The following is a 67,285-nucleotide window of genomic DNA, read 5'->3' on the forward strand; positions in this document are numbered from 1 at the left end:
GGTAAGTAATTTTTAGGTTCGTAAATGCTGAAAAAGAATTCAAGACTCTTGGTTAGCTAAATCTAGTTTAAGCTCCTCCTGCCATTTTATCCCTAACAAACACTGAGTTATTTTTATTCACTCTACACTTGGCATAGATATATCTGTTTATTCATGTAGGCAAGCAGTACATTTCTTTGTATTTACATAAATCAAATGCTTAAGTAGGAATCACCTCTGCACTCTCAAACACACTTAAAGGCTTTAGCACTTTTATACTGAAAGCAGACATGGGGCAAAAAGAGACTTACAAATTAATTCCGTAAGAAAATACTAAAATTTGTGTAAAGCTTTGTTGCAAGCTAAGAAACATGTACAAGAAATTCTTAAATGAATTATCCTTGGCATACATTCACATTTGAATGTACAGATATATTTACAGGTTCACTATCCAAATTCATTAATTTCTAAGTTCTAAGATGTTCCATGAAATGCCATCTTCCTGTAGAACTCCGTCAGGTGGCTGAAGCCCATTAATAAGACACATATGGTAAAACTGCATGAAAATTTAAAGCAACTAGAATTAAAGCCAACAAAACTGGTCAGACCATTCCTTCCTGACAGAACTAGTTATTATTCCAGATTCAGTCCTTTAGCTGTTATGAGTTGCAGTTTTCCATGTTTTCACAGATCCTTGAAACCTTCCTGCTGCTTTTGAGAGCCACAGCCCTGGTCACAAGTGCTTTCAGAGGAGGATGCAACCATAGGTGATCACCCTAGGGGAATCCTTCACAAGTCCAAAAGCACTTCCCACGTGTTTGCTATTTCTACTGTTCAGTGGATGCCTCTGGAGTGAGGTTGGCTTGTTCTGGTCACTCTTGCTGTTTGTAGTTTGGAACTGTGGCACTGTTTCTGTCCTTTACACATGTATGATAAGCCTTCTGAATTCAACACTATTTTTACTTAAGCTTTGGGTTATGGAAGTCTGAAAATGTTAATCCCCACTCCCAAGTTCTTCATCCACAACTGTTTTGATGATGCCAAACATCAATGTCACTAGAAATACAAAGTCCAATTATGTTTCTGGTCTGCAAAACAGGCTTTTCCACAACTGACCGGCTCAGTACTTACCAAGCAGGAAGAGCCAGAAAGGATGAAGGCTCGGTGTGCATTAACTTTGGGTTTTCTCAATCTGTACCAGACAGATGTAATGAAAAAAAAAAAAATCTAAAAACAAAACAGAATTTTTGTCTCCTGAATGCTCAAGCACAAGCAGCTCTTCCCTGGCAGCTGGCCCAGGCAGCTACACAGATTGGATCAGCAGCACCCACACCCAGATCCACCATCCATACACAGTGAGCCATTTGCTTTCAGGTGCCCACAACATACACCAAGTTGGTAAGTTGGTCCACTCACTGAGTTCAGATTATTTAAAAAAAAAAAAAAAGTTTGTATTGCCTGAGAGCAATAACATAACATAAACCATAATTGCATACTGGTTTTGGAGAGGTAAGGAAAAGTTTAACACACTGAACGCACTTGAGACACACCTATTTGTCAGAGGAGTCAAGGAAAGAATGTAAAGGCACAACATACTTCTACACTCCTGTCATTAAGGCCATGTATTGGTGTGCAACAATGCTTCACAGGGCTAACCATACAGAAGTACTCAGGTCTAAGTCACAGTCCCAGAGTGTTTCAAACAAGAGCTGTTTTCTCATGAAACTTTGGGCTCTGCTGTTTGTTATGTTTTTTTTGTTTCCTTTTTTAAATTTTTTTTTGGCAGAGTGCAGGTTGTTTATCCAGTTCCAAAGATCTGTTCTTCACCACTCTTCCTTTAGTTCTCCAGAAGTGTGCGCTGAACTGAAAAGGGAAAAACAATTCAAGATTAGTGCACTAAGTTAGCATACAATGTAAGTTATACATTACTATGTAACAGTTTATGCAGTCAGCAACATTCTGCAGATGTTTGACACCATGTGATAAATTTAGGAAAGCAGAGTCTTGATTCTATGAAGCCAAACGGGCTGTATAGCAAGGTATATTACACCCAGATTTCTCACTCAAATAACCACATCCTACTACATACAGGGAAGCTATCTACACTTGCACTGTAACCCAGCACTCAGTTCAGGCCGGCAGGTCTTGCAGATGCAAACAGGCTGTTCATACAAAAAGAAAGCTACTGAAAATAAGCTCCTAGGTTCAGGAAGTCAAAGATAGGTTTACACAAAATTTTAAAAACACACACCTATTCTGCTATGCCATTTGACCTGCCTTAATGAGAGACTGCTTCTAACTGGAAGCCATGTAGGGGCATCTATCACCAGAAGGAGACCTACATCTGCTCACTCCCAGAACTCAAATCAGGAGCAGCACCATGATGGACCATGGCTGCCCATTCTCTTAGCTCAACACATGATCATGCTTGTCTGCAAAATATAACAGAGGTATGAAATCTGGGACATAATATGACATCAATATTAGATTAGATCAACAGGTAGAAGTAACTGTATTTGACAACACCCCAAGTGTGACTTTACTGGTTCAAATAACGATGCATCATCTGATGCATTTCACTTTTGAGTTCTGGTGAATCTTGGCCAGAATTTCAGCATAACCCATCTTCAGGTTGTATTTTAACTGCCTTTGGTAGAGGACTTTAAATGATACTGCTTGGTTCCCTAAAGCACAGCTGAATTGAGGATACCTGAGTCTTTTCAGTCCTTACAGCCAGTCAAGAAAATATTTTGTACTTGAGAGTTTTACATATTTAACAGCTTAAAGTGTTTATAAAAAAGATAATGAACCAGATGAAAGTTTATAACAAACTGTTGAAACACCCAAGAGAAATAAGGCACAATTATTTTTCAATTATAAAAAAACCCAGAAATAGTTCTGCATGTTTAAGATTAAACTCACAGAGAATATACTGCAAATATATACTGCTTTGAGATTTTAATACTCAGTACTTCAAAACCAATGAACATCAGCATGAGGTTACAGTGCTTCTTCTTTTGCTAACCAGTCACGAGGGCTGAAAGGCCAAGTTTTCACCTATACCATTTCCTCTAGCTCTATCCATGGATTCCTGGAGCTTATCACCTGCTCCATCATCCAAATCCCCTACACAACCATATGTGGAAGGGTGAGGTTCTCAGTGTTTGTTGCTTTAAAAGAGATCCTTCTACAGCTCTCACCTTTATAGAAAGATTAATTATGTGATGGTTCTTTCATACAAGAATCATTCTACGTTCACAACAGAGAATACTTTAACTACAACATGCTACTGAGTTCAGTCCCTTTTGCCTCCAGTGCAGTTTAATCTCTGTCCAAATATAATTTTTTTTAATTATACAGTCTTACAGTGTTCTGTATCAGTTTGTAATTAGAAAACATTTCAGATTATAATCAGAAAAAATATGCACTAATAAACTTCCAACTGCAGTTATTCATCACACTGATGGAGCAGGCTTGTGTTTTCACAATTGCCTCTAATGATACTTTTGGAGAGAAAATTCAATTCTTCACTTTCTCTAAGCTGCTACATTTCAATGCATTCTCAAGGCAATAAACCAACCTGTTCAATAAAAAAAATCTAGAAAAGTGGCCATATTGTCAGAACTGAATGCTTGATTCACTTCTCAGTTTGTCATCATGGTAAAATAACAGAATCATTTATGTTGGAAAAGACCTTTTAGATCATCCATTTTAACTCTAACCCTAGGACTGCCAAGTCCACCACTAAACCATGTCGCTATGTGCCACATCATTTAAATACCTCCACAGATGACAACTCCTGTGCTTTCCTAAGGAGTTTCTGAGCAGCCTGTTACAACGCTTGACAGACGTCTTCATGAAGAAATTTTTCCAAATATCCAATCTAAACCTCCTCTGGCAAAGTTTGAGGCCATTTCCTCTTGTCCAATTACTTGTTACCCAGGAGAAGTGACTGACACACACCTGGCTACAACCTCCTTTCAGGTGGCTGTAGAGAGTGAAAAGATGACCCCTGAGCCTTCATTTCTCCAGGCTAAACATCTCCAACTCCCCCAGACACTCCTCATATCTCTTCCCCAGATCCACTGCTCTTCTCTGGACATGCTGCAGCACCTTCATGTCTATTTTGAAGTGAGGGGCTCAGAACTGGACACAGCAATCAAGGTGTGGCCTCACCAGTGCCAAGTATAAAGGGACAATCACTGCCCTGGTCCTGGTGGCCACACTACTGCTGATATGGCCCAGGATGGCACTAGCCTTCTTGGCTACCTAGGCACACCGTTAGCTCATACTCTGTCAAAGTTGTTAAATGTTGTTTGTCTGTTTTTTTTAACAAAACAGCACAATTTATTTTCTCCAGTATGTTAAATGTCAGTGAAGTGCATTTAATAGGATCCCCAGTGAAGATCTTCCATCTAGATTCTTGTCTTACCAGGTGGCTCAGATTGTGCTCCCCTGAGGCTATCCATATTCACATTCTCTTCATCTGCTGGGAAAAAAAACAGATATTTAGCATACAAATTCTCTTATATTTGATAAATAGAGATAATTTGGGAGAAGAAATAACAGTGGAAAAAATGGGCTACCGATAGTAGTTGAGTTGCCCTGTTTTGTCTACACATTAATTTTAACATACATGGTAGAGATCTTTTTCAGTTTCCAAACTTACCAAATTACAAAATAGCAGTGCCTGGCTGAATGACTGCTCTATCCCTTCACTAAACAGTCAGAAAGAGTGAAACAGACAAAACCAAAGCTTCTGCCCATCCTATCACCCACAGTACTCCCAAAGTTCTCTTATCCAAATTATATCTTATTTAGGTGGAAAGGAAGCAAGCAATAGATCACTGCAGAAGAACAATTTGGGAATGAATACTGGGGTAAGTTGTCATAAAACTATTAAGTAGGCAAGCATCTTGTGAAGACACAAAGGCAAAATTTACAAAATTAGAAACTACCAAGTATTTTTCAGCATGAAAAATCCCTAATCCCAACCTTCATTTGATTCTCCTTAAAAAGGATTTTTTGCAGTTTCTCCTGCTTATTTTTAGCTAGAAGTCCTTTTATTTTAGGAAATGTAAAGCTTTAAGTCCTCCTAGTTTTTGGGCAAGGAATTTGTCAGTCTTAGATGACTAGTAGGAAAGGTTACTCCCTGTGAACATAAATTCACTGGGCTATTACAACTACCTTATGCATAGGATCAATTTATAGTCCACATATAAATACAAAAATGCCTCTCTTTAGACAGTAGGAAACAAAACTAATTTGGAACTCTTACCGCTTTGCTTGAAACAGAGTTTCTTCTTCTGGTAAGCAATGAAACTACCTACTGATGCAACTACAGTAGCACCCACAGCACTTATAATTCCAGCTATTACTCCCTGAGAACCTGAAAGAAAACAGAGATGTTCATAAACATTTTTCAGAACTGAAAGCCATGCCAAAGTATTGTCTCAAAGCAAAGACTGTGACCACTTTCAAAGAACATTAAACTGAAATTACATGAAATTGTAATAATCAACTCTGTGCACAATGAAAAGTGAATCCTCTCATTTTATAACCACTGATTTTTTAGCAATGCCCATTATTAAAGAACTTAAGCATGGAACTTTTAAGTTCCACTAATTAAAAAAGCAACCTTTCATTGCCATATTTACTTTGTATGCATGCAATCACTGCACCAGCATCTCTGAGACCTTAACACTTGGGAATCATTTGTAACATAGAAATGTTAAAGGACTATGGAAGCAGATCTTAGAAGTACGAATTTCAGATTGCACAAAAGCTTTTTAATTGTAACCCACTCCCAGTAGTGACCATTCTAGCAGAAGATTGGCAATCAGAAACCCCAAGAAAACAAGCTTCATACATCTAAACACCATCATACACACACATTCATGCATTTACCCTCGCCTTCTTGGCCACTTTCTGGATTTGGACCCTTCCGTTCTGTAAAAATAAATGGAGAGTTTACATTTTACATGTCTAAAGAACAGTCATATCATAATTGACAAACATTTCATCAATTAATTTTGTAAAAGTACAAGCCATCTATTATACCCATACAGTGCTCAACTGGCACTGAAACTTTCTGCTTTCAAAGCATGGCTCAGAGCAGTGCCAACTCCAGCCTTGAGTGCTCAGCACTTCTACAAAATGAGCTAATAACATTTGTGAAATCTGGTTTAATAAGCCAGAAGAATACATATAATTTCAGAGTACCATTCAGCTGTATTTCCACAGAACCAACTATCTTTTCCTGAAATCTCAGCCTCATCTACCTTTGCAATTCTCTTCACAAGCAAGCCAGATGTTTTATAAATTCTAACTCTAAACTTGTCACTGTGCAACTCGTACCACTGAAGCAGGAACCTGTGCAGATGAAACCACCACACAAGTCTCCACAGATATTTCTTGCCCCTTCCAATTTTTAAGTACTGCCCCAAAGGAACCTTGGAAGGAGGAAGCTACCCAAAAAAGCAGCATCAGTAGTCTCTACCTAGGACAACTCTTCAGAGAAGTCAGTAACCACAATTGTAACCCACTCCCAAACCCCATTAAGATACTTAAAATTCTGATTCAGAAATAGTAAATTACAGGAAAGCACTAATTTTAGACATAGCAAATTACCAAAAAAAGTTTGGCAAGCTATGAAATGGTTTTATACTGCTCAGAGTACAGATTCATATGGTGGTGAAGGGACCTTAGTGATCACCAAGTTTCAAATCCTCTGCCATGGGCAGGGACACCTTCCACTAAACCAGGTTGCTCAGAGCTCCATCCAAGCTAGTCTTTAACACTTCCAGGGAAAGAGAGTCTACAACTTCTCACTTCCTCACCTGCCTCACTACCACCACAGTAAAGAAGTGAAGGATAAGGCTCACTTGAAGTGTGAGCCTTACATAGTCCCACAGGATGAACTGAAATATCAGTTCATCCTGTGGGACAATGGAAATCTTTGAGAACATAAGGTGGACCCTCTTCTGGCCCACTCCTAGGCTTTCTACCTACAAGAACTAAAATAAACTAAGAGTATGTCATAAAAGATCAAAAATAACACTTGGATGACCTTAAAAACTATACTCATGGTGAATTTTGAAGTAAGTAGTACATTCACATTTTAGTTTTAGAAGCTGTATTTCTTAGCATAAGAGTAAAAAATCACTGAAAATTTTTGCTCTAGACCAGCCCCTTAAATATGTGGAGCTTTTTTCTTTTTGGCAGAGACAGAACATCTTACTTTTGAACTTGAAAGTGTGCTCTTCAGTTTCAGATATCAGAACCAAATGTGTTACAATTTAGAGCATGTCTAACCAGCTTGTGAGCAAGCTTTAATCAAAAGCTCTGGTAGCCATAGAAACAATAGGAAGCACAACCTCCTATCTTACCATTGCTGCCACTGCCATCACTTCCTCCTCTTGGGTAACTGCCATCCCATAGATCTGAATCATCAAATTTGTCTATAAAACAATGCAAAAATAACATTACCACGTTTTAAGTTCAGTGAATAAGACACACCAAGGCATATAATAACATGGAAATTTTCTCAAGACCAGTCAACTGAATTTGTGGTGGTTTTAGGCTCAGCACCCAAGTCAGAACATTTAACCTTTTAAAAGCCCTCACAATGTCAAACCCCTTCAGCTCAGCACTACAGAGTTTGACAGCAGCACTCCATTCTCTGGACTTCCTGAACAACTGAGAGAAGTCAGCGTCCAAGAGCAGGCAGTACTGCACAAATCAGGTTAAGCAAGCAAGGAGCCCCATAAACCGCTTAACTCTGATAGCCCGAATCTCACAGTCCTGTGAAAGCAAAGAAACAATGTGGACAGAAAAGGACCATTTACTTTCAAGGCTGCCACTGTGAATGATTCTTCAGAGATGGGTCTCTAAGTCACAAACAGTCCAAATGTAATTCCCTTCTCTGATTAATTGCAGGACATTGAAGTAGTCTCTCTCCACTTCCAATGAACCCTATCTCACGGAGCCTTCCTGTCTCCCTCATGGCACCTTCTCCTCCTTCCCTTTGCTGCCAAATAAATATTTAGTTTACACAATGCAAATCAGTTTTTCAGGCATCAGAGGATGTTTTAGTTGGGTGCCAAAAGCACTGTACTGAAGTGCTTTTGGCACCCAACTAAAGTGCAAGAATCAAATTCAAGTATCTACTACAAATCAGGTGAAAGAACAAGAACTGAGGCTTGCATTCCAGGTCTCTTTACCACCATGTTTGTGAATAATGGCATCATCACACCTGCATCCATCTGAATCTGTTTTTTTCTGGGTTAGGCAAAGATAGAGAGGACCTCTAAAGCAGAACATGCAGGAAAGGACAAGTATTTAAAACCTATGTTTCAAACACAAATAGTTGTATTTCTTAATAGGGCCTTTAAATAAATAAGAAAAAAAAAGAAGCAACCTTTAACTTGGAGCTTTTCCTTTAATTTGGATCCTTTAAGAATAAAGATCATAGGCAGCTGCTACTTAATTTTGAGCATGACTAGAAGGGATTCAGTTTGTAAAGAAGAAAGAACTAAATTCAATTCATGGGTGCTTCACCACAGGCAGCCAAGAACCGCATTGTCCCAAGCACACACACACAGTGTCCCATCCTGCCTCTTCCCCATATCATCCTGTTTCTAAGTGAAAGTGACTCAACAGCTTTGCTATGGAATTTCAAGACTGGTGCAAAGCTTATTTGCAAGACAACTTTTTCTCAGTCATCAGTGTTCCATGTCTGCCACACCTGACATACATAGCAGGCAATTAACAAGGATCAATTATTGAAGTGTAACTGAGACAGTAAAACCAGGAGTTCGTGCTGGAAGCCTTACCAGAGTCTTTAGGTTGATCTTGCTTGGGCTTATCTAATCACAGAAGAGAGATGAAGGAAAAAAAAAAAAAAGAAGAAAATGTTAAGATAACAAAACCAGACTACAATACAGGAATGTTCAAAGGGACAAGGAGAGATTAACAAATACTCTTTTACTGTTCAGAAATTCCTGTTAGATCAGTCTTACCAGTGTCACTAGGATTTGCAGGAGGATGTGGCTTGGGATCACCTGTAGACAAATATGATTTAGAATAAATTGAGCAAAATTACTAATGTGAAGAAACCAAAAGCAGAGCATGGAGTGACCTTGAAAGATGATCACACCTAAAATATTATTTCAAAACTTCCCCATGTCATTTTCCTTTCATTAGCTAATGCTGTATTTCTTTGGTTATTTTAGCTAAAATACTGTGTTTTAATGCCAATAAGGGTTTTCCTGCTACATTAACCAGCATGTCAGATCCTTGCTAGGATGGAACATACACAGAAAACCTTATTAAGTCTTATGCAGCATTTTAGTTTGCACATCTGATTTCAAAGGCTGAGTTTCTTTAAATTTTTCTACTGGGTACAGATTACTTGGCTGTTTTTTAAAATTACCAGGTTTTTATCGAATTTAAAGCCTAGTACCTCACTTGGAAAATAGACAAAGTACGGGGAATATAACTAGACTAGGTCCCCACAATGACATTTCATTTGGCTTGCCACAAAATAGGAAAATAAGTGAACTTAGAAATTATCTCTGTACAGTTTTGTCACAACCTTTGCATTAGAAAAAATATTTTCCTTCAAATTGTTTATAACATATCAATGTTTCCTTGTGCTACTAAAAATACCTCCTGAAATGGGAGCGATTACTTTGGAATTGACATTTACTTCCATAAGTAATAGTTTATGGAGTCACCGCCATCTAGTGAAAAAACAGCAACGAAACAAGTAGAAGCTGGCTAAGAAATTCTTGAAATTCCTACTGTTTTGTTGATCCAGAACCTTAAGATTAACAAACATAACTAGGCTGCAGTTATTTTTATCGACAGTCTGCTACCTTAATCAGCTCAGTGCCTTGTTATACTTAGGTCATAAAGGATGGACACACATTGCACCAGGTACATTTGAGCAGTTTCCAGGAAAATATGATACTTACCAAAATCAAAAGCATCAGACAAGTCCAAATCACCTACAAAGAAAGAAGGGAAGTTTAAAATGTAATAAAAAAACTGTACTCTTAGATTACTTTTTAAACAAAATGGACCTCACAACGTTTTCTCCACAAATGAAAGATGTGCTTGCTCATCAGTGACTCACAGAAAAGCCCTACAAATGACCAGGCATTAGCTGCCAAGCAACTTGCTGCTTTTAGAGGTGATGGGAGCTGTCAAGGGCCAGCTCAAGGTGAGCAGGCTCCAAACATGTAGACTGAAAGCCAATGGAAGGCATTTTCACAGGGTTTTTCAGCTTGTGAAATCACAAAACAGATTTCTGAGAGCAGATTCCAAAATGAAGAAATCCTTTTGCTGTAAGGGAACTGCTTTCTTTTATAGAAGTATCACAACACTGTGTGCCACTAAACTGAAAAATTCAGGATCTCAATGTATAATACACTTGATGTATGCATGTATAATACACTTGATTTTACAGTAAAAGACATTACAAGCCAATTACATCTCACCTCCATCTAATGATGGTGTCTTCTGAGTTACAGGAGGCTTCTTTGTATTTCCTGTCAGGTATGGTTAGGAAAAAAATAATTAAATACTATTTAACACATTGTTCAGAAGCTACATGAAGGACAAAAGGACGAATCTAAGTACATGTCTATACATAAAATGCACAAGATCAAATCTATACAGCAAGACAATTTCGCCTTAAAGAGAAATCTTTAAGTCTTCAAAAGACAAATCTGAATTCTGTGTGGTCAGCACCTTGACAAACACATGGTTGAATTCTTCCACTGAGGTTTAAACAAACCATATGTGGCAAAGTCGTCATGCTTGGTCATGCAGAAATGCAAGAAAATTGCAGAAAATGCAGAAATTGCAAGAAATCAACAAGTGAAAGAAACTTTTTTACCTTCTGGAAGTGCATCTTCTAAGGAGAAGTCATCTTGGCCTGTAGAAGATAAAAGAAACAGTAAGGACGCTGCTTTTTCTTACTCAAACCCAACATTTTATAAAGTCATAAACATGTCTGGGATCAATCCTGGGGTATGCTTTCTGCTTCTTGAGTCAATCTAGAAAAATATTTTGAGTCAGGGTTGAAGACAGACATTCTTCTCTATTTCTCCAGGTCACTATCCATAAGTCTTTTCAGAACAAAAAAGGTACCACACTAAAAATTTGCTCTATGGAAATGACCTGAAGGGTTGGAAAATACATTGCTGCAGCCAATAATGCACTTCATTCTTGCCACCGCTATTGCATGTTTCCTTAGCGCCATCCACAGCATATTCTTTCCCACCCTTCTTTCCACTGGACCACAAAATAAGCTGGGCGACAGCTCCAATGCATGAGAACATGCAAGATTAAAGTGTGAAGAAAAGCCTTGGAGCACAAAGGCCATTATGAAAGTTATGTAATGGAGTTAATACCTTGGCATTAAAAATTAATTTTCATTAATTAATAAACACTCACCTTTCCCCCTAACTAGGGTTAGCAGTATAAAGGTGGTTAAGATATTAGCACGAAAGCTCTTGAGCAGTTTTTCAACTTCCTAAAACACAGCTAAATGTAGCTGGCACCACCATGGGGTCTCCATTACAGAGAAATTAGATTCTATTTTCAGTCCTTAGGAGAAAGAACACTGTCTCTTGCTGTATTAATCAGTTGCTAGAGCTACTGCTGCTTACCCAGCCAACTGCAAACACACCAACTCAAGACATACATGACACAAACTGATTTCACAGCACAAATGTAGTGGTGTGATCCCAACAGCAGAGGCTTGTAAGGTAAGTGGATAGCTAAAACAACTGCTGGAGGTATTTCTAATATTTCACCATCCCTACTTTCACTGAAGTATGGAATAAGAAAAAGGCCTGAAAGTAGCTACCAGCCATTCAATAAAAATACATTTTAATATTACTGCTTCAGCCCCATAGAAGCTGGAAGACTTTTTCTACCTACTGAGGATCAAGCCAGCCAGAGCAAAAGTTATGTCCAAACAGAAACTACCTTAGTTCAGAAGATACCTGCATAAAGCACTATGTGTCTGGCTTTTCCTCTAGGAATGTAATCACCAAAGAGGCATCAGAAGAAGCTACTGCAAAGTCTGAAGAGAGGAATAAAAACAAACAACAAAATCAAACTAGAAACAGAATGCACCTTTCACTTACATGACAGACCTAGTTAAGACAAGTCTTGAGTCTAATACCAGGAATGATCGATGCTTATATACCTTGTGACATCTTTTGACATAACTAAAGTCAAAACTGAAATGCCTTTTTCTTCTCAGGTAACTGCATTAATAAAGTCTTTTTTTTAAAGAAAAGAAAGGAGAGTAAGAGGAGAGTAAGATACTTTTTTTTTTTTTTTTTTGGCATAGGGAAGCAACTGGAATGGAATAAAAAAAAGTGCACTCTGGCCAACTGAACTGCTACAGCAGAAACTGAAATCTGAAGTCTAAGAAGTGATTTCCATACTGTAACATTTGAACTAAAATCACCTTGCTCACAGCCAAGTAAGGAGACAGCCCCACCTGGACTCTGACAGAGTCCTTTCATGGAAACAGTGGTGATTGATGGCTTTATTGTGGTGCATGAGCAAAGCACATTTAAAATCTCCTGGATAAAATAAGTAGGTATAGATCTTGAATAGAAAGCAAGAAGATATTTTACTTGGTATACCTCATTTCAAGTGGAGACCACAAGCTCTTTTAGATCATGAGAATGCAAAATATTTGCAGGTCATTTATCTGAAGTCTACATCAACTTGCAATACAATTTTACAAACCTCTGTAAAGTTAGCAGGTGCTAAGACACAAATGCCAGTTACTTCTGAAGTTACTCCTTTGATTAGACTATACCAAGAAAACTCTGTATTGACAGGCAAAAAAAGGTCAAAGCACTCATAAGAAATTTTAACAGGCATTTGCATAGCTGTTCCTCAAACCTGAGTTCCAGTTTGCTCATGTTCTCAAGCACATACACCTCTCAGGCTACAGTCCTCTGGGAGGTATGTCTAAGAGAGGACCTGACCAGAACTTTGTAGTCTAACTCCAAGAGGGCAGGCAGAGGAATCTGTTGAAAACGCACTCCTCAAAACACTCTACGAGAGTAGCACCCAGAGGAGAGACCATCAGGAACTGGTAACACCATCTGTCTCAAAGGCATAGCAGTAACACAATAAACATTACTCTGGTTTGTGTATATTTCAAGAACCCTATTTCTTTCTAGGCAGATGGAAAAAAGAAGCACAAACATTCAACTTTAAGCTTTGGTGCAGCCGAAATTCTACCTGGAGCAGAAAACAGGCTATACGAAGATTTTCCCACTGCCAGTATAAAACTCAGTCCAGGAACTCAGAATGGCTTCAGCTGCAGCAGATTCCCTCAAGAGGAGGAAACCTTTGTAAAAGGGTGTGCTTTCAGTGACGTTGCTATTTTAAGGGATTTTGCACAGGAGCTTCACAGAGAAATAATTTAGGATCACGTTGCTGACTGTCAAGCTCATGTAAAAAATGCTTTGACAGAGGAATAAATAAAATTGAGAGTTAATAAAAGAAAAATATAATCATGCTTTATTGACTGGAATAAAGCATGACTTTATTGACTGGAATTCTGAAAGCAAAATTTGCTTTCTAAGCATGCAGCAAAGTATCAGGCTTCTCATATATATTACTTTTTTGACATAACGTAGCAAAAAATATCAAAACTTAGCTCACAGTACTCATTACAATAATCTGCCCTCAATGGTGCTGAAGTGAGCTTTCCCAGCAAAATAAAAGGTATTTCTCCACTGTTCACAACAAACCTTCCTATGTCTTTAAAGCAGCTGCTTTTATAAATGTATTCACTCTGCTTTTGGTATGGGCGGGTTCAACTAAAGTGACTTAGTCTAAAAGGAGAAAAGCTCAGTATGATTTAGCTGGTTTCAGGAAAAGAGTAATTAGAAAACAAGAGACAGAGCTACAGAACTAGAACAAGGTACTATCAGAGTCCAAGAAGGAAAAGTCAGCAAGAATATGCTGCACTCCCTGCAGATCTAAAACACCCAGAGCAACTAAGCTTATGAGTATTTTATTAGTCTAAACAAGGATATTTACAAATAAAGCAGATATTGTATTGCATATGAAAAACAATACAGCAAGTATTTCCAGCTCCTAGGGGCATGAGCAGATTCAAGAATACTTCAGAAGTGTCTACACTATCTTCCTTTCACGTCTCACAAGGATCTCAAGAGACAGATCTGTAGCAATGTATCTGAACCACTCAGACTACAGTGCGCACCAGCACTTCACTTGTAACTGTTATCAGAATTTTGTCAGGGTTCATCAAGGTTACCAAGACATAAACTGTGCTAAAATAAGAAAGAAGCTAAGAAACCAAATTCCAAGACCACAAGAAGGAGATACCAGAGAGCTGTGAGCCACCTGGACTGTAACCAATCACATATTCTGAGAAGCGCATGCAAAACGCATGGACAAGCAAAAGCACCAATAAGAAATGAGCAATCAGCACAAGCAGTAGAGTTAGAATGTATAAATAAGTGCATAATGTAAACAATAGACAGCTTCTGCTCAATCATATTGGTTAGTTGTCCAGGAGTCCTGCATTTCCCATACAGATCTTCACCAGGCCATCTCTAGTAACCAACATAGTTTGTGTTAGCTGGGGGGAAAACACTAGGTAGAAGAGCAAACATAGGCTTTGAATAGCTGAAGAACTATAGGGTATTCAAGAGATCCAAGTAAGCAAGTAAGAGCGCAAAGACCTTTGCAAAGACCTGTCACTGCTCTCAGATACTTCCTGCTACAGTATTAGATTGGTCATATTCACACTCCACTGCAGAAGGCAGAGAAGTACCACCTCCACATGCTCAAAGTAAGTGAAACCCAGCTGACCACAGTCCCGGGCAACCTGCAGCGGCTGACCCTTCTGAAGCAGAGGGTGGAACTAAAAGGGCTCCAGAGATGTCCACCAGCTTCAGCAGCCCATGATTCTGTGACATGGGCCAATCTTAGCTACTGGACTATACTCCTTGTGCTGCAAAGTCATAGAACTAAAAATAAAGTAAGTCATTCTGTCTGCAATTCTTTTTATAAAAGAGAACTGAAATACATTGCTCTGTCTCCTGAAGTTTGTAAGCAGAAACCTAAGCTACACTAACAAGAGCTGCTAGAAGAACATTTGGGTGATGGAAGCATGACACTTCCACTGAGAAATGACAAGCTTTGGAAGCACTAGGATGGGAAATAGAAGGAGAGGAAAAGGGTTTTGCAAAACGTACCAAAGGTACTGAATCCACATGGCAAGCAATCAAAAGTCATTGGATGTATTTATTTGATTTTTTTGTTCAATTTTTCTTACCTGTAATTTCAGGAGGGCCTAACCACAACTGAAGACTGCAAGTATCATAAAATATGCCTTATTGCTATTTCACCTATGTACTTGCCCTTACCAAACATAAATGCATTGCTAAAATTAGTGAGCATTTTAATTATTACTAAGTTACCTTTTGTGTCAATTCAGGGACTAAAGCAACATACAACCAGCAAACAAAAACATGGGCTTGTCTGCATCCATGTGCAGCAGTTCATGGCACCTTCCTCACAGCAACCCTAAACCATGTTTAATGCACAGAGTGACCTCAGCGTGAAGTTACTTGATGTCATCAAGGCCAGCCCCAGAGCCACTGCTGCCACTGCCTTCTCTTGCATCAACAGAGCAAAGCCAGCCCTGTCCTTCAGCCCCTGGAGCAGGCAAGGAGTAGCCCTGGCCCTCTCCCCAGGTCTCAGTGTAATCATTGCTCCTTTAGGGAGGCTCACAATGGGCCAAGAACCTCTCTGACCACCACCACTGCCTCTGTGGTCTTGGGGTTGGATCAGGAGCTCTGAAGCAGTCTTAGGGAAACCTGTTCTCAAATCTCACCAAGATCAAGAAGGACTGTGCACATGCTTTGCATTCAGACACTTTGAAGTTCTGTCCTGGCATAAGAATGTCAGTACTTCATTATTTCTAAGCCTAAGATACCAAAATGCTTTAATTACATGTTGCTCACAGTCTACAGCTTCAAAGTGTAAGCTGTTCAACAGACAGGATTTTAAGCTTTCACAAAGCTGACAAGCCTTGCAGCTGCTACTCACATACCCTAAATTTCCATAACCAGGTGCATTCTGACCACAAGGCTCACATTTACTCTTGTTATGTAAGATTCCTTACCTAACTATTATATCAATCAGTTTTTGTAGCATAAAAATATATTAACTTTGTTAATGTATATTAACAAAGTTAATATACACAGCAACCCTAAACATTTTACATCACAATGCAATGTGGTAATGGAATTTTACTGGACACTTTGGTATTGATCATGCTAAAGTAAAAGAAACCAAAAGACAGCTTGGCCCTGTAAATACTGACTTTATTTCTTAGAAGCTTAGAGATAATAAAATACATGCCTGGGCAACCAACATTATGTCAGCATCCTAACCCCTATAACATCTCTTAGAAACCCTCCTAGCATTGGCTGGCATCACAGACAACCAAAGTCAATCTGATTCCAAGAATGTCTGGATTAGTTGAAAAGCAGTAAGAAATACAGGTACTTTCCAGAGTTTTACCATTATTAGTATTCAGTACTGTGGGTGTCAGTGACTAGTCAAATTGTGTTATATACAACATTTGAAAGCTACAAGAACCCTGTGTAAGACCACATTCAGGATGGCCCAATTTGGCTAGGATACCTCATGCACACAAATATTTACTCTCGTAAATTTGCATTTTGCATCCCAGCCACTCCTCAGTCCTCAAGGGTATGCTGCAAATTTTCGTAACATCCTCCAAAGGTCAAAGCCAGTATGTCAGCACCTCTCCTTCTTCCAGTGTCGAAGACTCTTATTAGTCCTCAAGGTTTTCTACACTTACATCTAGCAATAACTTCAGCAGTTCTTGACAAGAGCCTTTCTGACTGACATCCATGATGCCTCTTGGCCTGAAGTGTGTACCTCAAAACAGTGACCACATCACAAGCAGCCAAACCTCTACACACACTTCTAGAGCTCAGTACCCTGCCCAGTCTAGGGAGACAGGGAGAAGTGTCTTCAGGGCAAATGTGTGATGTCTGGGGCATGACTTCAAGGGCTGTGTCCTTTTTCTGCTCATCCCAAATCAGTAGAACACTTTATACAGCAATAAAGTGTGTAAAATGATAGATTAAAGGTTTCACTCCACAACTAACAGTCATGAATTTGTTTGCAATCTATCAGTATTTTGTTTGGTCTGCATCCTCACACTCTGCATCTCTGGTGGCCTCTTGGATTGTGGCAGGAAGGAATGGAAGAAAGAGAAATCCTGGTGTGGTGGGGGACTCAGAGGGGAAAAAAAATTTCTAGCAGCAAGATTCAGGGACCAAAAGATTAGGGCAATCTGCATTAGATGAAATATGGTAACGTTTTAGCACAAGAAATGAGAAGTGCTGTGAAGCCAAAATTTGTGATCTGGCAGACACTGGGTAATAACTGGCATAGGCATTGATCCCAAAAAGCTTAACTGTTGGACTGGTAAATAATCCTCACTCTCATTAAGGAAAAAAAGTTCAATTGTAATTTATGTATAACAAACTAATGGAACTTAGATCTTCCTTTATAAATTCCTTCTATAAAATAAAATGTATTTGAAATATACACTTGCAATGCCTACAGAGCCAGATCAACACTGTTATTTTTACAGCAGCACACTGAAATGAAGATTCACAGTAAGCAGAACTCCTATGTCTGCTGATATTTGTAAGATGACAATTTCACAGCTTGTTTCTTTTACCTTCCTCACCACAATTCTTACCAATTCAATACAGTTTGTATACTAATAGTAAAGTCCAAACAAAATCTGTAATCTAACCAGAAACATTAACTGAACAGTAAAATTGACTTTGTTTTTGCAGGCTCTTTATTTTAATTGTGGCTTGTTTAGTTATGGCTAAAAAGATTCTTCAGGCTTTTCAATCTGTGTACTTGAAATGAGCTACGACCTCCTGTGCTAATAGAAAGAGGATGACTTTGGTTTTTATGATGAGGGTTTCCTGTGGGGAAAGTGTGGGTTGAGAAAACCAGACTCAGTACAGTGTCTGCAATGATTTGAATCGTAGCACTTGGCACAAATATATGGCAAGCCAGAAACATGACATAAGTTTTGTTTCTCATTTAAAATAAGGTTGAGAGGTTTTCCTTTTAACTTCCTATCCTTTAGTACTTGAGGAAAAAGGCAAGTTTTCCCTTTTGCCCCAAGGCTATGTTCTTAGTAGTTTCAGTGTGTTCGTGAGTCCAGAAAAACAGCTGGAATGCATTCACAGTGGAACTGTAAGCATTTCCAGTTCAACTGCATCTTGTGAAAGTACTACTGCTATATTTAGACAAAACCTTTAACAAGAATTCTCCATGCCCATTCTAAGATTTATTTTCATCATCTTCACTTTGCTTCTGTATCAGTTCCTAAAAATCAAATTATATTTTATGTTCCAGTGTTAATCACTTGCAGGCTGCCATTACACATGCCAGACTTCAGTTTGCACTATAAATTTACTCATTTATTAGAAGTTTACTAATTTCATAGAAGACCACAGGAAAGCAATGAGAATGGATGCAGGACAGGTAAGAATTGCAAGCTGAAGGAGCTGGGACAGGATATAGGACTGGCAACGGAGCCAGTGACAATGGTATAGGAGTAGAAGTGACAGGGAAAGGGGAAGGAGAGGAGGAGAATGCAGAGGAGTTGTCAGCTCACTACAGCCACAAGCCTTAGAATCACAAGTTTTGCCTGAAGTTTGGGGAAAGAAGGTCCACATCTCTGCTTAGTACACAAAGACCTTCACAGAAGGCCAAATTAGAAAAAAAGGAAAGCTGAAAGTTTTTGTGAGAACAGTGGAGAAGAATATTGCAAATCACACTGCAGACTTGCTGGCTAAGACAAGCAGGGACAGCTCTGAGGTGAAGAAGAGATATCTCCATGACCATGTGCAACATTTGGGGAGGGAGAGAGCAAGGAATAGATGGTGAAGTAACTACTGAATCTGGGATCTAATTGCAAGAGGCCTGGCATCCAGGATGGAATGAGAACCACAGAGTAGACAGGAAGGCTATTTTTTCTGGTGTTGAAAAAATAGGTATGGGTAGCTGGAGGTGAGGGAAGAATCAGTAGATTGAAAGATAATGATATAAAATGTAGATAAAGACAGACTTATCTAAAAGCTTTTTGCACAGGCTTCTCCAAGCCCCTCCCCCAAAGTGTATCCCAAAATCTCATTGTTTCTAAATTTAACAAGGACTTGTGTGACTCTGGAGCTGTCTGGTTTGTCCAACAACAGCATCAGCTCTAATAAACACTGTATACTACCCAACACAACAGTCTCACTTTTTATTCACAGCTCACTTCTACTACTGCTGCTGCTATCACCACTAGTTCCTTTTCTCTTCACATAGTGTACTCTTCTCCTCCAAATCACAGGGAACAAAAAAATTGGTGGTAAAATATAAACACTCTAACTGCACTTTTTCCAGAAATAGAAGGTTTAGAGTGTAATTTTTTATGTCAGTTACAAAAACAGTAATCCTACCAATATCACTTGAATTTGCTTTCCTGGAAATACCAGTTTCAATTTTTTTCACTTTATTTTATCCTCAGAATGTTAGATTTCTTCACAGAATGAAAATACACAAGCAATATTTTTCTGTGGTTAAGCAAAAAAAACATGCAAAGACAGTTTGATAATTAAATCAGATTTTTACCAATTAAATTGATGAGTGTTTAATCAAAAAGTACTTCCATTTTAAGGAAAGATTAACTTGTATGCTGAGTTTAACTTTTAATCAATGAAAGAACAACTGCTATCCCAAAAAAGTCTGATTTTACCATGATTACAACTCTTGGGCTCAGAGTGAAATGAGCTTTGTGGATACCTTACTCACATCAAGAAATAGATAGCATTTCCTGTGAAAAATCTGGGAGCGAGAAGAGCTCCAATGGGAGTTTTACAGGATGCAAGCTATGAGAAAAGTAGAACAGAATTAACATCTGCATTTAACTAACCATTGCTCGAGTAAAGAGGCCTTCCTTTCCTTTTACAAGTACTGTTAAGGATGCCAATTTTAGATGTTTATAGCATGTGGACACTTCACAAGTGACTGAAAGGTGCAAGGAGTAAACCAAATGCATTTGTTATGCAGCCAATGACGCTGTGTGATCAGACCTGACTTAAAATGTAAATGATTTCTTTCAAAATGATCTTTTTCCCAAAACATGTTTGAATTACTCCTGCATTTGACATGTCAACTATATATTTTAAAGGCACTGTTCTACATTTAAAAAACCCGTTGAGAATTTAGAAACACTATTGTAAACAGGCCTTACACCACAAAGATGAAAGTTCTTACACTTTCACTGGAATTTGCCTTATGACTTTTTGAAGTTCTTTGTAAAAAAATCTTCTGGATCTTATTATTCAGGGCTTCACAGTCACATCAAATGCAGCGACTAAACCAGTTGAAAAGGAATTTGTGATGACTATCGCTGCATTTCTTTTCAACAGGTGAAAACAGTACATTTGGAAGGAACAACCAATTTTCCGCAGCAAGCTGGGAAATCTTTCCCCGGCTAGAATTTACAAATATATAGAGAAATTATTCTTTTTAAATGAAAAATAAACTAAAACTACCTCGTATGATACCAAGCAACCTTCCAAACACTAGCTTTGGGACCGCCTTCACCTGTAATGGTGTGCAATATATCTGGAACTGGCTGTTACAAGGGACAGGGATGCAACCCTACCATCTTCCATGGCACCATCCACAAAGGTTCAAGGCAACATCTCTGGAGAATTCTTCCATGGTATTGACGATATATTGATTGAAGGAAAAACCTTCAAAACTAAGTACTAAGTAATGGGCACCATGTAATCTCTGTCTTTCCCCAGCCTGAACTGATTAATCTGAAGCCAGCAAATCAACATGAAGGCTGAACTCCCCAGGCTATAAAATGCCCCAGCATATCACAAGTAATATGCTGAAGAGGCTGCCATGAATTTGCAGAAGTAATGGCCTCTGTTAGCCTAAGAACATGCTTGGGAGCCCCAGTGGCCCTGAGAATACATATACACAGGCTCCTGAGTGATCACTAATGTAGTCCAGAAAGGGCTCAAAGACTGGAGTCATGTTAATCAGCAGCAATGAGGAAAACCATTTTCAACACCAGAAGAATAGAAAGTAATGCAACAGCTACTCAGAGAAATAACTTGAACATAGCCTGTAAATAAGAATATCCCAAATTCAGAGGCTTATGGTGTGGGCACAAAGGAAATCTATTTTTAGCCAGGTAGGTCCATGAAATTTCTGCTCAAGCACTGAGGGAGAAAACACAACTTAGACTTGTCTCAGGAAGCCACAGTGCAAGCAATCAGACAGTGTGAAATCAGTGCAATAATAGGAGATGCTTGAAAAGTACGAATGGTGAAACAGCAAATGTGATGGGAAAACAGGAAGTTTGAAGAAGCCTGGCAAGCAGAGCACCCCCTTTATCTTCACAACACCAGTCCATGAAGCAGCAAAGTCAGACAAGAGTTGCCAGAAGATTTTCTACTTGGAAAGATGATGTAGTTTGCGTCCAAGGTGCAAAAACCTATGTGTGTGTTGGCATGATGGAATGCAGCCTTGGCTAGGCTTAGCAGTAATCATTTCAAAACCACAGCTGTCAAAGAATGAGGGGAAGATCGTGGAGCAGAGACGGTGTATTACATTCTTTCTAATCCCCTGGCATCTAGAAAGGTAGAACTGTACAATGTCTCACTCCTAACTGCACTCCAGGAAGAGCAAACCTCAACTCTATGAAGCTGGAGAGGAAGCCAATCAACACAGATGTAGGAACTCATCATGCCAGTCTCACAGATAGCCATTTATCCCAATTGCAACCAGCCAGCCCCTAGGACACCCGAATTAGAACATAATTTATCCTCCTGCAGCGATTGAAATCTCTAAGGAAGAAGTCCTTAACACTTGAGGACCAAGAATTACCTATTAGGAGGCATTTGAAAAAATTATAAAAAAATTAAGATATGTGCTGTTACATACCATAAATAGTCTTAATTTACTTCAAAACTATACTATGTGTTTTGGAGACACAAGATGTAGGTATTTGAAGATTTATGTCCAAACAAATCCTCGGTACAGGCTGCTCAAGAATGTGTTGCATGGATGACACATTCCTGGAAGTGTTCAGGTTGGTTGGGGCTTTGAGCAACCTGGTCTCATGGAAGGTGTCCAGGCTCATAGCAGGTGATTTGAACCAGATGATCTTTAAGGTCTCTTCCAACCCAAACCATCCTATGATTCTATTCCGTCGGTCAATGAAAGTACAGGACATGAACTTGGCAGGGTTTCAGCAGCAGGCTGCCCTGTCTAGGAAGAGGCCACGAAATGCCCAGTGTCAATTAGAGTTACGTCACAGTGGCACTGACACTGCTAGTGCACACCTGTCGTGGTTTGAAAGACAGGTGTCTGCCAAGGGAGGTGGAAGCCTCCCTTGGAAGAGAGACTATGACCCCCTTCCCTCTGAATTATTATGACTTGGAAATTACAGGGCTTTCAGGCAAAGATATGGGAAAAGAATTAACAGTTCTTTACTAGTACGTGTACGGATAAGAAGACAAGCCAACAGCCACACTGGCAGCATCAGCAGACAGAACCAGGAGGAAGCCAGTCCCAGCCCTCTCGGCCGCAGGCGCTTCCCTTGGGAGCACTTCCATCGCGGCCTGCAGGGGTGCTGCTGGCTCCCGGCCGGGCAGGGCGGGTGCTGTGATTCCCCCGCGCCTGCAGGGGGCGCTGTGGCACGAGCTCGGCCTTGCTGCCGGGCTGCAGCAGGAGCCTGGGAGCGGCGGCTGGAACGGCAGGGTGGGCTCAGCTGGAGGAGCAGGAGAGGTAGCAGAAACTCCGCAGCTGTTGCAGGGGCCATGGGGTGTCCCAGCAGGCAGGGGTGTGGGCTAGAGGGCAGCGAAAAAGCCTGAGGCAGAAGCAGAAAGCAGCTGCCCAGCCCCTCCGCAGCAGCTGCCACATGCAGCCAGGGAGACACACCCTCCAGGAAAGGGGACAGGGCTGGGGTATCAGTTTTCTCCCCTGAGGCACCCAAGCAGATGGCAAGGGTCCTTTCCAGTGAGGCAGGGTGCCAATAAGGTCCCAGTTCAATGGCTGCTCTCATGAGCAAAGGCTCACCCACGGCAGGAGAAAGCAGGGCAGGGCTGGGCTCTGGCAGCAAATTCCCCCACCAAGCAAAAGCTCGACCATCCTCCTCCCAAGCTGAGAGAGCAAGAGAGCTAGGAGCTGCCCTAGCCCCTTTTTTCCCCAGCCCAATTCTCATGGTATCTCTGCCCCTCCAAGAGAAATCCCCCAGCTGAGAGAGTGGCCAGCTACACCCTTCCTGTGGAAACTTTTAGTCTCTCCTAAGTATCAGTCATGGTTTGTTAGTGACAGATGGGACAAAATTCCATGAGAGGAAGAAGCAATAGGAAAGATCCTAAACTCCAACAACACCAAACTTTCTACTGGTCTCAGAAGCACAAGAGTATTCCTGCTGGAGCACACAAAAAGTCAGCCAGCAGGGACAGGAGACACAGGAAGACATGGTTTGAGAGACACACAGAGGGAGACTGGAGAGGGAACATGTGGCTGTAGATGTCCTCTGGGCAGTAGAGCTTCCATGCCAGCAGGAGACCTCCTGGAGGTACTATGGCAAAGACACCCCTGAGAGAGCATGGCCACTCACACCAGGGCCACCCACAACAGAACAGTGACAGCCCTGAGGGACTGTAAGTGACCCTCATGGGTGGTTGGACACTGAAAAGCAAGAGAAGCAGAGGAAGATCAGCATGAAGCATGAAGGAGAAGCAGAAAAACACCATTAAGCTCAGTATAACCTTCTTGCTCTGCATGTTACCCCAGCAAAGGAGCAGAAGATGGGCTGAGCACAACCTGCAATGAAAACCAGGGAAGCTGATATATAGATATAGTTGATATTAAGTAGGTAAGGTTGTTTGGGCTTAAAATTAAATCAGGGAACAGGGAGGGCCTTTAGGGTTTGATGGATCAACTTTTTTCTCTCAATTCTCAAACCCATGATTAGCAGTTTGCATTAACTGACAGTAAGCTAATTTAAGTAAAAGTCCCATGAGTTGAGACTGTTTTGAGAGAATGTTATGAGCAAAACATTCTTACTAGAGTCCAAAGAGCAAGTTCCTGTGCCAGATCATGTAAAAGCAGTTTGCAGAAGGCTAGAAGAAAATGGAATGTTCCTGTCAAAATGATCTTAACCAATGACTACTATCACTGCATTTTCTAACACAGCTGACACCTGATGAAATACAAAGTCATTTCAGTGGGAAGTTCAAGACAGCAAGAGTTAAAGTAGGCAAGAGTCTCAGGCACAGGAGAACCAATCATATGAACCAGAGTAACATCAGGAAAATATTGAAATTGGTCTTGGCTAGATGGCAGTAGGCTGAGTCACACTTAGCTCTTGCCAAGTTAAATCACTGTAACTAACGGTTATAGCTTAAGGAAAGCTTATGGATTGTTGTAGTGACATCATTTTCATATAACAGTGCAGCGGCCATTTTATATAACACCACATGAAAAAATTATTAGCCGTTTCACATTAGAGAAAACAGAAAGATGGAGAAACAAGTGCTGCATTTTTAAAGTTCATGCTGCCATGTATGCATCCTAGCACTGCTACTGAAATTTTTCAAATGAAAACTGTGGGATGGCTTGTTGGCTTATTATTGGTTTTGTTTAGGTTTTTAAAATCAGATTTAAAAGGCAAACAACTCCAGAGCCCACAAAGCAGAGCTCAGTCTCCAGGAGTCCCTATGGCACCTCCCTGTCCCAGCTGAAAGCTGCATCTACTGGATTAAAGACAGGATCATTTCACCATCTTCCATCCAACTAGGCATCTCTCTCAACACTGAATTGCCTCAGGAGCTCAAGTGTTTCCTTCCCTTCCTCAGGGCCCTCTAATTACAAAGGTCTTAGAAAGCAGGGATCTTCACCCACATTTCACCCCAGGCTACTGATCTTACAACATGGGTACTTCATTTCCCAGCCTGTATTTTGCTCACCTCCTTTTGGCAGCTGTGTTTCACTCAACAAGCTCTCCCCAATTCTTGCAACAGATACTTAAACCACATATCCCAGTCCAAACTCCAGGCCCGCAGTAAGCAGACAGGTTTTCATGCTTCGATCTTTCTACAGTAGGCAAGGGAGACTTTTGAGCCCTGTGTCTGAATGCAGCAGTTTCTTGCTGCTCATCATGCACAGAATCACAGAGAATCACTGAGCTTGGTTTAGACCTCTAAGATCATCAAGTTCATGTGCGGAGTATCATGCAAGGCTTTTGGTTTTTTTTTTTTTTGTCTGATTCTTCATCTGCTGTGGTCTTCATACACATTGCACAGAAGTCATGCTGCCTAATGCTTTTTTTGGCCTTGTATTCTAAAAACCACATGCCTCAAATTAGACATAGAGCTAACCTGATGATTTTGCAGGTGTAAGATAGCTGAGCTGGTCTTACACCTCACAGCCAGCCACAGCAGGAAGCCTCTTACCCTTCCTTCCCTGTCCCCACCTCATTTCCACCCTCCCATGCTAGGCCCTGCCACTCCCTTGTGCGGGCAGGAACACCCATCAAACACTCCGCAGAGCAAACTCAATGCAGATTAGTCATCTGCTGATTTATCAAGCTGAATCATCTCAGTGTATGCCTCAATGGGCAACAGACAAAAAAAAAAAAAAAAAAAGGAAGAGAAACAGAGATCCCGCTCCTCAGCGGGGGCAAGTTGACAGACTGCCTATAGAAACTGGTGATATAACAACTCACATTTAACCTTCTTATGGATACAGACCCAACGGTATCTAAATTCCAGCTCTGCCAGACTGGCAGAGTTCATACTTGGCACACAAGACAACACTTAAATAGCAGCTTTGAGGTTAAAACTGTGAGCTCTTTCTCTAAGCAAGCTCAAATAACAGAGTACACCCTTGCTTAATAATACATTCAAATCCTTGTTGATATGTTGAACATTGATTTAACACTAACAACTTTCCTGTGCCTAAAATGGATGATCCCATAAGAAGTTATCAGTCCAGAGCACAGAATCTCCTGCTTGAATCATGACAGCAGGCAGTCCCCCAGTGAAAACAGTCAGCTCCACACAGTTTCTTAACAGCTGAACTGCTGATAAAGCAAGACCCTTAACTTTCTATAGCAGTTCAGTAAATCCAGACTACAGACAGCCCACCAACAGTGAAATTAAGTTTTTCAAAAGCATGTAATTCAGGTTTTTCTTTTGTCATTTAGGATGGCATGAGCACAAATCTGAAATTCTCCTGGAGGGCCCCACCCTCTCCAGGCTGACATTCTCTGCAGTTCTGAAATTCTGACACACTTTAAGGAAAAAGTGTCCAAACTAATTATAACCTATCTACTCAGTTTGCATTATTGACATTAACCAGCACTCATATAAATTAACTAGCTTTTTAAAAGCAATCTTTTAGATTACTTTTAGTAGTAGTATAACTTTCCTCAGAATTTAAAACAAAACCCTTAGAGGCCTTTGTTGTGCACCTTCCCTCCAGTAAATAACAATCCAGACATCTCTTTTTATCTCCACACTTCTTGGCAAAAAGTATAAGAAGACACTGTTTCTCAGTGGCCCCAAATACTTCCAACATGTTCAGAGCATCACAGCAAGAATCTTGCTGTCCATGACCATGAGGACTGCTTGCAGAAGTAAAGGAGGAAATTTTCCACACAAGTAGTAAGATGATAAAGGAAAGCAGCCTGAGTTATCTGTCAGTTTTAAAGGTGGCTTCTATAAAACTGTACTTTTTCCAAGAGCTCAGCTTTTCCGACCTGCAAATCAAGACCACAACAGGGCCACAGCAGAACTGAATTCAAGCAGCCTCGCTGTCAAACTAGTTATCTGGCATCATGTGTGCACTACCTACAGCTTCCAATCAACGTTAAGAACATGCATTTTTCCTTCTCTTTCACAGTAAAGAGGTAGATATTTAAGATTTGAGGTGCTGCTTTTATAAAGTACTTGAAAAAAAGAAAAAACAACCTAGGCATAGCAACAAGTAGTAGGCTTATTGACATAGTAAAAGAAGAAAGAAATGTCTTAAAAACAAGTCATATGAATGGGAAATGACAGTTTGGACTGCATATTCCAGTTCAGCAGTCCTCCGCCTGGAAAAAACACCTTCGTACTGGTGTTTACTTTAGCCTACTTTACTACTTTCTCCAGCCCCAAATGCTTCTTTTACCCAGATACCAACGTGCAATTACATACAGGCTTTTTTGATCAGGGTTCAGGGAAACTGTCCCTGATACACACTGAAGCAACGAGAAGCTTCTCAGAAAACATACCGGTGTGTTTCACCGTGCGGTTTTGCCGTAATTATTTTTAAAGGCTGTCGTGTGACGGCAGACTTTCTAGTGAGTAACTATCCGATGCCCTGGGACTGCCGCGACTCCGCTTTCTTTCCTAAAATGGAAGCTGTGCTCCAGCCGAGCTCCCCAGGACCCGAAACCCCCTTCGAGGACCACCCTGCACCCAAGGGCCCTGCTGGGGCGAGGACCACGTATTCACCGCAGATGATAAACCAGCCAGTTTCCAGTGCGGAAGGCGGGCAGAAAGCTCAGGAGTACTTTTCCAGCGAGTAAAATGAGAAGAAAAGAGTAGAAAAAAAAAAAAAAAGAAAGAAAAATAAAAGCCTGTAGGAACAGAGCGCCGTTGCCCCGGTCTATGAGACACGGCCAGGCAGGGACCCGCCCGGCTCCCTCCCAGGACTCGGCTTCGCCGAGCCGTACTGCTCTGCTGTGCTGCCCCGGCTCCGTGCGAGCGGCAGCGCTCGGCCCCCGCCCCTGGGGCTCAGGGCAGGGGAGCGCTGCCTCCCCAGGCCGCGGCAGGGCCGCTCCTCAACTCCCACCCCTCCTCACCTCTGACGGAGACCAGGACGGCGAGGAGCGCCGGCAAGAGAAGGAGCCTCCAGCGCCGCATGGCTGCCCGCCCCACAAACTCACAGGCAGATACACACCACGCGCTGCCGCCAGCCGCTCCCAGAGCCGCCGCTCCCAGCTGCTCCCCTGGCGGCAAGGGCGGGGCCGGGCCCCCGCCCCAACGCGCTCGGGCCGCCGCGCCCCAGGGCCCTCCTTCCAGCTGGGCGGTGAGATAGCTCCGGGAGCCGCCGGAACTGGGTTTTCGCTGCTGGCCGAGACGAAGAAGGAGTGAAGACTTCGTCGTGCTGCTCAGCCCTGACCGCTGCCGTGCAGCCTGCCTGCGAACCGAAGGGAGCTCCGAAAAGAGCTACGGGGCTTAACTCTGACCCCAGGTTTTAATGGCAGAGATGAACGCTCAGGTGCTCAAGTACTGCTGCCCTCTCTTAAGCCAGGCACTCCCGTTCATTGCTTTTCCTCAGGAGAGTCACCCAACACAAAACACACAAGGACACCTAATAATGCTGCCCGTGGCAGGCTTGCTTTTTCTTTAGTCAGAAGAAAATAGTTTTGAGTTTTGTATTTGACGCTGTGTTGAGGGGCATGTATGAAATACACTGCCCCCAAATCCTGGTTCTTCAATTGCCGGGCATGCATTGGTTATTGACTGGATAATAAACAGTAGTATAGTGACACACAGTACAGTGTGATTTGGAAGGTAGCTGACTTGGATGCAGTAGTCATAGACCTATACTTTCCTCAGAGAGGTACATACCTGTTATTCAGCATTTGTAGGACCTTTCCATCTGGAAAGATGGAATGTCAAATCATTGTCACCAGTTCATAAATTGATGGGTGCTTATTTTTTTTCTTTTTTGACCGTGCCTAATCAGGTTATTTTTAGATTTGCTCTAAGGTAGAAAAGACTTTAACTGTGCTAATAAAAGCACTTAAAATTATGCTGCATTTTAATTTAAGGATAAGTGATAAGCTTTTCATTAAAGTATCTGAGTTTTGCAGGAGTAGTATTGAAGTCAACATTATGTAGTGGTAAGCAGCTCCCATTTTTGCCAGACTCCAAACCTAGAAGGTAAGATTGAATACGTATACATGCATTGTGTAATCCATCAGTGTGGATCTTGCCATTAATGCTACATACACAGGAAATTATTTATATTGCTCAAAGGATGTCCTTCAACAGAGTGTTTATGGTTGTTGTTAAGAATTGCCTAAGAAGTTGGTTCCTTGCCAAAAAAGAATATGAATTGTTACTCCTTAGACTACTGCACACTTCTTTAATCACATCATACCAAAACATTCCTCCTGCCTAAGACCTGCAGAGCTAACAGTTATCTCTCGGATATTACCATGTCAGAGATGGCAGAGGGCCTGTAGCTTCCTGTTGCCAGAATTACTCTTTAAAGCTACCTTCTTCAGATGAAGTAAAACCAACTTCCTGTTAGAACAGATGTGAAATAACTGCTCTTTGTACTAGAGCTTGTGTTTTCCACTTGGTTCAATCCTTGAGGCAGGGGCACAAGTAGCTGGCACTAGCTACTTTATGGCTAATAAATTTTCCAAATTTATAGATATCTGGAAATTTTTTTTTCAATCTTACTAATCTTATGATCTGAAATCTTCACTGGTATTTTGTGAAAATGAGATTCCTGATTTGTTGTTATCAGCTCCTCTGTGTGGACTTGATTAAAAAAAATCCCGGCTTTGTTGTTTCACACATAAAGCAAATTTATCTGTAAAAAATCAAAATCATTTAGTAATAAGGCTGTTTTTCCTTTTGTGTGAATAATAGGTTTCATGGTTCATTACATATCTTTTCAAACCTGTTTCTTCTATCTCTTCATTTTACCATGAAAATTTTGTTTTGAGTATTTTAAGTAACTTTATTTAATATAAATGTTTGACTTACTAAAACTAAAATCTGGAATACCTTTCCTCTCTTTTTGGCACAGTGACATTTTTAGTAATGAAATGTGTGTTCCTATTGAAAAATCTCTGATGTCCAATTTTTTCCTTCTTTTTGTTTCAAGAAGAAAATAATTAAATTTTAAGATGATAGCTTTATGCTGGTTTTGTATGTTTTCTCTCCTGATAACATAACTAAGTTCTACTTGTCTCTGCTCTTCAGAGAGAAAGGAAAGAGAAAACTGACTCAAGCTGTTCTTAAACAGGTAAGTGCCACATTCAGTTTATACTGTTTGATTGAGCTGCATCCTTCCAAGTCTAAGTGAATGTGATTTTGGCATTCCTGACATATATTAGAGGTCTTTTATTCTATAAAACAGGAGCATGTGAGTATATGTTTTAGTTTTTCAAGTACTGCTGCCATTTGCTATATTATCTAAACATTTCCTATTTAAGGCTTTTGTTCCATTTGCATTTCCTCCTCAAAGGAAAAAGAGCTCATTGTCATAAACTGTTATATTCACAAGAAGTAAAACAGAGTTGAAATGCTTTCATATTCAGTAACAGAGCAATGTTTGTGGTGTTCCCAGTACTGACATTGTCTAGACAGTAAAAAAAAGTTCCCTTATTCTTGAAAATCTTCCTTTCAAGCTCAAGTCTGCATGTCTCACTGTTTCAGAATCAAGTTGCCTAAAACATCTGTCCCATAAGAATGGAAGGAAGCAGTCATACATGTTGCTGCCTATGTTCTACTCCTTCTTGGTCAAGGATGCAGCTCTGTGTATCCAGGGCTTGTTAGGGCTTTCTTTCCTGAATGGTCTCTGTTCCTTGTGGCTGAAGCCTCCTGCAGTGTGGGCCACAAGGCCAACTGCACCAGGGACTTGAGCTGGACCAGTGGCCTTTGAGAGGCTTTTAGTTTGGTACCAACTGCATGAACTCTAAGATGACTAGGATTTAGGAATTCCCAATGAGATAATCCCAGGTTATGTGCTGTGCTGATGGCTCGGGTTAAAAAAAAAAACAAAACTGATTTAGAACAGGGAAGAAAACGAAGGTTTAATGAATGCTAATTATTCCTCTATGGTTTGTTGTCTTCTGTATTTCCACCTCTGTTATGTAGGATGAGTTATGTGACTGCTCAGTTTCGTAAACACAGTGAGGGTGTAGCTGGATTCTTGAAAGAGGCCAGCAGATCTGACAAACATGGCAAGAATTTAGCAGCCATCTGTGAGGGCATTTTGTTCATAATGACTTTTGTATATGCGCACAAGATGCATCACATCAGGGCAAAATCTATTGAGTTCCACTGATAAAACCATCTCTGTATTCCTTGCTTAGATCTCCTTCATTAAGATGCTGTGGCAAATGCTGTTGGCAGCTTCAGCCATCTACAGCCTGACAGGAATAAACTATTTTAGTCCTGTGTTGCAGCTGCTCCAGTATGTTATGAAGTGCACTGTTGTTGCCCTTAGCCTTAAAGAGGCTATGGGAAAGAGGGGGAGGAACTCTTTATCAGGGATTGTAGTGAGAGGACAAGGGGTAGTCTAGGAGAACCTGATGTAGCAGAAGGTGTCCCTAACATGGCAAGAGGTTAGAACTGGATGATCTTTAAGATTCCTTCCCATCTAAACCGTTCTGTGATTAAAGCTTTTAAATTTATGCTTCAAGCCCTAGTACGGTTTGAAAGAAAGTGGTCTTTGTCAGAGCATAGCCTGGCTATGGACTAAGAGACCAAAAGAAACTCAAGTCATGTATGTGTTGGGCAAGATGCTCAATTTGGTGCCTGTTCATGAAGACAGGAAGACACTGATCTAGAAGAGACATAGTTATAAACATGAATGCAAAATCCTGGCTATGAGAAACTTGCAGTGCTTTAAATATGGGAATACCCAGAATATATCTGTTGTCATGCACAAGAGAACTAAAGACACTACTAGTCATGGATGGTCTGAGGAACAAATGAATCCAAATAGTCAAATGTCCCCCCAATGGGGTGGGCATTTGAAAAGATGTCTAGGAAACCATAGTTCTTATTTTCCTTTGAAAACTTTAACATTCTCCTTTAAAAAATAATTTTAAGTATTGCACTGTATTTCCTGCTTTAGGATCTTCCTTGTGGTTTATCTCTTAATTTGTTTAGGAGCCGATGACACTCTGTATCTTTGTGCTCCATGATGCTGATGAGCCAGCTCACGAGGTTCCCTCCTCAGCCCAGAGAGCTTTTTTTCAGATCATGACACAGAAATACATGGCTGTCCTTGTGTATTTCATTGGTGAAAAGAAGTTGGTTTCCTGAGTTTGGATTCCAGAGTAGGGCTGTATCATTAGTATCATTTCCCTTGCAGTGTGTACAACAGTGGTGGAAAGAACAATGTACTGATAGGGAAGTCTAGATATTTGTCTGGGTGGAGAAAGCAGAGAGTTGAGGAGTTGCTGATACTGATATTGTGGTCCAGCTGAGAAGAAAACAAAAGCAGTTAAAAATATTACTTGATTCAACTTGCAAGGAGCAATAATTTGTTTCAAAAATTAATCAGTTGATTCATATTTGGACTTTTTTTGTTGTTTGTTTGTTTGAAATTAGTGATTTAAATTTAGTTGAAGGTCAAGTGTAAAACTGGTTGGGAGTTTTCTCCACACTACAGACGGTAATAGTTTTTCCTCCTATTCTCTACTAATTATTTGCTTCCTTTTCACTACTGTCTTTCTCCTTTTGCATGCAAAATAAAAGCATATATAACAGAAAGGCACTTAGTATGACTAAATAATTCAAGTTCTCTTTCATTTTTTCCCTTAAAGGATATCTTATGAATAAAAATATATGTATTTATATGTGTTTTTGTTGCTAATGCTGGGATCTGGAGAGGAAGATCTACACTTTAATTCTTCTCAACAACATTCACAACTGTATTTTTATAATATTTTCATCTTACCTTAAGTAAAAAAGAAAGTGCAGCTTTCTAAAGTAAAATTATAATGTTCTTGATTGTCTAAATTTTACTACATTTCAAAATTAAAAAAAAAAAAAAAGATAAATACAAAGCAAAATGGCAAACTGGTATGCATATGAAATACAAACCACACAGCTGGAACACCCCCTTTTCCTGCCTGTGTAATTTAAGAAAAGCCATTAAGTCAAACAATACAGCATTTTCCATTTGAACTCATAAAATTTGAGTTCTTTAAACAAGCTAGTATAACTATTCCTGCCTTGGGAACACTAGCTGTGAATAACTTCTCCACAGAATGTAGGAAACGTGGAAAGCAAGCGTCACTTGAGAAAAATAGCTCATGCATTTGTCATTCCCACATCCATTTTTGTGACTCATTTATTTTTATGCTGCTGTTTTCCTAAGTGCCTGGAGTGCTATCAGAAAGCTTAAACAAATGACAGCAAATCCTCTTGCCTTTTTTTTTTTCAGGAGTGGAGTGGGGAATTGGAGTGACGTCTTATTTGTCCTTATAGAGCTGGATTTTCACTTATGGGGCTTGTTATTGCCAGGTTTAAAAATCTCAGTTAATATTCTTTGCTATTCTTATCATTGCTTTGCCTTCTTTTCCCCAGATGCTGTTTCATTTTGTTGCCTTGTCTCCTTCTTCTGCATCTGGATAATAGGAAAAGTCAATTAGACTTGCCCTTGCTGTCAGCAGAAAGCACTAGACAGGAGCCAGCAAAGGAATTCACCACAGCTTTACTGTTAAGCACCCCCAGCTATGTCTGGTGCTGTGAAGTCAGAGAGCAGAACATGTTGAGAGTGAGATTAACTGCAGACCCTTCCCCTGCAGCCCTCTAACGTAAAATCTGCTTGCCAAGATTTAAAAGAAGCTGAAACTACATAGTGATATCAGATGTCAAGTAGGGATCAAAAGCACAAATGTGTATTGATGAGTTCGTGCATTGCTACTGACTACGTTGCATCTCATTTGTTGCCAAACCCTAATGACTGGGATGGTTTGTTATGCTTCAGCCTGCACTGTGTTAAGTGCAGTGACAGACTTCAGTACTTCAAAACCAGATAAGAAAGTGGAACACATCAGTTGATCACATCTTATATCTCAGAAGGGCAGTAAAGTTTATAGATCAGCAAAGGGCATTTCTACCTTAATTATATATTTCATTATAGGTGGTCCCCAGTTATAGTTAGCATTTGCTGATATATGTGCTAGGGAGAATCTTTTTGAAGGTAAAAAATACTACAGAAGTCTGCAATTACTTTTTTCCCTGCTTATTAGTAAGAACTAATTGTGTGTTCACATCTGTGCTTTGTGTGCCAAATATATATTCTACCCTTCACCCATACGCATTGTGTTAGCATGGGTTCCTATAGGAGACTACCATGTAATGGCACACTGGGGATGGCTGCAGCCTGTGGTTTAGATGAACATTGCAGAAAGGTAGAGAAAGATGCCCTTAGCCTCTTTCTGTGAATATTCTGTGAGGCAATGTGATTATGGGAAATGAATTGTCTTTTTATAATTAAAATAGCCCAGTCCTACAGACCTCCACTGCTATATTAGGGTACAGAATGTACAAAATTATTTTTGGTTTGTATAAAAATTCAAAGAGGACTTTCCATGTTTTGAACAAAGGCAGTGATTGTTTAGTGATGCAAATACGAAGATTACAAACTGAGATTTCTGTTCCTGGTTTGTCATCATGAAACACCAGAATCTCTGCTTCTAATTTCTTTCCATAGTTCTACATATGGACTGACACCGTTGAAACTTCCAAAATTTAGCTCAGATTTTTAAATAAGATAAAATGTGCCTGGTGCTGTCCTTGGATACAGCTACTGCAGATTCATTGGATGACTCGAACAAACCACAGGTAGCATAAACATAATTTATGTCTTCATGGATACAGAACCAGGAAGGACGTGTTTCAGGCTGCACGGCTGAAATTAGCACAGCTGAAAAACTGACCAAAGCTTTGTTGCAACATTTTTGCAGAGAGGAAGAGCATGCAGCACACTGAGCCTCAGCTGTGTTACGTTCTGGTGCTGGGGGCACTTGGCATCACGAAACCGATACCGCCTGAAAAAGTGATGTTTACAATCTCTGACATAGCAGCAAGAACCCATTGATTTCCAGAGGTTTAACTTTTACAAAGGTCTCCTCCCTGCTCTGCCAGCCATTTTCTACATTAGCTTCCCAGTCCAGTTTCTGAAGACAGCACTGAGAAGGAGGTAGAAGAATCTCTTCTTTACTGTCTTACGCACAGCTGAAAATATTTTGAAACACCTTCAAGTTTCACAGCATTTTTCTCTGCTGCATTAACTCTACTCAGTGGCCTTAGTCTTCACATCTTAAGACTAGCTAATGAGAAGGAAAATCAAGATTTTCTTGTTTGTCTTAAGAGTAGTGAATTTTCTGCTTCAGAAGTAATGCTGGGCAGGAGAGGATGCATTAAGAGGGTGAAGCAATGGACAAACATGCATCTGAGCCGACAAGTTCTGTTCTCATCCAGCGCTTTGCAGTGAACTTTTTAAACTCAACACAATGGGATTTAAGAAAAACATCAGCTCAGCACATCAGTTTTGGCAACAGTTGAATGTCAAGTTTATGCTGTTCTTGCACATGCCTGTTAGCCTTTATTTACAAATAATAATTTATATAGCTTCATTTTTTATACTACTCTTTAAGTTTCCTGTGAGTTTCCAAGTATGTTTAATTACCAGTGTGATTCCCAGTATAATATATATTGTCTTCTCCTCTGTGCTCATTGTGTCTTCAGTGAAGCATTTGTACTTCACTGAAGTACACTGTATCACTATATATATATATAGTGATATAAAAGATTTTAAAGCATAAAAGATGAGGTTGATACATACAACTAATTTGCTATAAACACAAAATATAATATTGTTTAACTAGATGAAGTTTACATTGCTTAAGTTTTTACATCCTTTTTAAAGTGTTCTAGTTTATCATAGGGGAAGGTAAAAATCAACACTTGATCACTTGATCAAATTCTCAGGCATCTGGCTTGCAGACCCTTCATTATTTCAACAACATTAATTTTGTGTGGAGCTATTTTAGAACTCAGAAACATTCCTTAGTAGAGAATGGAAGAATAGAAGAAAATAGTTAACTTTATATCCTCAGAAGTATGCTCCTTCAGGAGCTTAAGTTGGACTTTTTTTTTCTTTTTGCTGAGAGGAGGATCCATTTTTATGTTGCCATGAGTGCTTTACCGATTGTTTTTTTGAGCTTGTTTTCAAGAAGAAAATATCATTCATTTGTGCTGCCATCCTAAGAAAAATGTTTGTGGAATGTCTGAGAAATGCCCGCTCTTGCTGGAAAAATCAAGAGGAGTAGCCAAGAACTGATACCTGATGTCCTCCAAACTGTGCAGGAAAGGTTGTTCATCTTTTTCCATAGAAAGGTGCTTTCCTTAAACAAAAACCCACCATAACTTATTTCCTAACCACAATCACTGAATTGGTGATCCAACAAGGAAACATTGATGCTAGATTTAGTTACTTTCTTTGTTAGATGCAATTGTCTACACCCTCTGTTAAATACAGGCAACCAATGACCTGCTCAGTTATTTCCATTTCTTTCAAAGTCTGGGCAAAGAGGAACTGGGAGTTCCAGCAGGCACAATGAATGAGTAATAGGAGCTATAGGAAGCACAACTCCGTAGTTCACGATAAGGAACTTCCTGCCTGAGATTTTTCAGCTAATTTCATCTGCAGAAGTATGTGGTAAAGGAAGGTGGTCTTTTGGGTAGGGCACATGCACTCTGCCAGAGACAACTTACACGCAATTTGAAACTTTATACAAAGCACATTCTCCACCCTCAGATAGAGGAAACAGTCAGCAAAATGCACAGAACAAAGATGCTTATGACTCATGAAACAGATGAATGGGGTTTTACTGGCATGCCTAGTTTGAGTTGAATATGACGGATAAAAAATGCCTCAGACCATCCCTGGTGAATTAAGCAAATGCTGGATTCAGCTGTGATTATGCTTGCCGCTCATATTTGGAAGTTGATTTCTGTTGGAATTTGTCATATCTTTTCTTCATAAAATCTTCTTTTGTGTAGCCACTAACCGTGGGTCAAAAAGAAGGCATGCACACATACAAAAGCTGTGGGTTGTATTTTAATAGGGATCCCTACTGCTTATCATTGCTGGTTTATGTAATTGTCTGGAAAAGGTCAGCATAGTTTGTGCTGTGAGCAACTGAAGCTGAAAAATTTCTGTGCTTCTGCTTCTTTTTTTTTTTTAATTTTTTTCCCCTGCACTGGACTTGTAATATTTTGACTTAATGCAGTATGAAAAAGGAACTGCACGAAAAATTACTGAATTCTAGCCTCAGACTATTGCACCTTTCTTCTTAAATTGTTGTGAATCTTACTAACAAAGCTGGTCCCAAATAACAGTTGGTCACAAAATATTTAGTTTAAAGACCAAACATTTTCAGATCTTTAGCTCGAAGGCAACTCCCACAGTGCTTGGCTGGATTATTTCTGTATCTCTCTTATAAATTCTGCGCTAGAATATCTGTAATTTTGATTTTGTTTTCTCTGGTGCATACTCAAACAGTCATATTCAGTGTGCTTTTTTTATGCTGGTTATACTTCACTAATTATTTCTATAGGCTTTGAATATACTTTAAAATATTTTCTTTGCTTTTAACATTGTGCTGCTCCAAGCAGCTGACTTGTTGCTTAAATACATCTCAGATGAGGATAGGGTTGAGGGAGTGTTCCTGATCTTGGCTGAGTGAATTTAGCCTCTGCTGTCTAGGGGAAAATCAGGAACAAGAATTCAATGTCAGCTTAAATTTGGATTTCAGAGCTCTAGAAGTAGGCTCTGAGAGATTTGGGCATGGGGCTTGGTCCTTGAGGTTCTGGGGAAGGAACCAGAACCTTGTGTTGTATTGAGAAGAAAAGCTGATATGTCACCTGCAAAGACAAGACAACCTTTTGTTCTTCTTTAGAAATGGGGAACCTGAAGAGATCACTGGCAGTGGTGCTGTGTTATGGAGCTGCAACCTGAGAAAACTTAAGAGCAAGGGCAACTGGATGAAACTGAACATTATTCAGGGAAGACACTGGCAGAGAACATTTGGGTTTATCAGCATTTTTTTCCCTTACTATTAAATATGTAACAGACGGAGTGAAAAGTTTTTATTCCAGTGTTACTGAAAAAAGCAGTATTAATTTCTTCAAATTACAAGGCTATATGTTGTTATTCCTGGTGTCTGTCTTTGGGAGAGCAGGCAGATAGAGAGATATGCACAACAGAAAGATAGCTGAATTGGAAACATTTCTTCTCAAACGATGAAAAAATTACATCAACAGTTGCACAAGCTGTGTTTCTACCAGGGGAACCTGGGAGTGATTCCCACCCCTTGGCTTACCTCTCTGCACCATTTCTGTATTGAGTAAGGTGAAGACCTGAATAAACATCTCTCCTGAAAAGTTAACCATGGGATATAGTCGCAGGATTTTTCAGAAGATCCCATAATCAGGGTGACTGGGAATCACAATATGTTCTGGTCCTGCTGTGGAGTGTGTCAGTCCCTTGAGGTAAATATAGTACAGATGCTCAGAAATTGAAGGCATGTTTATTACATAAGGAGTTCATCTACCCAAGTAAAGAGAAAATAGTATCTAGGAGATTTGCTTTGTAATTGCAGAAGCAGTCATAAGGAGTGCCTTTTGACACACCTGATGTCACTTTCATAAAATATTTAAAGAAACATGTGAGTAATGAGCTGTAACCAAAATAAGTTTTACTTCTGAAAGCAGTACTCTGTGAGTGAAGAAATCTGCCAGATTTACTCAGAGCAGCAGAAGCTGCAAGACAGCTGTCTCATCAGAATTAAAATAGAAGTGAAGTCTTTGTTTCAGTAGGATCTATGTACTTGTTTGTCTTTTGTTTCCTCTTTGTAGCCTTGTTTTGCTCCAAACTGGACAAAATAAAGTAAGTTAATTATTCATATTTGAATTTTGTTTCATAAAGAGTATGGTTTCTGGGAACAGAACACATGTGTGTGCATAAATTGCATTTAGAGAATAAATAAACCTAAAATAGGGCAGGCAATATACTTTCCCTTTATCTCATCTTAGATTTTTCTTACCAGTATCAGGCATTTACATGTATGAGGCTACAGAGGTGCAAAGGCCAGATAAAATTATGTAACAACCCCTGCCACACTTGTGAAGGGGAATATGCTTCAGCAGATGTTAGTCAGGAGTGCTGCAGTTAACTGAACTGCAGAGATACTCACTCACCTGACATAGGTGTTGCTTCTCCTACCAAAGTGAGAAAACACAGAAAGCTAAAATCTCAGTGGGGGCAGGAGAGTGCAATCTAGAGTTTGACCTAGCAGGTCAAAGGGAAAGGGTAAGAAAAAAAGAGGGCCATTGACCTAGAGTGCAGTTATAGGAAGAAGGTTGGCTCCTTTAGCCCTTCAGTGCCAGGGACAGTCATGCACTGAAATGCAAAGGAGTCCTGCAGGGTGGGTAGCCAGTGCTGTTGGTGATTGCCTCCTGAGCTTGTCTGAATAAGTTTGTGTCCCAGAGGAGAAGCCAGAAAGAGTTGTAGGCAAAGAATTTAATTCTCTGTGCATGAGGGAACAAGGCTGGAATCTGCATAAGAAACAGGGAGGATCTGAAATTAGTCATGACACAAAAAGGCTTTTATATGATATAACCAGCTCCTCTGTGATTGCTTAGACAGCAGTTCAGCTGTCCTAAAACTGCCTGCTGGGGACCAAATGCTGACTTTTGTCAAAAGACCAAATGCTAACTTACAAAAATTAATGTCAGATACATTACCCTCTGGATGTGACTGAGAATATGGCAAGACAAAATATCAGAAAAGAGCAGTCTTGTCTAAGTCAAACTGGAAGTAATAAAAGGGTGTGAGCGGCAAGTATTAGTCGGTATTTTCTGTGCTCCAACACTGGCAGATCCCAGCTGCCTGCTTAGGCCAGATGCAGCTGTGCAGGGCAGTGTACAGCCCCCAGCTGCATCTATGGAGGGGTCTAAACTTTCTGGCTGAACAAAGATTGAACTTTCTTCCCTTCTTCCAGAGAGCTTCACTCAGCAATAGAGCAACTGTGGAGTATATGTTCTGCTGACAAGGTGGAGGATCTGACTTCTCACAGGAGTTCCGCATGCTCTGGATTTGATAAAATACTTCAGAGCAAAACCTCAAAACCTCAGTCAAGACTGTTTTCTGAGTCCTAGCTGGTACTGACTAAATGTCTGCTGGCATCATACCAAGCACTACAGTTTATCTTATCATCCCCTCAGAAGGAGATTTGCTCCATTGTGAAACAATGAGACTTTGAATTTCTATCAGTTAAGTCTTTGAGAGTCTTTTAATAAGCAGAAACCTGGAGTACTACACTGGTTGAATGGATTCTGACTTATCAACAATGAGAAAACACTGCTAATCTTTTCATAGTTTGTGGTTTATTTATTCATAGAGGCTAAAAAATCAGGTAACGGGAATTAATGGACCATCCATTTAAGACTGCATACTCAACAAACTCCAAATAAATAAGCCTAGCCCAGAAAGATTGCCAAAGTGCAGGTACTATTTCTTTCTCTTCTGCAGTATTTATGTATGTCAAAACTCTAACTGCTACAGCACCTGTGGTTTGTGAAGAATCTTTATGATTTAAATCTCTAGCCCTGCTGCCATATTCCAGAGGCTTCCTGTTTTCATTGCTCCCAGACATCATCCAGATAACAAAATTAATTTATTAGCACCTGCTAGCATGGAAAAATCATAGGTTTGGCTTTGTTGTTTGTTCAGATTTTTTTCATCTCAGGTATTTGGTTTAGAAGAAACTCAAAACGTCTGTGTCTAGCTGTGGACTTGCAAAGAGAGGAAGGGGATCGTTGCCCAGTGGACTTTTTATTGCATGTTCCAGCCTTTCTTCCCTCAAACTGGAGCTCAGCTAGTTTTGTGTTGCTGGGAGGAGCATGCAGCACACTGAGCAGAATACAAAAATACTGCTCTTAGGTAATAGGATTTTAAGTAACAGCCTAGGTTCTTGGAAGCATTTGCAAGCCAAAAACTTGGTGCTTGGGGCACGGTTAGGCAGTAGCAACCCATTTCCACTGCAGTTGAACTGGTCAGATCCTTTCAGCTCATGGAAAATCATAACATTTAAACCTTATTCCTGGGCCTCCAGCTCTTCTATGCATGCATTGCTTTCTGGTGTGTTGATACTGTTGAGGCTAGTGAAACACAGTACTAAAAACATATTTTAAAACTACAATTACAGGGTTTTAGCAGATTTTTACTACAAACAGCACTGAGTCCAAGCCTTTCTAGTCCTCTTTTCAATGTAATTTTTTGTAAATGTCATTCATAGAAATGGAGTACTAAAAATGGGCTTATTTAAATCTCTAGCTTTATCTGGTCCTAGCCTCTGGAATCCTGAAATATTTTTCTGTTATAGTTGTACAAATTGGGCAAATCCAAGTCAAACATCCTAGGACCTGTTATTCTTTTCTCCTCATGTAAATGTAATTAAGGAAAAAGCTAAAAGAAGAGTTACACTGAATTATAAAAAAGATCTGCCGAGTAAGCATGCCCATCTGTCTTCTGTTTGTGTGCTACAACTCACAGATGTCCGGAAATCATCCCGCTTCCTGCCTGCCCTGAAAAAGAAGCTTTTACAATTAGTGTTCAACTACCTTCTTTTACAGTTAATTTTGATTCCGGCGCAAAAAATTCATTCTAGAGAAAATAAAATGGATGCAATTTGCTAACTAGTTTAAGAAGGAAGCAAAGTCCAAAAGTATACTTATTTTCTTTTATCTTTTTCTGTACGTTGCCTCTGTGATGCTTTCAAAATCATTCTGGAGTAGTAAGACATGATATACCTGCTGTTCCTCATTGTCTGGGTGGTCACCACCAGGATACAGGTGAGGGAGTTGATGAAAGAGCTCACTAAGCCATCATTTACCAGCAGTCCTGACACACTAGGGAGGTCCCAGTTGACTGGACCTTAGCAAGTGAGACCCCCATCTATAAGAAGGGTCAGAAGAAGGATTCAGGAAGTTACAGACCTATCAGCCAGACCTCGATGCTGGGAAAGGTCACGGAGCAGATAATTTTGAGTGCCATTGTGAGCACACACAGGACAACCAGGGATCAGGCCCAGCCAGAATGGGTTTAGGAAAGGCATGTCCTCTTTGACCAACCTGGTCTCCTTGTATGACAGAGTGACTCACTTGGTGGATGAAGGAAACACTGTAGATGTTGTCTGCCTGGAATTTAGTAAAACTTTCCACATAATTTCCCACATGATTCTCCTGGAGAAACTAGTAGTCCATGTCTTGGACATGTGCACTGTTCACTTAATAAAAACTGTCTGGATGGCTGGACCCAGAGAGTGGTGGTGGCTGGAGTTCCATCCAGCTGGTGGATGGTCGTCAGTGGTGTTCCCCAGGGCTCAGTGTTGGGGCCAGTCCTGTTTCATATCTTCATCAGTGATCTGAATGAGGGGATCGAGTGTGCTCTCAGCCACTTCGCAGATGACACCAAGTTGGGCTGGAGTGTTGAATCTGCAGAAGTGTATGAAGGCTCTGCAGAGGGATCTGGGTTGATGCATGGTGTGAGGTTCAACAAGGCAGAGTGCTGGGTCCTTCACCTGGGTCACAACGAGCACTGACAGAGCTACAGGCTGGGGACAGAGTGGCTAGAAAGCTGCCCAGCAGAAAAGAAGCTGTGTGTTTGTGTTGACTGCTGGCTGGACATGAGCCAGAAGTGTGCCTAGATGACTAAGAAGGACAGTGACATCCTTCCTGGCTTTTATCAGCAATTAGAATGTGTTCCCAAAATACAAGAGAAAGCATTTTGTAAATATTTGCTACAAGTGCATTGTTAGCACTTGATTAATATGACAGAACTAGAAACAAATGTTGTTCTGTTTAATGTTGTGGTCCTTGTTCATTTACGCTACTTTGTTTTCTGAAGGCAAAAGGACACACAAAAAGAGTTTAAGCAGTTTAGAGAACAAGGTTATCCTTGCAGCTAAAATAACTGCTCTGTTTTTCAGTAAAATGATAATGCATGAACATTACCACTAAATGAGTGGAAAATAAGGAAGATGTCATTGTGCAAAACTTTCCACACAGATAGACTGGAGTGTCAAGAAAAACAACCTACCATTTGATAGACGATGGTTTTCAAAGAGATCATTGCATTCTCCTTGCTGGATTTGTATTGGAAGAGCCAGATGAAGTTGATGCTGTTCCACATGCTGAATATGAATAGTTTATTGGAAGGCTCAGAGAAGTAGCATTTCCAGCCACAGACTTGCTACTGAGATACCAGCTAAGTCAGTTTTGTATACTCTCCATGCTGAAGCTCAGCAATGCACAGTGTAATACGTGAAGGAAATGTTAGTCTTGATGTCCCAGATGCACATTCATTTGCAAACAGTCCATAAGCTAAGGACTGTTTTGTTTAGCCATAAATGTAAGGCTTTTGTGGCCAACTTCAATAAGCATTTAAGCTAACACAGCAAGGACATAAGTAATTATTAGTGCAAGGTGTTGCATGAAACAGTTTGGGTAGCTTTTCAGATAAGGAGAATTGCTAGTGAGAATGTTGATAGATACTGACATTTGTTCTCAGCTTGTGACCTTTCCTTCTGTGATGTTATTTAGTTGAACTTGAGAATTTGAAATAACATCCTTCATTTTGAATGAGAGAAGGGGTAAAATACATCCATTAAAGATGATCAGCAAGTGCAAAATAACCTTCACAGCTTTGTGAATACTGCTTCCCCCCTCCCTGCAAGCTATCCATTCCTGAGGTTTGTGGTTCTGATGCTTTTAATAAATACCTACTTTATTCGTTTAACTCTGTCTAGTCTCTGTTCCAGAGCAGCCTCTCTAGGCATCAGTTCTGGCAGAGTGATGATTCATTGTGCGCCCTTGACACTCGGTTGTTTTACAAATAGGACTATGCTGCGCTGTGTCCCTTCTGCTCCCGGCCGGGGGAGGAGGAACAACGGCGGCTAGCCCCGACACAGCCAGCACCGGGGGCGCTCTCCAGAGACACTGCGGTGTCCGGAGTGCGCCTAGCTGGAATCGGTAGAGGCAGCAGAGGCAAGGAGGAGAAGAGAGGCACTCTGTCCGGGGGCACAGTCCACAGTTTATTAACTCCAGGGGAGCCGACCAGACGAAGCACCCGAGACATGGATTGCAGGGGGTTATGAAGGGGGCGGAGAACAAGGGCAGAGCTGACACAAGGTCGAATGGAATACCAGGAGGGCGGGGGGGGATACAAAAGACTGGCATAGGGATCAACCAACATATTCAAATAGGAGGAGGGACCCCGGCCCCTAGCCCAATCACTCGACGGCAAGGGCAGAAGCTTCCAGAAGGAAGGGAGGGGCCGCCAAGTGATGGATAGAGGCTCAGGGAGGGGTTACAGGAATGATTCAGCAAAATGTATATAACTGGGGAGGAGACAGGAGGACTGACAGGTCACGATAGGGAGGGGAAAACCAGGGCAGAACCATATAACTGGGGGTGAACAGAACATACCAACTTGAACTTAAATATCAACATAAACTCAAAAGACACACCACAACAGGACTAGTTTAATGGTAGCCTAGGATTTCCATAAAAAGACGGTGAAAGCAACTTCAATTAATGTATTCTATTCTCTCACAGTATTGTGTAGGAACTTGAGTTTTGGTATGATACCTATGGATTCTGAACTCGAAGTCTTTGGTAATTGGATTTATTGTTCCCTCTCCTGCAGGATTTCTTTGCTGTTCAGTCAGTATATTGAACATATTGTAACAGCTTTTAATGAAGAAAAACTTAAAAAAAAAGTCTATTAATAAGATTTCTTTCCATTGTCATCCAAAAGTACATTACAGTCTCAAGTGTACTTCGTAGAGGGTTCGCATTCAAAACAATTCTCCATGCCTTGATCTTAAAAAAAAAAGATTTTGAGTCTTCCTGGTAAAATACATGAAATCTGACTAATAAGAGGCAAGTAGACTACTCTCCTTAGTCCTGCAGTGCTCAGAGCAGAAAGTAAATGCTGGAAATAGCTGCTCTAAAACTAGTAGTACATGTTGGGCTATTGTTTACAGTTTCACTATAGCTCTGGAAGGCACTGGCTTCAGCAACTTAGGAGTCACCATGAAAAATATCTTTTGAAAAAAATGGCAAAGTGTAATTGCTTGTCTCAATACAAATAATACTCTATGATTTATCTTTTCCATAGAATGAAAGTACAATTGATTCTACTGATCTCTTACTGTGTTTCAGGTTCACAATGCTCAGGCTCTGTAGGTGATGTACTCTAGGCATGTTCACACATGGCTGCTTGGGAATGGTGCCAGCATCCTAAGAGTCTGAAATACAACTCTCTGACATCCACAGACTGACATGGTCACAGTGGGAGATGGGGGCTTCATGCAAAGGCTTATTTCTCAGATCTCCCTACCTCCTTGGTGGAGATGTGACATATCAGAGGTGCATTCTTTTGAGAGAATTATGAGATGGGGACCTTCATACTTTTCACCTTTGTCCCTGACTTAACACAATTCATGAAATATCATCTTCATATTGGATCAAATTATCTTTCTGACAGAGGTATTTAAAATAAATTCCAATTCTACTTTTTATCATACCCAAGTCATTATTCATACAGAGTAGATAAGAGTAAGGACCGTCTGTTTTTGTGTTTGTATGTGAGGGTATTGCACTTACACACTCACTACTACAGGGAGAAGAATTTGGGAAATGACTGGCACATAGCAACAGATAACAATTGGTCTTTTTTACTATTTATAAGATGAATCCTTTAACAATCATAATGAAGAGTCTGACTTTGCAAACACAGAATCACAGAATCATTGAAGTCATAAGGCATCTCTTGAAATCATCTGGTCAACACCCTCATCTGAAGCAAGGTCAGCCAGAGCGAGCTGCTCAGGACAAACCTCATACTGATCATCAAATGATACTGGATTATTAAAAAACTACAGTAGTTCATTAAAATCATGTACTTTGTCTTACCAGATTCTGTGCTTAACATTCATGGTTCCTGTATGTAACTATTTCTCTGAAATCATGACAGTGAAGAGTTTTAATTGAGAAAACATAAAGGTCTGTTCTTAATCACATGATTCCAAGAGCTGAAATTTTAGGACCAAAAAAATATACAGAGATTTTTTAATTATGCAAACAGCATGTCACCACTATTCTAGACTCCACACAAAGCTGTATAGAATGTAGAACTGACATCCAGCCCTTGAGCAGAGCAGTGGATATGAATTAAGTCCCTGTACCGTGAAAATACTGTATTCTATAATCAAGAACTTCCTCAGGCTGAACTTCCTCAGGCTTTGCTCATCTCAGGGATGAAAACTAGCAACTGTTTTAGGAAGAAACCACAGCTGATCTCAGCTTCCATCATGACTTTTTAACAAAAGGGCCGCTCCACTTGTTCTTGCCAAGGACTGATTGCTTCAAAAACAGAAGAGGAGAGGGGAATGTAGATTACTTACTTTGAAATCTGCAAATAGTCATAAGAATTCTTTGCTTTCCTCTTCTGGATGCTTCAAATTCTTTCTTATGTCATTTGCATTTCCATCACATGACTTTCAGTGATTCATCCCCATCTCCTGTTTGTCATAATTCTCCTTTCACCCTCCTTGTTTACATCTACCCCACCCCGACGTTGTTTGTTTGTTTAAAATTACATGTGTTCTTATTTTTTTAAGTACTCCGTAAAGGTCCTGGAGACAGGAGACTTTTTCCTACTCATGTGAGTAATGTCCCAGGCATGATATATCTAGGATTTTCAAAGGATCAAGACAGGTTGGTTCCTTAAAATTAATGAACAGGTAGAGCCAGAAGATTCTTTGGCTGGTTGGTTTTTTGGAAAGATCCTCTGATGGTCTTGGTTTGGCTGCAGGGATCAGTAGGGGTAATTAATTTTTTGCTCCTCTAACTTTTCTACAAGCATAGTATGTCATTTCGGAGAAAGCTGACACTGTTTTAAAACTTCCCATGGGTACTATGAATTCCTTCATCTCACATCATATTACTAGCTACCAGTAGGCATCAATCAAGAGTTCTATTCAACAAGATGCTATTGACCTTGAAAATGGCTTTTTATGTCTTATTGAAGTAAACCTGATCTGACTTTACAACATGACCTAGAGGAGGTTTTTTACCAAAAATGGGTCAACTTCTGGTAGGTTATTTTCTATTCTTATTTATTTTCAGATACAGGCCATCTTATCTTATCTTGAGAAATATATCTTCTTCAAAAAGCTGCTTCTTTTAAAATCTGATTTTCTGTGTTTTTTCTTCTGACTTCAGTTTTTTCAAAAAGAACCCCTGCAGATGAACACTGCTCTAATGCATAACCCACAGTACTGAAAGGAGAGAGTTGTGAGAGATCTGCTAATATTCTTATTTTCTCTGTAGCTCTGTTACAGGACTACTGCACTGCTGAGTGTTCTATTTGCAGTGGTACTGGCAGCCCTCCCATCCATAACTGAACTGTAGAGCTGCATAACCTCAAGAGGTTTCTAGGCTGAGCAAAAGCACAAGGGGCAGGGGTGCAGAGTCCAGATAAACATAATGGCCACCAAGTAATTACTTTTACATGGTGATCAGGATTGCTGGCGTTAATTTGGATTTGGTTTTGTAGTGTTTAGTTTTGTATTAAAATATTTGTTGAAATGTTTACTTTTTTTTCCTTGAAAATAACCATATAAAAGCTAATTGATAAAATCTGAACGTTGCAAGTAGAAGTTGATTAGCTACTAGAAAGTGGATATTGACCAAAAAACACAGCTGTGTCAGAGTTGAGTGAACAGGAGAAAATTAGAAAATTGTAATCAATAAACACTTACTAAAAAAAAAAGAAATCATCCATTTTAATAGACAAATTTTATAATAAAGTTTGTGATCTGCCAAGTGAAATGAAAAGACAACCTCCCAGTGTTTCTGAAGGAGTCATGATACTTAAAATCACAAGAGTAGGCATCCTGGGTTTGGCTGGGACAAAATTAATTTAAATCGCAGTGCTGTGTTTTGGATTTTTGTTGCTCAGTAGTGCTTAGTCTAAGTCAAGAACTTTTCAGGATCTCATACTCCCTGCCAATGTGCAGCTACAGAAGCAGCGAAGAGGGAGCATGGCAAGGACAACTGATCCAAATTGGCCAAAGGAATATTCCATACCATAGACTATCAGTATATAAACTGGGGGAGTTGGGCAAGAGGGGCTGATCACTTCTTGGGGATGGGCTGGGCATCAATCAGAAAGTTCTGCCAATTGTATTGTGCATTATTTGTCTTTCTTCGGTTTTATACCTCCCTCTGTCTCTCTCCTTTTTTCTCCATTACAACTACTGTGGTGATTATTATTAATTATATTTTAATGAAATTATTAAACTGCTCTGATGGGTTTCATCTTTTTCCAGTCCTCCTCCTCATCCCACTAGTGGGGTGGGGACAGAGCCAGTGGCTGTGTGGTTAGTGACTGTGGTTATACCATGACAGCAGTGCACTAGAAAATATAGACTGGGCTTCCTGGCTTTAAGGAAGAAAACACACCTATGTGTTGATACCTTCAGTCAGATCCTTTTCCATTATTTATTGCCAGGGAGCTGGAATGTATTACTGAATTCCTGGAGTAGGTCCTTCAATTTTCCTGTTAAGAATAGCTTGTCCAATAGATGTGAGGAAGGTTCTTGAAGCCTCTCAGAAAGGAGAATGAAAGCTAAGCAAAGTTCCTTTTCTTCATCTCCCTGTTTTAGGGATGCTTCCATCTTTTCTCCTCTGGGCAGTGCTCCTGCACTGCTTCTCTTTTCAATACCACTTGAGTCTTCCAGTTTCATCTTGTTTCCATCTGACTGAAAGGAACATAATGGATGCAGAAGCCTGAGAGAAAGATTAGTGAGACGCTCGTGTCCTTTTCTCTCATCAGACAGATTGCAGTTGAATATAGTTGGTGCATTGAACCCATCTTGTCCCATCTGTCCTACAAACCTGAAAACTGTGACAGATCTTGGTTATAAACCAGAAAAATCCATGCTGCAAATTGCAGCTGTTCAGGTGCTGACCCACCAGCACTTCAGATCTCTGCTGTAGCAATGGGAAGACAGTTGGCTATGGCACAACACCCTGTCCCAAGCAAAGTAACCCTCACATGAGAGCCACCTGCATACAAACCACTCACTGATCTCCCTTTTAAGTGAATACACAGCTGCTGGCCTCAGGGGAGGAAGGAAGGGGCCTCTGATCACTGTAGAGGCTGGCATTTGTGGGGCCATGTGATGTGTCTGAGCTAGAGTTGAAGATGCAGATGGTGACTTTTGACATAGTGGTGGGACATGGCAAGCCACTGGCAGGAGGGGTGGCTTCAGTTTCCTTTCCAGCACACCATTTCTCAGAGAGCAGGTAGTGGAGGGACAGAGTAGGAGACTACTTCTCACTCCTTCTCTCCCATATCTCCTCAAAGGATGTCTTGAAGAGCCCCTACCTTTGTGGTCACACTATCTACTTATGGCTACCTCTGAACTCTAACTTGAAGAGATCGCTACTAGCATATTTTTAATAATAGTATATTAATGAATATTAGTATATATGAATATATATTAATAAAAGGTGCTGCCAAAAGCAGTACAGACATGAATTTTATTAGTAAGCTGTGGATACGTAAAATGTGCGTGTGACCTGTTCAGTAACCCCAGGGCACGCTGAGGTTATCAGGAAGATACAGCTGGCAATTTTAGATCTCTAATCAGAAAACAGTCGTAAGAATGTTGAAGATAACAAAGACAATCTGTTGGGGGAAAAAAGCAACCAGCCATGGCACAGAGGTCACATAACCCAACCATGCACAGAGCAGTTTATAACAACCTGAAGAGGCAGAGACTGAGTATTTAAGATCCTGATGAAAACCACTAGTTCTGCACACACTTTTGCTTCAGCGCTGGGTATGCAGAAATGTTCACTTGTTACCTTGTATTACTTATGTGTGTTAGAACATCATGAGGGGGAAGTAACCCATGTTTATATGCTGCTCAAGGCTCTGTTGTATTTCGGCTACAATTGCCTGTCTTATGTATAAAATGAAAAATCCCTCTATTTCCAGCTAGGTAATTTTTCCTAGAGATAAAGAGGTAAATGATCCTCAAAATTAGGTGATGACTTTGTTGTCTTTGCATTTGTCATCACTGGTGAATGTAGGGCCTACATGATAAACGCTGATGGCTCATATGATGAGTGAGGATGCATTGAAAAATAATCATGATTCATTTGCTTTTCTCTTACAGAAAGTTATTTCACACAGCAGCCATGAGGGGAAAGTCACAGGAAGGGAACAGCCGTTAACATGCCTTTAACAAATCACTTTAGTGGCCTTTTAGGTGAGACTTAAGAAGAGTGATGGAGGGAGGAAACTTGTTAGACTTTCGTACAGCAAAATCTTGTTATGAGAGAATTCCAGGACAAGATAATTTGTTCTTTCTTTTATAAATAGAAAAATTATGACTTTACTAGCATGCATCACAGGGCCAGTGCTTAATAAGACGTGCAGTCTCATCGCAGATGCAGAGCAGAACCTGTAATAAAGGACTAGCTGCTGAGCTAGCTGGGATGTCATGTTAACACTAATCCCAGCTCCTTGGAGAGCAAGTAAAGAGCAAAATGACACACAGTCAGAGTACTATGCAATCACTGTAATGAATGCATATTCCCAAGGAAATAATTGCTGGATTTTTTAATAAGATCTAGGTCTTCTTTTTTTTTTTTTTTTTTTTTTACTATGCAGTAGTAGCAGAAATGTAGCAAGACTGAGCGTAAGAGAGGTGAATGCCTATGCTGGTTGAGGAAACATAAGATCTGCTCTAATAACATTTGTTTTGGATGAGCTCAACTTACACTTATACAAATTCTTCTGTATTCAGCCTTTGAATCTGGCATTTTCATCTATAAACAAAATAAAAAAAACTTTGGCTTTATAAACAAAACTTGTCTCTAGGTAGCAGTTGATATTCAACAACTTCACAAAATTTTTGATAACTACACTGTTAGGAAGTAAGGAAATCACAGAAGCAAGTGATGTTGCTAAAAATAAGGACTGATAAAAATATCTCTTTGGAGAACTGAAGTTAAAAGGAATAGATTATAAAGAAATGAAGAATAGCAAATATCTTCTGTTCATAACATTTCCCTTTCTCCTTTTACCCCAACCCCAGTTTTTCAAGCAGTAGTAGCATTAGCTTCTGGTTATCATGCTATTGAATCTTCCTCTTCATTAATTCCTGGCTCATCTTCTTCCGAATCATGCCAGATTTTAACCCAGTGTGAAATTTTATGATGAGGTTGCAGAGTAGAAACTTAGCTGGGGAAGCTGATGTCAACATCCAAAGGAGTGCATACAGTCCTGCTCATCTTTTAACGGAGATTTTTGACTAGTAGCTGCTCTGATCCAGTTCTACACATTGGAGATTAAATTAAAAACAAACAAACAAACAAACACCCCCCAAACACCAGCCAAAGCCAGCAGAAAAACCACTTCCTCCATACTTCGGCCTCTGCTTTCCAAAATGTAACTGGCTTCACACCAAAGACTCAGAGTTCTTTCTTCCAAAATTAATCTTTGCAGTGTTATGAACTCCACCTGCTTCCAACTGGAATGCTGGTGAATTTTGAAGAATTGTTTTAGTTACAGCAGAAAGAAGAAAGTATACCTAGGCCAGTGCAAACAATATAACTTAATATTCTAAGTGTCATATCAGCAGTGCTTTCTTTCTCCATCCCTTCTTTGTCATTGTTAAGAATACACTATGATGCTTCTCTCCCTGGCCTCACAGTTTATATTCCATATAAATAAAATCTCCCTTTTCCTGAGTATGCCTTTGGGCTACCAATAAGTTGTACAAACGGACAAGTTTTTTAAATAATTATTTAAAATTAAATTTCCAGAAATACAATCCTGCCAGCTCTCCACACTTCCTGTATCCTCATTCTTTTCTTCATACTGTTCAACTAATGATATCTCAAGACAGTGTTTACATGGAGAAGCTGAGGCATGGTAAATCTGCAGATGTTTGGTGAAATCAGATACAGTTCCAGCAACTGAAGTAGAAGAGCCTTTCTGGCCTTTCAGCCTATGCCAGGAAAGCAAAGAAAGTATGGGCCAAACAAAAAGGAAGAGAAAAAAATGCTTTCTACCAGAAATAGAGCATTTGTCATATGCTGAAAACCTGGCAAAAAAAAAAAAAAAAAAAACAAAAAAACAAAACAACAAAAAAAAAAAACACCAAAACCCCAAAACACTGGTTATTAATTCCTTCTCTAACTTTACATATGAGGGAATCTAAAGTAGACCAAAGGAAGCTGAACCAACATTTAAAACCTGCATTGAAAAACTGTCATCAGTATCCAAGAGTCTATCCTTCTATAGTAACCCTCTCATTGCCATCTTTTATATGTTGGTGTGGTTTTTACCTCATATAAAATGATTAAGGTTCCTTATCTTCAGAAAAGAGAGCATGCCTCCTACAGGTGCAGTGTGTAGCCTTCTGCATTACTGTCTCTGATTCTTCATTTTATACAGTGAAATTTTAGTAAACTTTAGCAAATGAGTTTTAGAGAATCTCACAGTAGCATATCTCACAGGCCATGAGGTACTCCTGGGATACGAGTGCTGTGAGGAGGACATTTGGACTTGAGTTCTCTCCATATCAAGAGACATGATATAGAAGACGTGAAGAAGGGGTGTCCCCTTATACTCACCGTTCTTTGAAAAACAGCTAAGGCCTTTCTAGCTAAGGCAAAGCAATATCTGCAGATTCCACACAGACTCAGGAAGTTGCCTGCATCTCCCTGTAGACGAAGCTCATTTTATGTTTGTACTTTGAACACTGGCATCTGTGGCACCACAAAGTGCCTTATTCTCTCTGAAGCTTGTTGGGACTTGTTGGGAGAGATGCACAGGCAGCACTGAGCATTATGCTAAGTTCTCCATGGGAATGTTTCCCTCCCTACTGTTCAATAGAGCCATTTGTAAGAATATCAAAGCAGGATACTTCTTTGCGTATTATTAGTCAGCAAAAGCAATAAGGAAATTGTGTGCTTCTGAGTCTGTTGTCAATGAAAACGTGATGAAGGTGTTCAGGATGTCACAATTACCAGGACAGAGCTATATATAACACATGTCTCCTGTTGCAGTGATACCCACATTTTAAGTTCTTTTATCCTTTGTGAAATGTAATTCCCATTGGTCCTTGCTACAAGACAGAAAAGGGACCCTTAGTCACTCTCTGTGGGAATGCACATGATACAGGTTGGGAGCTGGCTAAATAAATTTTCCTACAGAAGTAGTCCAAATCTTCATAACATTATATTAATACTGATAGAGTAGCACAAGGCAGTGCCCAGCTTTTCCAGTGCAAAGCTGTGAGCATCTTTCCAACAGGGGAAAATGCACAGTTTTGGACTTGCAGCATAAACACAGCTGAGAAGTTAATTTTAATCAGGGTGATCTCTGTAGAAGACTTCAGCTTTTACTTTTTCTAGGTTGTGTGAACAGAGGTGTTCAGTTATGTTAATCAAATCATTAATGGTACTTTGGCAAAAATTACAAAATTACTGTCTCAAAAGTTAAGATATACCGGGGGTGGGAGGGGAGGGGGGGTAACACATTTTGCAGCTGCTAAATGCTGTCTTGCACCATTTGGGAATCTGTAGTGTGATGTAACTCTTAAAAAGATTGGGGTTTTTCCCACTGGTCCTGGTATATCACTTTGTGCCCAGGGGGGAAGGAATCATTTCCTGAGCAGCTATTTCCTTTGTCAGCATGCTGTTCTTGCCTTGTTCACTGTTCATTATTTCAGCCCAGCTTGTGTGATATCTGTTCTCCATGACTCTTTCTGTGTTCCATGACGTAGGTGCTTCAAGAAACTGAATGAATTCACCATCACATTGTTCCCATGGGAGAGGGAGATTGTACCCTTCACATTTAAGCAAAAAGCAACTGAGATGCAGGGGAACCCAGGGAAATTCTTCCCAATGTTTTGGAAAGTCCAGCCTCAATCCTCTGCAGCCTGATTTTTTGAGAGCACCTTATATTAGCACTTGGCTTTAAGCTGCAGTTTGCAAGAAGCAGGGTGCTAACACTCACAAATTTTTGATCATAACATAATTAGTGAAATACACGATTTCAGATTCTGTGAGAATATTTCTTTAAAAAAAGCATGGTAACGGTGTGCTGATACTTCAGTGACTCAGTTGGCTCCACTAGAGCATAAAACAGGTATGATATGAAGAACAAATTGCACCCTTTCTACCACATATTTATAGAAATTTGTTCTTATGCTAGCACAGATAATACAAGATTCCAAACTACCAATCAGACTGCCATCATGAGGCTCCACGACTCGTATGTGCCACTCTGTCACTCTGATGATAGGTATTTATCTTAGATCACAGCTCTCGTAGACACAGTCTCCTAGTCTAAATTATTTGCCTCTCAAGAGACAGCAGTCAGGGTTTCTGCAAGTGATAAAGCGGAAAAATATGCTGATCAAGTGCAATGCACAAGCTGCTTTTAAACACATCACTGCATTAGTCTTTTTTTTTCAGTGGCTTGATGCTGAGAGCCTGTTTACTGACTCAAACAGCTGAGGGCAAACCTTTATATCTGGGAGGGATTATAGAATGACAGTATTATCTATGTTGGTTTTTTTTTTTTTTTTTTCATTTCTTTGACTTCATGGGCCTTGCTTGTGTAACTATGTGTACCTCAAACCCTGTTGTCTTTTGTTGTAGTCCTTCCTCATTTTGGCAAAAGCCTTTGATGATTCCTAGTGGTTCAAAGTGTCAGGAGCTGCAAGTGGAAAAGTTTTTTAAAAGATATTCGGTAATTCATTGAGAAATTAGAAAGACTTGTCCTTTTTGTATACAAATAATTATAAAAAAATCCATTCCAGAATAGCCCACGATAGCAAACAGTCCCCTGGACAATGAAAAGTTCTGGTCAGAGCACCAGGAGTCAGGCACCTTGCCATCATGAACTCAATCTCAGACATGTGCCAGTTCTCTGGACTCCTAGAGATTTTGCTCAGGCCTTGAGGCAGCAATTTTTTTTCTTGTTTTGGTGAAATTGTTGACAGTGACTTAAAAATTCAAACTGTTTTACACGGTTCACTCTTTCATAATGGGGTTCTCCTTCTAGCACCTTTATTTTCAGGATTATAGCTAATAATTTTGCTGATGCAAACTCACATTTTTACCAAGAGTGTAGCCAGCACGAAGAAAGGGATCATCTCCCTATTCTCAGCATTGGTGAAGCCACACCTGAAATACAGCCTTCAGTTCTGGGCCACTCGCTGTAAAAAAGGACACTGAGGTGACAGAGCGTGTCCAGCAAAGGGCAACAAGGCTCATGACAGGACTAGAGAATGTCTGTTCTACTGTGCCTGCAGTGAGAGGAGCAGAGGAAATGGCATTGGGCTGAGACAGGCATTGCAATAGGCTGCCCAGGCAGGTGGTGCAGTCACCATCCATCCCTGGAGGTGTTTAAGAGGTGCCTGGGTCTGGTGCTGGGCATGGTTTAGTGCTTCAGGGGCTGCAGAGGTAGGGCCAGGTTGATAGTTGGATTTGATGAGCCTAAAGGTCTCTTCCAGCACTGCTGATTCTGTGCCTGTATATTGTTGCTTTCTCTTTCATTGTGTTTCTTTCTGGTTCACAGCGTGGCATAGGGTGAAAGTTATTTGCAAATTAGGATTTGTTTAGATTTTTCCCAGAAATGGTAGCTCTGTTTCCTTCCTTTTATCATTGATTGTTGTGTCGTATTTTGAATAAAAGACAAAGCAGCCACTGGACATAACCATTCAATTTTGTTTTCACAGAACACGCTAAAGAAAGCAAGCCTAGAAATTTACATGCTGTGTCTGGCTACAAACCTTTAATCATAAGCAAGCTGTGTTTTATAAGCTATTAAAGGATTTTGCAGAGTACACCTTTATGAGCAAGGGTTTTGAGGGCAGCACTTCATCCTGCAGCCCTCCTGTCCCCCGATAGCCAGTATATTCAGGGTACATACTCAGGCACCAAGAGGTACAGTCAAGTGGGCATGAGGATGCATCTGCAGTCCCACACATATTCCTCTAGGTTATGCTCAAAATTCAAGCTGAACACAAAAATACACCTCCCCTTTTAATCCTTTAGGCTGGAAGTATGCTGCTCTGGCATGCCACTCGCAAGCTAGACACTCAGAGGATTGTAGAAAAATGAAGAAGAGGGGATTTTTAGAAATCTAGCACCTTCACCATTGATGAAAAAAATCCTTCCTGGAGCTGGTGAAGTGTCAGAAAAATAAATCAAGCATCCCTCTCTGTTAATATTATCTTTCCACACAAAAGAAGACACATGAAAGTGTCTTCAAGTGGCATGACATTTCTGTTAGTGAGTTGCTTTCTTCCAGCTTGTGAGATGCAAAAAACCAGAGTCATACACATTGTAGTTATGCCAGTGGCAAGACACTATATAAAAGTGATCACCTGTAAGTAAACAAAGATAAAAAAGTCATAAAAGAATAATGAGTGATTATGTGATTATGATCTTAGAAGCAGAACTTTCCAACCCCATTTGCTGTGCAAAGCACTGTGAATATTACTTTTTTTCCCCTTGGCTTTATCTCTTATTGCTTCTGAAGATGGAAATTGAATTTTCACCCTCACTTTACAATGACTTTGGAGTAATTGGTTAACAAAATACATAAAGCTGAGGTGGAGAAAGATTTACTGCAGCAGTTTTAGTTGTATCCATACAGAGTGCCATCTAGGGGAGCTCAGTAAAACCTCATCCAAGATTGATAACCTCATCTGTCCTTAAAAATCCAAGTGGAAAATTCTTCACCTGTAGGATAATGCTCCAGGATCTTGCTACAGCTAGGCACACTGCTTGAAGTACATAGAGTGACATTAAAATTATAGGAAAATATATTGCGAAGAGATTATGATAGGATACAAACTAACTAGGTCCATAAAATCAACTATTCCTTGTTCAGCTTGTGAGAAAAGTTGTGAGCTTTAAAATCCTAACATGTAAATGCAGTGATTAAATCAATTAAGAAAATTATTTTTCTTTTTTTCTCTGGTAGGACAGAAAAGAAATCTTTAACTCTTACAAACGTATAAGGAAATTAGCAAATTTTTGTTTAATTTTGTTGGCCTGGTTTGATCTCCTGTTCTAACTTTATATATTTTTAATCAATATATATTTGGAGTAATATGATCAACTCCATAATTGCACTTCTGCCTAACATTTCCTTTACTTAGGATTGCTTGAGTCAGCCTAGAGAAGTCTGTTTTTTCTCCTATCTTTCTGGAAATTGTGATAGGCATCAAATAAATTCTGAAGGTCTCAAGGCAGCTAATTATGCTGAGCTACTTTGATGACGCTTGAATTTCTACCATTATTTAATTTCCCAAGATAAACTTGCTAAAGAAAATGTGCTTTGTTTTTATTCTTTTAGAAAGACTCCTAAAATTCTTGTAAGAAATGCTCAGAATGGCCTGTGCAATTTGGAACAGCTCTTTAGTCTTCAGGCATGGAGCCATATGCAGATTAGGTTCCTTTCTCCTGCAGGAAGCAGCATCTGTTCCTTATGCCGTCCCTATCTTCTCAGACTTGCATGTTCCTTTGTCATCTCTTTTTGGCCTAAAATGGTCAAAAAACTGTATCTTACACATACCAGTCTCACAAGGTATTGCTGAAAAAGGTCTGTTTTAGTCCAATAGCCTTGCTGTATCTCCTCTATTTGAGTCTAACAGCCTTGCTGTATCTCCTCTACCACATACATTTCCTAAATTCTTTGGGTTAGGAACAATCTTCAAACTCTATTCAGTTCCTAAGTCACAGTTCAGTCTATGGCTTGGCCTCTCAGTGCTGTTAAAGATACATATCTGGAAGACTTTATTCTGCTTACATCTCTTACGCATCATGATATCACATTCTTTTCCTGGGAGCAGCTGCCATAGGCTGGTCCTATGTTAAATTAGACAATGATAGAAACTGTTCTCATTTTTCCTTGAGCTGCACAGTGTTTTTTCCCTACAATATTAACTGAACAATTTTTACATATTTGATATTTGCAAGTACCAATGGAAGTAAAAACTGAGTTTGCAAACATATCAATGTCATTCTGTCATTTTATCATCCCTTTCATGAATTCCTGGCATCCATTTTAGCAGCAATCTCCACTCACATAACTTCAACATGAAGATAACAGGAAGTGCCTTTATTTTTTTGTGAGCATGATTTACAGAAGGGGTGATGAAAATCAATTATAATCATGGCTAACACACTAAAAAAAGCTACTTGAGCTATGATACTTAGAAGCAAATTAATGGAAGAAATTGTATAAATGGTTAATAAGTATGTAATCTGTTTCTGTCTGTCTAACATTTTTTACATTACTAACCTGGAAAACTCAAAGAGTTAATGGTACCAGCGGGCAAAATTCCTCCCACTTTCATCCCCTTCCAAGTCAGTGTCAGTATCCATTGATTTCTGTAGGTCTCAGACAGTGGGACATAACACATTCGTAAGTGCACATAATACTGAAGTAGGTATGCATATTTCTGAAGCCAGGGAATGGTAAAGGACCTTACTTTTATTTTACACTGAGTAACAGTGGGTGAAGTTGTGCTGTGATTTTTTTTTTCCTTAGTAGCCAGCCCTCTAATGCAAGCTCTCCTTCCTCCCATTTCCTGCTTTTATGAGGTCCTGTTCTTTAGCACGTGGCTTTGTCTGCTCTACTTCATGATAAAATGACAAATGTAGAAGAGTAGTAAAACAAGCCAAAAATTACAATGAAAACACAGCCATTTTTCCCTTTTTAAAGAACACTGTATGAATAAATCATCCATAATAGCATATGATTATCTTTTACAGTACCTACATTATAAGAAGCATAAAAGCACAATAAGCTTCAGAACGGTAAAAATGAGTTTTGCAGTGCTTTTTATTTTGTTGTTCAAGGTATACTACATTATATTATATGGAATTAATACCTAATGTATAAAATGAAGAAGGGAAGCTTAATCCTTCACACTGGATATAACTGACAACATTGTTTAATTTTGTTGGCCAACAAGTTTTTGCTTTGTGTTTTGTTTTTCTTAGAAGCATTCAAGCTTTGATATGCCTATATACAATTGCAGGACACTTTTCATTCACCTGGCACTAAATTGCAGTAAATCAGAGTTTAAAATGGAATAATCTGTCATGGGGGAATACTGCATGTGGTTAAGCCCTTGTCTCCTTGAAGTGTTCTATGTTAAAATGCCAAGATGGGAAGCTGTATTAGCCAAACACCTCTCTGTCTGCCAGTAGCTGCTTTGAGTGGAAATCAAATGATACGAAGAACTGGTACACAAACATCCCCGTCCCTTTCTAATTAGCTCCAGCAGTCACTGTGCCCATGATTCAATTAGCACTTTGTAATTGTAATTTCATTCTAACCCTATTTTTGATTTTATATAATGCCTCAAGCTGGCTAAAGTTCTTTTCCTTCTGTCAGGAGGGAGTTACTAGCAGGGAGCTGGAATGGCCCTGACAGACCTCCCCTGGCAGACACTGTGCCTGCTATGTGAAAATGTACATTTCACCCTTCAGCTAGATCTAATTTAGAAATCTTTGAGCTCTTAATGATTTCCTATAGTTTGGCCTAATTGAATCTAAGTGCTTTTGCATTAAAACTAGAATGCCCAGCTGGGCTGAAGCTGGAAATCCGTGACCCTGAAACACAGTCCCAGAAACACAGAAACCCTCCTCTATGCTGGCAGTTGCCATCCACTGCAGCAAAGCCACAGCCATCCTCCATTTAGACCCAGTGCATAGATTGCAAAAATAGTTTGGTTAAGGCCAGAGTTTTCTGCAGAACTGGATTACCACCAACACGTGCAGCACCTGTTCTATGCAGTGATGCTGCTGCAGCCAGAGGGACTCTACTGCAGGAGCTGCTCTGACCAAAATGTCCCCCTGGGACAGAAAGGGGCCCTGTTTCTGCTGGGAAATGTGCCACCCAGGTCAGCATCACAGTGGGGAGCTGGACTCTGGAGCTCTACCTTCTCTGTCTGACTTAAAATGTTGTTTATGATTGACCAGCACCTCAAAAGTTCTACCCCCTGCAGTCGATGGGAGCAGGGGGAGACATGATGGCAGACTCAGATGAAGCTGCCTGGGCTCCCCTCTCTGTGTCCTCCACCAGGGTTTCTTGCTGGCATTTCTCTAAATCTATTAAAGCCACTACTGAAATCTCACTAGTTTCTCTATGAAGTTCTCTTATTGAAGGCTTTTACAGTAGAGGACCATATACCATGCAGAGTTAATCCAATATCAGTGTTTTGTTGGGATTATTTCCCCAAATTCTGCTGTTCACTTTAATGTTCAGGCAGGAACGAGAAATTTTTGCACCATGTCCAATCTGAAACCTCTACTAAGAACACCACACTCAAGTGCATAGTACAGAATTTCTTATTAGTCTATTAATAAACATAAAATAGTAACAAATAACTTTCAAGAACAAATACAGAATATGAACTCATAATCTTATCCTCAAGCTAAGAATGATTTAATTGATGGTATGAATAATATCTAATAATTGTCTTGCTACTCAAATTGTATTCCTACAAAACTAGACAGACTTGGTTTTTTATTTTAAAGACTAAGTTTAAGTAAAAGCACTGCTGGTGTGTCCAGGGGGTTGGAAGAACTTAGCTAATTGCTGTCATATATTCAAACTAAATCACTTTTAGGCTATAATATTTACATTTCACAATTTCTGGCCTACTAAAGTATATTTCCAAAGTAAATAACATTGTAGTATAGCTAATTATTTACAAAAGATGAGCTAAGGAAAGCAACTGCACCATTTCTGTTTTCATTGAGGTGAAAAATACAATCACCTTACTTAATCCTATGCTCCATTAGCAGGAATTTTTCCATTAAAGTCAGCACAGATCTTGGTTTCACAGGAAAATATTGTATTCTGTAGCAACAGCCCACTTGCTATCAATAAATTCAGTGGAAGACATGCTTCTGAGGGTGATGGTAGGAAAGTGGGGTCTTCAGTGGTGTTTCCTAATGTGCTACACTGGCAGAAAGAGAAACATTGATTTCATAGAATCATAGAGGTTTATCTCAAAGAACAGATTTGCTTCTGGTTAAGAGCTACATGGGAGTGGGTCTGAAATTTAAGAAACTTCAAAGTAACCTGCACTGCAGCATGGAAAGAATGTTAGACCTTATGAATTTTAATAATCACCACAAGGACAAATCAACTCATTCATTCAATGACTTCTGTGTTCCAGTTAATGTCAAGTTGCATGCAATATAGCACCTTAAATTGATGATTTTGAAGTTTATTTATGTTTTTAACAAAAACCCTTTGTTTCTCCCAGAAATGTCACAGAAGGAAATGAAGTATTTTCTTCTAAATGAAAGATGCTTAATTTGACCAGACAGAAGTATTTTTTTTCAACTTTCAATTTGGCAGAAAGCAGGAGAATCCTCAGTTTTATCCATATTTATTTGGTTTTGACTGTGGTTTGTTTGCATTTTCCTTCTTTGAGCTCTTTCACAGATGACCTTCTGAAATGCATTGTAAGTCCAATTGGCAGTTAAAGACAACATATAGCTCCAGAATCACTTATTCAGTCGTCATGGGATAGTATGTAGGACTGTCCTCTCCCTGTTTTCACATGCAAAAACCTTTGGACCTCTCCATAGAGATGTTCACAGTGTGCAGTTAAGGAGGGGTGTTCATAGATCTTGCCAATTTGCCTGCATATTTCAAACAGAACAATATTTTCCCTGGATTTTAGTCAGGGAAATAATTTAACTTCTCAGAGCAGACAATTTTTGTCTTTGGCACAGTTGATACTCCCTAAAGAAATAAAAAGATCAGCCTCCGAGCTATTGACTCAGAAAAAAGAAATTATTTTAACAAAGTGTGTTGCAGTAATATTACTTTTAATGAGTTTAATCACAAAATGTTTCCAGTTCTAAGTTTATGCAAGTAATACTCATCTGGGCAGATTTATAATACCAAACATACTTCCATATTCATGGAATGCATATTTCCATAAATAATTGGCAGAACAATCTGCCAATTGTTCACAGTTTATTTCAGATATTCCCATATCTTTATAAATTTTATTAATTTAATAGATTTTTAAGATTAAAGATTTTATAAAACTGATCACTACAAAAGAAATGTTCACAATTTGTTCTCCAGTTCGAGGTGTTACTTTTTTAATAAAGTTTCAACCTTTATAAATTTCGGATTCATGGTAACTCATGAGCTGGATACCAAGATTAAAATAGTAGCAATAACAGTCGCTTTCAGGATTCAGCATAGTTTATACACAGTTTTATTTTCCCGATGACTGCTTATTAAAGGGGCGGACAAGCACCCCTTTACCACCTAACCCTGCAGTACAGCACTTGGGTGACAGTCACACTAGGTTGGACATCGAGGCCACGTGCAGGCTGTTCACACTAAACACACCTTGGAAATGTGTTGTTAAACTTAAAAAATGTTTCAAGTCACGGTTTTAGCCTGATCAGATGCCTAGGGAATTTGCAGGCGTGGCTCAGGGGTCAGCACGGGCCATTGACAGGTCCAAATACACTGTGTACAAGTAACCATGTTGCTGTCGGTGTCTGCGAACTCAAAAGGTGCTGGTTTTTGGGGTCAGTTGGCCCCTGCCAGAGAACAATCCTCTGCATGTTTAACTTACTAGCACAGCTGGAGCTTTAGAGGCAGCTAAACTAATTTTCATGTCAATCCATAGGGGATGAACAATTTTCGCAAAGATGAAAGGATGAGCCTGATCTTTACAACTCAGCTGACTTTACACTTGTATTAATGTCCTCTTTCTGAAGTAATGGTTGCAGCATTTACTGATTTTAGATAATTAGCAGAATAAAATCAAGTAAAAAGATCAGTGCATCTTATACAATATTTTCTTTGAGAGCCGTAAAACTGTATCTTTGCACTGCTGCTGATTCTCATTTTTCAGATGCTGTCTCTCTATTGCAGCACTACCCCAAAAGACACAGCCACGACATAAATGATGCATAGGCCAGGCAGTGATACAGTACAGTGAGAAAAAGCAGATGAAGCAAGGAGGAGCTGGGGCAGGGAAAAGGAGAGAAGCAGGAAGTGCATGAAAAGCATGGCATACAACACAGCAGAAATCAGCTACTTTGAAGTATTAGCTATGACAGGAATCACATGATATGAGTTCTGCATCACCTGCCAATTTTAATATATGTCCTATGAGACTTCAGCTGGAGCACTGAATCAGCATCATACTGCAGACAACCACATTCTTTCCCACAAAATTTTCTCTCCACATTCCACTTGAGGGGAAACCCCAGAGAGCTGACACGATAAAAGTTTCACAGCATCTTGGGGAATTTGTAGGCCAGAGCAAAAGGATCAGCCTGACCATGGTGCCTCATGAAGCAGCTGCTGTTGACACTAGAAGTCATGGGGTTGGGTGGTGGAACAAGTGAGAAGTAAATCTCAGCAAATTTTATTCACCACCCCTTCTTTCCAGACCTCCCACTAGTTTTTCCTCCTAAACAGAGACTGCTTTAACCCATGGCTTCTCAGTAATACCCAGCTGAAAGTCAGGCACCTGGAACAGGGATGCTGTTCTTCCAAATATATACAGCCATCTAGCATAGGCATCAGGAGCATGAGTCATCAGACACATACTGCTGGACACATATATCTGAATTAGCTTTCTAGAATCCATTTATCACATAATGAAAGGCTGTTTCTGTTTCACCTCATGTTAAAGTGGCTTTCTGAAATGAATGGTACACTAGAAAAGTGCTTGTGCTGCATTGATCGCAAAGGGAGTTCAGATGTGCTTCAGACAGGGTCACAAGACTGTGGAAACATAAAGTTAATGAGATGAAGTTCAGTCATTATTGCTATATATAAGGAATAAAATAATCCAGAAATTAGATATCACAGTCCAAGATGCCCTGTAGCTGAATTAATCAAACAATCAAAGTTTCATTTAAAAAGCATTCCATTTCCCACAGCATGTTTTAGTTTCTATTTAATATAGAAAACACTGTTGAATGAAATATTATTATTTGTAGTATTGCTCTTGAGTGTCCACTTGACAAATCAGGATGACCACAACCAGAACACGAGATGTTACGTAGACTTTAGACACAGATTACTTAAAATTTGTCTGTTGCTAGAAGTAGGTGTCAGCTTGCTCATTTCTAGGAATCAGCTAAACCTCCTTGCCAAGAAGAAAGCTTATAGTACCTGTAGCCTTTTGCTTCCTCACAGCTTTTTGGGAGCAGCCTTTCCTAGCTCCAGCCTGAGGCAAGAAGCAGTCATGAGCAGTGGTGTTCTGGGAGACTCACACCCTCATGTTTTTTCTTCACCACGTTAAAAGTGTAAGCATGGCCATATGTGTCATTTCTGAGTTTTCCAGAGCAGAACAAATTTACAGTGACATGTAAGGAAGGCCTTCAGAACAAAGCCTTATTTCTGCACTTATCCACAGGTACAAACCACAAGATTTAACAGGGATGTAGAAATACCCATCTGGATCACCCCAGTGATCCCAGGAACCATTACTTCAGCAGTGGCAGCATGATATATTCTGTGGGGCAAGTATGTGAATGTCACATAAAAGGGGGGTTTCCTTAAACCATTTATATTTGTTTGGTCTGTGGGTGCTCCAGGAAAGCTGAGACCCTCGTGCCTACCCAGTGTGCCAGTGTCCTATTACAGGGACTCCACTGATCAGTGTGCTGTATTGGAGGGCAGTTTGGCTGACTTGCTCAGGTATTTGCGCTGACAATCTATCAGAGCTGAATACTTTATAAAAATTTAGGAATAGGAACCTCCTCCTGGGTCTCCCCACTTTTCTCAAGTATGACTGCTAGCACCCTTGAAGGACACACACTAAATAGTTTATGGAATAATATGCTCTTAAATCCCAGAACCACAGAATATTCTGAGTTGGAAGTGACCCAGAGAGATCATCAAGGCCAGCTCTTACACACGTGGGGATCAAACTCACGGCCTTGGTGTTATTAGCCCTATGCTCAGGAAAATATTCAGCACATGCCCAGTGAGGGGCGGTTGTACCTTGGAGGCAGGCACACTTGGAGGGTGTGTGTCAATCTTACAATTAGGTTATAATGAACCAAGTTCACCCAAGGGGAGAGATTTTGCCACAGTGTCTGGTTCAGCAGCAGTACATCTGCTCCCTGGCTGGCAGGTGCCATGCACTTCATTGGCTACAGGACACCATCAAGTTCCCCTCCTTGCAAGGATTACAACAGAGCCTGGCTGAGATATCTCCACTATGCTCTACCCTCCATTTCATCCCTCTCAGCATGTGCTTAAGGTTGCAGGTTGAATATGTGGGGAGTCACTGTGGAATAGGTTTCATGCATGCCAAACCACGTTCCATCCCAGAAGCAGCAATTGCATTTCATCCTATAACTTCAGTACTGTTACAACTTTCGTTGGAATTTAAATACAACTTCCCAGTTTTCTCTAATTTCAGCCCAGTCATTTTCTTACAGTGAGTTTACCATTTTCCACAGTCTATTCCCTCTTGTACATCCTCAGAATCCAGTAATTTCATTCATAAGTTGAAATTTGCAATAGTGTGACCTCCTTACCTTTTCCACCAAGTCACGCAGGGATTTTATTTGAGTTCTTTCCTTTTTGAATTGAGGCAGTTTACCATGGCTTATAATACAATATTTGTAACAATATCAATACAATAATAACACTACTGTATGAGTCCTGGCATACTGATATGGTGTTTAAAGCATCACAATTGTCTGGATACATTTCCCTTTACCTGACCTCCAGCCATTCATTGCAACCTTGAATACAGAGCATCTGACTCAGCTGCTCTCTTCCTACACCAGAAGAAACTGCCTGTCTGCTGATGGCCTTTTCTCTCTATTTCCTTAGACACCTGTCAGCACCTATAGCCCTCTTTCTAATGTAGCATCCATTGGCTTATAATTAGACTTTGAGGAGTAAAATGTTTTTAGTCTGACAGGTATCAGGAAGCCATATTCCTCAACAAACAGCATCGTTATTGCATTTTCAAGGATTCATGTTACTTTGCTTTTCTTGCTGGCCCTGTTTCATCTTCTGTTGGGTTTAACTCTCTGTGCTGAAGCAAAATAACACCTTGTCAGTAATGGAGTTAAGCTATTAAAAATATTACACGCAATTGTCTTGGTTTTTATAGGCTGCAGGTTTAATGATCTTCTACATCATGTCCCTCAGGTCTTGGATACTAAAGGATCTTGCTTACTGTGAGGATCTCAGATTTCAATGTAGAAAGGAGAAATATCTACCCCTCCCTATTGCAAAGAAAACCTTGAAAATATTGTTGCAGCAATAAAAAAAAAATCTTGAATAAACATAATATAAAAGGTAGGTTCATGATTTTTATGATTATACATGACTTTGGTGAGAGCAGAGGGAAGGGATAGTCATCTGTTATTTCTGAATGTTTGCAGGGGTAATACTGATGGTGGAAATTTCATCCTTGGGAATGCTTTGCCACCAAAGACTTTAGAGCAGTAGCAATAGTATTCTCTCCTGAGTTTGTGAAAATATGAGTAGTCCTATGGTCTCATTTATTCTCTCTGCAGATTTGGACCTTGATCTTGAAAGCAACTCCTGAAAAGTGCTGCAGAGACATGCAGTAGTGGTATGCACAGGTAAGAAGCCCTGACTGTGCAAGATGACAGATCTTGCAGCTAAGAAAACTGAGTGAAAAAATTCAGAGACATTTAGTTTGTCTATATTAAATTTGCCTTTACAGAAACTGCAGTAAGTTCAAATACTGTGCTGCGCTACTAAAAAAGAAGCTTGCATAATACAAAATTCCTGTTCACTAATTGTCCTTTACTCCAAAAGTCAAAGGATGCACCTCCTCCCACACTCCACCCTGGCGACACGCAAACACCAGCATGAAAGTAAAGAGAGGGGTTTTAGTGGAAAATCTGAAAGGTTGATACCTTCCTTTTGATTCCATTAGGTGGAGCTCTCAGACAAGAAGAAATTAATGAAAAAAACAACCCAGGAGAGGCACCTTTAAGAATTATTAGCACTGTACTATGCGGGTATTTTTCCCTGCTGAGAGCTCTCTTTTCTTGATAGAATTAATTTTTATCCAACTAGAACTTTTATTACATGCTTTCAAAACTGCTATTATTCAGCAACCTGCCTCTACAACTAGGTTTTAATTAGCTCAAGACATTACTGAGATCAAGCTTCAAACTTTGATCTGTAGCTGCAG

General features: G+C 40.0%; 1 protein-coding gene across 1 annotated transcript; it reads right to left on the reverse strand.

Annotated features, from left to right (window-relative positions):
• Window positions 1–1,749: 1,749 nt before the first annotated feature.
• Window positions 1,750–34,998, reverse strand: CD99 (CD99 molecule (Xg blood group)). The gene is made up of 12 exons (XM_038143730.1): window positions 34,841–34,998; window positions 27,998–28,335; window positions 10,883–10,921; window positions 10,482–10,532; window positions 9,957–9,989; window positions 9,000–9,041; window positions 8,814–8,846; window positions 7,368–7,439; window positions 5,887–5,928; window positions 5,258–5,368; window positions 4,412–4,468; window positions 1,750–1,842 (listed from the first exon to the last, which is right to left on the reverse strand). The coding sequence occupies exons 1-12, from the start codon at window positions 34,996–34,998 to the stop codon at window positions 1,817–1,819; spliced, it is 1,002 nt and encodes a 333-aa protein (XP_037999658.1). The 3' UTR covers window positions 1,750–1,816.
• Window positions 34,999–67,285: the final 32,287 nt, after the last annotated feature.

The sequence above is a fragment of the Motacilla alba genome, chromosome 1, assembly GCF_015832195.1.
Source record: "Motacilla alba alba isolate MOTALB_02 chromosome 1, Motacilla_alba_V1.0_pri, whole genome shotgun sequence".
NCBI classification, from domain to species: Eukaryota; Metazoa; Chordata; class Aves; order Passeriformes; family Motacillidae; genus Motacilla; species Motacilla alba.

Coding starts and splice junctions, on each gene's coding strand:
- CD99 (XM_038143730.1), bottom strand. CDS start 34,998: ATGGGTTCTTGCTGCTATGTCAGAGATTGTAAACATCACTTTTTCAGG. Junction 9,990..10,481: donor GACACCATCATTAGATGGAG/GTGAGATGTAAT, acceptor CTTTCTTTGTAG/GTGATTTGGACTTGTCTGAT. Junction 7,440..8,813: donor AGATCAACCTAAAGACTCTG/GTAAGGCTTCCA, acceptor ATTGTTTTATAG/ACAAATTTGATGATTCAGAT.